At 54.1% G+C, this 54,156-nt stretch overlaps 3 protein-coding genes across 7 annotated transcripts; 1 reads left to right on the plus strand and 2 right to left on the minus strand.

Annotated features, from left to right (window-relative positions):
* The first annotated feature begins 10,745 nt into the window (after window positions 1–10,745).
* Window positions 10,746–36,357, plus strand: FMNL1 (formin like 1). 5 transcript variants are annotated; one of them, XM_082371441.1, is made up of 28 exons: window positions 10,746–11,274; window positions 20,583–20,666; window positions 22,251–22,364; window positions 23,126–23,199; window positions 23,562–23,645; window positions 23,979–24,116; window positions 24,413–24,430; window positions 25,725–25,833; window positions 26,796–26,872; window positions 27,083–27,176; window positions 28,033–28,107; window positions 28,422–28,532; window positions 29,625–29,774; window positions 30,263–30,364; window positions 30,544–30,796; window positions 31,042–31,341; window positions 31,545–31,669; window positions 32,348–32,550; window positions 33,009–33,243; window positions 33,404–33,472; window positions 34,025–34,105; window positions 34,192–34,321; window positions 34,457–34,620; window positions 34,875–34,976; window positions 35,125–35,220; window positions 35,490–35,610; window positions 35,768–35,866; window positions 36,121–36,238. In XM_082371441.1, exons 1-27 carry the CDS (start codon window positions 11,146–11,148, stop codon window positions 35,857–35,859), a joined length of 3,330 nt encoding a protein of 1,109 aa, XP_082227567.1. In that variant the 5' UTR covers window positions 10,746–11,145; the 3' UTR covers window positions 35,860–35,866; window positions 36,121–36,238. The 5 variants fall into 5 exon arrangements, with proteins under 5 accessions (XP_082227567.1, XP_082227569.1, XP_082227566.1 ...); XM_082371443.1 differs by lacking the exon at window positions 24,413–24,430 and having other exon boundaries at window positions 10,747–11,274; XM_082371440.1 differs by lacking the exon at window positions 35,768–35,866 and having other exon boundaries at window positions 10,748–11,274; window positions 36,121–36,357.
* A 226-nt stretch (window positions 36,358–36,583) lies between these two features.
* On the minus strand, window positions 36,584–41,523 carry LOC309619393 (uncharacterized protein; the record flags this gene model as incomplete). The annotated part of the gene is given in 9 exon segments (XM_082374555.1): window positions 36,584–36,795; window positions 37,190–37,772; window positions 37,775–38,151; window positions 38,511–38,591; window positions 38,594–38,653; window positions 40,366–40,512; window positions 40,665–40,752; window positions 40,961–41,012; window positions 41,462–41,523. Coding segments are annotated over 9 exon segments (1,584 nt in total). The 3' UTR covers window positions 36,584–36,661.
* On the minus strand, window positions 40,510–50,602 carry SPATA32 (spermatogenesis associated 32). The gene is made up of 5 exons (XM_082371448.1): window positions 50,582–50,602; window positions 45,477–45,531; window positions 44,599–44,653; window positions 43,286–44,277; window positions 40,510–42,663 (listed from the first exon to the last, which is right to left on the minus strand). Exons 3-5 carry the CDS (start codon window positions 44,602–44,604, stop codon window positions 42,579–42,581), a joined length of 1,083 nt encoding a protein of 360 aa, XP_082227574.1. The 5' UTR covers window positions 44,605–44,653; window positions 45,477–45,531; window positions 50,582–50,602; the 3' UTR covers window positions 40,510–42,578.
* Between the last annotated feature and the right edge of the window lie 3,554 nt (window positions 50,603–54,156).

Raw genomic sequence — 54,156 nt, forward strand, 5'->3', positions numbered from 1 at the left:
GGCTTCCCCTCCGCCCAGGGAGCCCAGCGGGTGAGTCACTCCTGGCTGGATTGGCGACCGAGCGCACCAGCTGTCGGGTCAGAAAATGTCGCGGCCGAGGCGTGTCCCCCAGCGGCGGGCCTCGTCCCTTCGGGTCGCCGTCCCCGGTCCTAATGCTGCCCTGTACACCCAGGACACCGACCGAGGGTCCGCCCTGGGCCAGCCCAAGGCCAGCGTTGGAGCAAAAGAGAGGGATAAAGGGCCCTAACTTCAGGAGGCTCCTGGTTTGGGTAGAGTTTTTTTTGTTTTTTAAAACTTTTTATTTGGAAAAATTTTAAGCTCACAGATGAGCTGCGATACAAAGATCCTTCATATACGCCTTACCCAGATTCACCAGTTGTTAAAATTTTGTCCCAATTGCTCCCTCTCTTATTCTCTGTGAAATATATATTTAATATTTATTTATTTGTTTGTTTATTTATTTATTTATTCCCTGAACCGAGAGTAGTAAGTGGCAACCGTCATGCCCATTTACCTGTACATACTTTAGCGGGTATTTCCTAAAAACAAGGACATTCTCTTGCATAAGCACTCTTTTCAACTTTGGGAAATTTCAAGTTGATACAATAGTTTCATCTAATTTACTGTTCATATTCCAGTTTTACCAGATGATTCAATAGGGTCCTTTAGAGTATTTTTTTCCCTCTAGTGTACGATCCAAACCAGGATTACAGATTGCATACAATTGTCATGTTTCTTAAGCTTCTTTAATCTGGAACAATTCCTTATCTTTTTCATCTTTCGTGACATTTTTTCAGAGTAGACCTCCCTGCCTTTTCTTCTTTTAATTGAGTGTTTCTCATTTGGGGTTTGCCTGCTGTTTCCTTAGGGGTAGATTCAGTCTACACACCCTGGGAGGGAATACTACGTAAGCAATATTTTATGTTCTTGAGGTGGGATTCTCCACCTTAAGGAGTTCATGGAACTCCTGAACCTCTAAGGATTAACCCATGAGTTATCTGTAAAAACTTGAACCAGATTTTCAACACAGGTTAAGAATGACACCATTAATTATGTGTGTGTGTTTTCTGTCTGCTGGTGGCTGGCTTAGATTTTTGACCCTCTCTTCTCCCCTCATCTCCCTCCTGCTGCCAAACTTGCCCTTGAAATTCAGAGCTCCCATAGAAAACATTATTATTATTATTATTTTTTTTTTTTTAGAGGAAGGCTTGCCTTTTTTTTTTTTTTTTTTTAAGTATTTGTTTATTTATTTATTTATGGCTGTGTTGGGTCTTAGTTTCTGTGCGAGGGCTTTCTCTAGTTGCGGCAAGCGGGAGCCACTCTTCATCGCGGTGCGCGGGCCTCTCACTATCGTGGCCTCTCTTGCTGCGGAGCACAGGCTCCAGACGCGCAGGCTCAGTAATTGTGGCTCACGGGCCCAGCTGCTCCGCGGCACGTGGGATCTTCCCAGACCAGGGCTCGAACCCGTGTCCCCTGCATTGGCAGGCAGACTCCCAACCACTGCGCCACCAGGGAAGCCCAACATTATTTTTTTTGAAGGCTACTAGGGACACCCTGATTGCCCAACTCAATCGTCTTCATAGTCCTTACCCTCTTGACCTCCTCCCAGGGCTGGAATCTAACCCTCCTCCCTGAAACCTCCCAGGCCCTGCTTCCCCAGTCTCTGCCCATCCTCCCTCCTCAACAAATGATGGAGTGCTGGCTGGGCCTGCTGGCTTCTCTGGGAGTCAGCCTTGCAAGTGTGGTTTATCCGGGGAAATCTGCAGGTCCTGGTCTTTGTTGTAGCCTCCCCACACCCCAGTGGAGACATCGTCCCAGTTCTTGTCCTCAGATGGGTCTCTGGACTCATTCGCCTCCCTGCAAGAGCTCAGCCTTCTCACGGCGTCTACATCCCCTCTCTTCTTCACTAACATAGGAGGGCAGGACTGGTCCAGTGTCCACCGCCCTGTCTGGACTGGCCCAGTGGATGCCCCTCAGAGTCTAGGAATCCCAAATGGAACTGTTTATTTCTCTCCCAATATGTGACTCCTCCTTCGTCCTTGTCCCTGTTGTGACCCACCATCTCCCCATCACCTCCTCCCCAAACATGAGCTGTTTTTCACCCTTACATCAAAGCCACATCTTCCCTCTGAAAGATCTCTCCCTCCCCACCCCTCTGCTTCTCTCTCCTGGTCTGTTGTTCTGTTTTGTTTTGAAATCCCTAACTGGTCTTCAGTTCTTCCTTCTCTTTCTGATGTGCCCAGCTGGCCATGTCCCTCTTGCCCCTCCTGCCCTCATCAACCACCAGCTCAAGTCTCATATCCTTAGCATGTCCTCCAGGACCTTGAGGATTGGGCCTGTGGATCCTTCCAGACTCCCACCCCCCTCCCCCCTCTAATCCCATGCCCCTCATTCCAGTGGCCACTGGACCTTTGCATATGCACATGCTGTTCTCTCTGTTTGAATGGCCATTCACATTCCTTTTTCCAACCCCTCCCACTAATTTGGTCAAGTGCTCAAATGACACCCTCTTTGTGAAGACTTCCTGACATCCTCAGGCTGTGCAGCCTTTACATCTGGGCAAGATGGGTGCAGCTCTGACCTCTTCCAGGTGAGGAGCTCACTGGGAGGCCTGCCTCACCGTCTAGACCAGTGCTGTTCAGTAGAACTTTCTGCGGTAATAGAAATATTCTCTATCTGTGCTGTCCAGTGTGGTGGCCACCAGCCACATGTGGTTATTGAGCACTTGATATGTGGTTCAGTGGGACTGAGGAATTTTATTTAATTTTAAATAGTTTAAATCAAAATGTAAGTAGCTACATGTGGCTAGTGGCTACCATATTGGATCGCCCAGAGCTAGCACATGCCTTAGGGACTTGTTATCTGTGGTTCCCTGCTCAGAGGGTCCCAAGCCTGCTTCCAGGGTCTACACAGGCCACCCTCCAGGTTTATTCTCCTAAGGGCAGACTGTACAGCTGGTGTGCACAGCTCTAGTTGTACAGGTGGGTCAGGGTGCTTGGAAGGGTGTGGGTGTGGAAGGGGCTTGGCTATGCAGCCTGAGGGGGGTGTGTGTGTGTGTGTGTGTGTATGTGATTGTGGCTCCTCTTAGTGCAGAACAGAGCCGGGGGTGTTCCAGTGCAGAGCTCTAGTTGGAGAATTTATTTTTATAACTGGCTTTCCAGGTCCTCTTGAAGGTATATTTATGAGGGTAAGAGGATAGAATGTACTTATCTGGGTTGGCTTGCTGTATTTATTTATTTGTTTGTTTTTTAATTTAATATTTATTTATTTGGCTGGTTTGGGTCTTAGTTGCGGCATGCAGGATCTTCGTTGCCGTGTGCAGGATCTTTGTTGTGGCATGTGGGATCTTTAGTTGCGGCATGCGGGATCTTTAGTTGCGGCATGTGAACTCTTAGTTGTGGCATGTGGGATCTAGTTCCCTGACCAGGGATTGAACCTGGGCCCCCTGCATTGGGAGCATGGAGTCTTAGCCACTGGACCACCAGGGAAGTCCCTGGGTTGGCTTGCTTTATAACTGTTAAACATTTAGATGAATGGTAAGTGGGCTCCAGTTGACTTCTTGTCCTGAACCCACAAGCGTCAGGAGTGGGGCTGGGGTTAGTTTCCTCTTCTGTGGCCCCTGGGGCACACAGAACCTCCCTCACGCCCCCCACTCTCAGCTGTGAGCTCTTCCAAGTCAGGCCCAGTGTTAATTCTTCTCTCTTCCCCGGTGCCTGGCAGGCTGTGGGCTCACCAGACAGGCTGTTGGCTCACCAGAGATTGTTATCGAGTAAAGCGGTTCAGCTGCTTGCCCAAGGCCTTGCCCTGATCTTGGCTTTCATCACAGTGACCTCTGGGTCGGCAGACTGGCTGAGAGGGAGACCTTTGAAAACCAGCTGTCCCTGGATTGGGAGACATGGTAGGGAAAGCAGGGCCCCCAAACCTGGATTCTTGTCTCTGCTCTGCCACTTTCTTGACCTTGGACAAGTCACATAATCTCTCTGAGCCCTAGTCCCCTCATCTGTAAAAAAATGGGGATAATAACACCAACCTCAGCATGTTACCATGAGAATCAAACTAAACTAAATGAGACCTTTTCACAGACACTGTGCCTGTATGCAGCAGGTCTTCCATAAATGTCCCTCAGTCAGCATTCATTAAACAATTACTGTGTGCCAGGCAAAAGGCTTTGTTCCCCATCATAGGTGAGGTGACCTCTAGCCTGGAGGGTGGGTCTGGGTGCTCCCTGTGGCTCCCTCAGGCCGCCTTCGCCTCTCAGGTCAGCAGCTCTGGGCACCTGTGTGCCCCACTTCATTTGGCCGCTGGTCGAATGGGGCCCCATCTGCCCTAGTTTGTGTGGACTTCAGGGCCCTGCATGAAAGACCACGTTTTTCACTTCTGGCTGGGCTAGCAGAGCTGGTTGAGACAGACCAACCGACAGACAGACCTATGACGGCTGTGGTTTGTGGCCTCTCGGCTCAGCCAGACAGCTTGGAGCTTGAGAGGCGAGCAAATGCCTCCTTGGCAGACTATTTCGAAGATTAAGACAGTTGATCTGAGATTGAGATTTATTGTTAACTGACAAGCCTGTCCCTGCCTCCCTCAGCTGTCCATTCAGGGGCACCATGAAAGTGAGAGAGCCAACCTGGGTCTGCATCCCGGCTGTGCCATTTTCTGACTAGGTGACTTGGGCTCCCTCACCATTAGCAGCCTCAGTGGCCTCATTAGGAAAATGGGACCAGAATAATCCCCAACTCACAGGGTTGTTGTTTGTAACTCATCCTTGGGGTCTTCCCTTCCCAGACTCAGTGGTTACCTTCAAACTCAGCCTTTCACACTTTCTCCTCCTCCTCTGACCTCAAGACTGACTAATGGGGACTTCTCTGGTGGCACAGTGGTTAAGAATCTGCCTGCCAATGCAGGGGACACGGGTTCGAGCCCTCGTCCGGGAAGATCCCACATGCCGCGGAGCAACTAAGCCCGTGCTCCACAACTACTGACCCTGCGCTCTAGAGCCCGCGAGCCACAACTACTGAGCCCGTGTGCCACAACTACTGAAGCCCCTGTGCCCTAGCTCTCATGCTCTGCAACAAAGACAAGCCACCACAATGAGAAGCCCGTGCACTGCAATGAAGAGTAGCCCCCACTCGCGCAGCTAGAGAAAGCTTGTGCGCAGCAACGAAGACCCAACGCAGCCAAAAAAAAAAAAAAAAAGACTGACTACTGCCAAGTTTGTTTTACAGAACCCCCCCCCCCCAATATTCTGGATAATTTCTAATTTCTTTTATGAGTTCTTCAACGCATAAATTATTTAGAAGTGCGTTTTGACATTTTCAAATTCATGGGGTTGCCATTTGATTATTGATTTCCTTTTTTTTGGCCGCTGTGGCTTGTGGAATCTTAGTTCCCCCACCAGGAATTGAACCTGGGCCCCCTGCAGTGGAAGCAGGGAGTCCTAACCACTGGACCACCAGGGAATTCCCAATTGATTTCTAATTTAATTATATTGCTGTCAGATAATGAGGTCTGAATGATTTTTTTGAATTAGTGGAGACTTGCCTTATGATCTGATATGTGGTCATTTTTGTAAATGTGTGACTGAAAGCAACAGTGTGTTCTCCAGTAGTCAACTGGAGTATTCAAAATATTCAATTAGGGACTTCCCTCGCGGCGCAGTGGTTAAGAATCCTCCTGCCAATGCGGGGGACCCGGGTTCGATCCCTGGTCTGGGATGATCCCACATGCTGCGGAGCAACTAAGCCCGTGCGCCACAGCTACTGAGCCTGCGCTCTAGAGCCGGTGAGCCACAACTAATGAAGCCCGCGTGCTACAACTACTGAAGCCTGCACACCTAGAGCCCGTGCTCCGCAACAAGAGAAGCCACCACAATGAGAAGGCCGCGCACTGCAATGAAGAGTAGCCCCTGCTCGCTGCAACTAGAGAAAGCCCGTGCGCAGCAATGAAGACCCAACGCAGCCAAAATAAAGAAAGAAAGAAAAAAAAAAAGAAATGCATTGAGAAGTCTTGCTCCCACCTCTGCCTTGTTCACCCTGTTTCTCCAGAACCTTATAGGTTACCACTTTTATTACCTTCCCTACGTAAATTCAAGCAAATACAAACATTTATTCTTATTTCCACCTCCCTTTCTTATACAAAAGTTAACATACTATATATACTGTTCTGCACCATATTTTTGCTTCAAAATATATCCTGAGGATCTTTCCATGTCAGTCATTCTCTCTTTTTTTTTTTTTTTTACAGCGGCATAGTTTTCCACTAGGGGGATATACCATTTTACCACAGTTTATTAAACCCTTCACCATCCAATATAGTAGCCACATGTGGCTATTTACACTGAAAATTGCAATTAAGTAAAATTTGAAATTCATTTCCTCAGTTGCACTTAGTAGCTACATGTAGCTAGTAGCTACCATATTGGACAGCACAGAGAACATTTCCATCATCACAGAAAGTTCTATTGAGTTGCTGGTTGAACTAATCCCCTATAGCTGAGCATCTGGCTTACTTCCAGTCTTTAAGAGCTGAGGGATGATGAGTCCCATCCCTGGGTTGCAAGAGAGCTAAGTGAGAACTGCCTAGGGAATGCTGGACCTTCAACCTCAGATCTTGAAATCTTGGAGGCTCCTGCAAGAGAAGCACTTTTGTTTGTTTGTTTGTTTTTGGCCGCACAGCGTGGCTTGAGGGATCTTAGTTCCCTGACCAGGGATCGAACCTGTGCCCCCTGCAATGGAAGCACAGAGTCCTAACCACTGGACCGCCAGGGAATTCTCAAGATGAGGGCTTTTGGGTTTGAGGCAGAGGCTTGACCAGGGCCTGGAAACAAGAGTGACCCTTAAGGACAGGCTTCATGCTTAACCCTAACCCTCTACTTCCCTCTCCAGTCCTACCAAAATGCAGTCCTATTTTCTTTCATTTAATATTTAAGTCCTGTGCTGGGGAGACAGGTTCAGAAAAGACACACTCTCTGTCTTGAAGAAAGAGAAAGATCATCACCTGCCTTGTGACAGACTTTCAAGGAGGCCTCATCAAAAACCAAAAGGCCTGAAAATATCCTCTGTTAGTTAGGATGGTTGAAACAGGTGATCTCATCCATTTCTGGAGGTTGCAAATTGGTGCAAACTTTTTGGAAGTCAATTCCAAATCTATCCAAATTCCAGTGAAAATCTATCTGAAATTTAAAAGCACATAACCTTTGACCCAGCAATGTCATATTTATAAACTTGTCTTACAGATACACACATAAGTGCAAAACAATTATATGTACCAAGATATTTCCTGAAGGCACCATTGTTTATAGTAACAAAAGGCTGACACACCCTAAATGTCCACTAGGTAGAGAATAGCAAAATAAATTGGGACACAAGCAACCTAAGTGTCCATCGACAGATGAATGGATAAAGAAGATGTGGCACATATATACAATGGAATATTACTCCGCCATAAAAAGAAACAAAATTGAGTTATTTGTAGTGAGGTGGATGGACCTAGAGTCTGTCGTACGGAGTGAAGTAAGTCAGAAAGAGAAAAACAAATACCGTATGCTAACACATATATATGGAATCTAAAAGAAAAAGGTTCTGATGAACCTAGGGGCAGGACAGGAATAAAGACGGAGATGTAGAGAATGGACTTGAGGACACGGGGAGGGGGAAAGGTAAGCTGGGACGAAGTGAGAGAGTGGTATGGACATATATACCCTACCAAATGTAAAATAGATAGCTAGTGGGAAGCAGCCGCATAACACAGGGAGATCAGCTCGGTGCTTTGTGACCCCCTAGAGGGGTGGGAGGGAGTTGCAAGAGGGAGGAGATATGGGGATGTATGTATATATATAGCTGATTCACTTTGTTATACAGAAAAAGCTAACACAACATTGTAAAGCAACTATACTCCAATAAATATGTTAAAAAAATTATTGAAAAAAATAATAAATTGTGACACATTCCATATGATGGAAGACTATATAGATTTTGTGGAGGCAGATATATTATTAAGTGAAAATAGCAAGGTGTCAAGCAGTGTGGAATGTGTGCTATCATTTGTGTCAAACATACAAACACACACACACAAACATACTGTTTGTATATATCCAAAAATATCTCTGGAAAGATACATTAAAATTGTTTTTCTTTTAAACTGTACACATGTATTACCTTTTAAAAAAAAAATGAGGCACCAACTGAGTAACGGTGAGCAGGGATGGGGAGGGAGGAGATTCCTGGGGAAACCTGCTCAGTCACCTGAGCTCCGAGTGTGCCCAGTGACTGCACAATCATTCCATCGGAGGTGACAAGGCGACAACAATTCAGAAATGTCACCCATGCTGTGACTCCATCTCTATCACCTCTGGAGGCCTCGCCCTGTCTTGGCTGTCATACCGCCTGTGCCCAGCAGGGGGAAGCACAGACCCACCAAAGTATTGGTCCCAAACTTCAAGCATCCCTTCTAGGATTTCCTCCTCTGTGGACCAAGATTGGAAAGACACTTCCTGCCAAGCCAACCAAATCTATTAGGTAATAATTGATTAAAATTCCTCCCCCCCCCACCCTTTTTTTTGTACCTTACAGTTCTGATCAGCATGAGAGAGAGATAATGTAGGCTTGTTGGGCTGATCATTTTCCACACAACAGGTCCTACTTAGCCCAGGCTTATTTCCATCAGGCCTTGGGTGGGCAGTGGTTGGCAATGGCCTGAGCAACCCCAGGGACCGAGGGTGCAGGCTGGCAACTATTAAGTCATTAGAGGCTCCCCACCCCCCTGGGATTTTCAGCTGTGGGGCACAACTCCCACTCTTGTCCTACCCACTCAAAGAAGTAGTTCTGAGCAAGAGTAAGCATGAACACCTGGCACCATAGGCGGACTCTCCCAGTCACTCTCCCAGATGTGTTTAGAGTGTGTCCTTTGCTAGACTGTGAGCAGCCCAAGGACAGAGACTCTTCTCATCTGCCACAGAATCTTCAGGAGTGAGCACAGTCCTGGGCACAGAGCTAGTGCTAAGTAAAGCCTTGTTAAATGGAAAGAGACAGTCATTGAGGAGAACAGGGACTAAATTTTTTAAATAAAAAAGAAAGAAGGAAAGAAAGAAAGGGAGAGAGAGAGAGGTCTTAGCTAATCTCAAGGGCAAGAATCCAAGGGCAAGACTGTGGTCTGCTCTAGGCTGGAGGTGAGGGCAGTGGGCACAGAATGGATCACCTTCTTAGCACACTCAAGGAATATCCTGCTTTGTCTTACTTTGTGGGTCCCTGCCTGGGACATGAAATAAGTGATGACATCTCTCACCCACCAGAGGTGCTGGTGACCTTGGCAGAAGAAAGGCTTAAATCAGGTCAGCCTGGGGGAAAGGACTGGCTCATTCCAGGGCCTTCCTTAAGATTAGATAAATTCCCAGCTCCTGCTTAAACTTCGGTGGTTCTGAATTTGAGAAGGGAGGGCAGAAGGAAGAGGAAGCTATAGTGGAGGGGATATTTATGGCCCCTGCCCGGCCTAGAGAAAATCCAGGGCTCATTAATGGGCCCCCCGTCCTCAATGCCTTGATGGTGCAAGGAAGGACCAACTGGAGATCCCCACAAATTATAATAGATGGGAGTGGGAGGAGCAACTGAAAGAGAAAAGCCTCAAATTCAGGCTGGAGATTGTGCCCAGACCTGGGGTTCTAACTGCCCCCCTCCCCCACCGCAATACTCTCTCATCCTCTGGTCCATCCTGAATGAGAGGGCCAGTGGGAGGAAGGGGCAGCAGCTCCAAGGCATTGTAGATTTTGGAGGTGGACAGAAAGGAGGCCTGTTTCTGCCCTTTATTAGCTGTGTGCCCTTCGGCAAGTCACTTAACCACTCTGAGCCTCAATTTCCCCCTCTAAAATGAGGATATCAATACCTACCTTCCCTGGTCATTGTCAGGATGAATGAAAGAAGACCTCTGGAAGTATTTCTGTAATTGCCAGACATCAGAGATTGTTATTCGTCAAGGCAAGCGAGAAGCCACCGTAGGTCTCTGGAGGTGACAGCATCAAGATTTTTTTCCCCCTCTGCGGTTCCTGCTCCTTTCCCAGCGTGGATGCTGGCTTTAATCTTCCCGTTCCTCAACACCCTCGCTTCTCCTTGAGACCGCCTTGGTGGTCCCCAGATTTTCGCAGCCTGCTTTTTTCCTTGGGCGCCCCCATTCTAAAAGCACTGGGGATGCCGGCACAGGCGCAGAGTTGGTCCAGAGTGGACAGGTCGCGGGGGTCTCCGCTGGCCTGGATCTGCGCCCCCCGCCCTGCTTTGGGATTCTTATTTGCAGATGGTTCCCTCTGGTCTTCAGCTCGGTCCTGGGCTAAAGAGAGGAGGGGAGAAACAAGGGGTGGGGGCCCTGGAAGGGGGTTCCCACCTTCTCCGGCGGGAACCCGAGAGGGGGACGCAGCCCTTGCGCCCCAACGCCGCACCGTCATGGGTCTCCAAGCCGCGCTCGTAAGTGGTGGCAGTCCTCGACTCCGATGATTGCCCCCTCCGTCCCCCAGGCCGTGACCCCCTTCACCCAGACCCCGTCAGTCCCCCGGCTCCGAGCGAGCGGGAGCCTGCGGTTCTAGGACCCCGAGGCGCGGCCGAGCGCGCCGCCGCCTCTGCCTCGCCTCGGTTGCTCCCGCTGCGGCAGGTGAAGCGGCGCCGGCCGCCCCCTCTGCGGCAGGTGAAGCGGGTCAGTAGCCCCCTCTCCGCCACGCCATGGCTGCGGCCGACCCCCGGCCGGCGCCCGGCGCCCTCCCCCTCCCTCCAGCCCGCCCCCCTGGGGCTGGGTGCGTAGCGGCGGCGGAGGCGAAATGCGGTTTGCGCGCACAGGGAGCGACAGCAGAAGTTAGAAGATCGCCGAGGGGGGAGCCCGTGCCGCAGCTTCCTGCCCCCGGCCCAGCCCTCTGGCCCCGGCGGCCTGCAGCCTGACTTCCTCCCCCGACCCCGCAGCTCGCCGCCCGGCTCCTCGGACGGGGCTGCCCCGATGGGACGCCGCGCCCCGGCCCTTGCGCGCCGCTGAGCCGAGCGCCCGCGTCGCCGAGCCCCCGCCGCCGCCGAGAGCCGCTGCCCTCCTCGCCCCCCAGGCCGGGAGCCTCATCCGCCCTCCCCGGGAAAGCTGGATTTCCGAGGCTGGAGGCGCCTGGCCGACTGGGTGGGGACCACCATGGGCAACGCGGCCGGCAGCGCGGAGCAGCCCGCGAGCCCCGCAGCGCTGTCCCCCAAGCATCCCGCGGCGCCCAAGCAGCCGATGCCCGCGGCCGGAGAGCTGGAGGAGAGGTTTAACCGGGTCCTGGTGAGAGTGGCCGGCTGTGCGCGGGGCGCGGGCGGGGGGCGACAGGGGCTCGCCACGCGTCCCCGCCCCCGGGGGCTCAGGTACCGCTTGGAGATCTCCGGCGGCTCGGTGGCGGCCCCTCCAGGGGGTGGGAGTGACAGTGGTTTCTTAAAGAGTGACTTAGCACTCTCCCCCCAAAACTTTCTTCTGCAACCGTCCAGTCTCCCTCCCCAAGATACCCCCTCCCCCAGCGCTTCTGGGTCTAAAGGTCTAAACAAAAACGTCCTGTGAGGAAGTTGGGAGCGCAGAACGCAGTGGGGGGGGGGGGTCCCGGAGCACCCCCTTCCCCACTGCACGAAGGCCCAGCCACAGGGTGCAAGAGCATCTACTTGTGTCTCAGGGTCAAAGACAGAAGGGGTTATATTTTAACCTCCTGGGAGCTGCAAACTGAGTAGAGGTGTTTGGTCCTGATCTGCTGGTGCCTGAGCTGCTGGGAGCTGGGTTGTCAGATCATGCAGTTGGGGGTGTCTGTGTTTCTCCCTCACTGCATGTCCGGGAGAGCTTGTCTGTGGGTCCTTATGTTGTGCATCCCCTCACACCCACTGGAGGGATTAAGGTTAAGGATGGGCGGGGGCAGGATGTGTTGGTCACTCTGGCTTGGGGTGGAACAAAAGTCTGGAAGCCCCTCTCCCTCACTGTCACCTGCTCCAGGGGATTGGGGGGCTTGGGGACTAGGCCGCCGGGGAGGAAGCCATCAACTGAGCCTGGAGGCAGTTGGGATGGATGTGGTGGGTAGGGGCTCCAGAGCAAAGTCAGGGTTCTCTAAGACCTGGTAGAAGAAGGGAAGGGAAATGGCCACTCATTCTCACTTCCCTCTCCCTATCTCAACCCTGTCCCAGGCTCCTTCTGTAACTAATTGCCTGGTGGCCTGTCTGCTGTCAGCTCCCTTGCCAGACCCTGGGTGACAGGCAAGTAAGGCCATGCTTTTCCCCAGAGGCACTTCCAAGTCCAAGCAGGCTAGCACTGCAGGTCTGAGGGTGGGGGCCGGAGGGAGACGCAGGCAGCAGAGCCACGCAGGCTGGTGGCCCTGTTGATTCTTCGTCTCCTCCACCTCCTTGACATCATTTCCCCTCCCCTGGCCTGCCGTGAGGCCCTACTTGCCAGATCCCCTGTGTGGCCCCTCCTCCCAGTTCCTGGAAATCTTGTCTGCTGCCCCCCTCCCAGGAGAAAGACTGGGAGGGATTTGGAGGAGCTGTAGGGTGGGGTGGGGTCTGATCTGTCCATGTGAAGGCACCTTGCTTGATTCGTTGAGAGGGAGGGACGCTGAGGGACACCTCACATCAGGCTAGTCCCCAAATACCCCACCTCTCCACCTGCTTCCCTTTCCCCAAACCCATGGCTTCACAAAGCTGAGTTGAGCGGAGCAGAAGGGGGAGGGGGAAGAATGAGATAGACGGTTTCTGGAGAGCCTGAGTTGGTGGTGGATCCCTGGACCTTGGCCAGCCTGACTGGGAGGACACCAGTCTGTCTTTCCCCTTAAGTGTGTGTCTATGGATGGGGGGAATGGGCTCTCAGGGTGAGGTCCAGGTCCCAGTCTGTTCTCTGTTACACACACCTAATGGGAGGAGCTGGGTGAATAATTCAGACCACTGGAAAATCCAAAAGTCAAGTGGTGAGGTTCTGATGCCTGTGTAGGACTTGACTGCCATGCTTGCGTTTTTTTTGGCCTTAGCTCTGATTGGCTGAGTCTGACACTAAATGCCACTGGGAGTTCCCTGAGAACCAGGGCGTGGAGGGTGAAGGCCCAGAGAGGGGTCCGAAGGTGTCCTGGTGGAGAAAGCGGTGGTGGCTAGGTAGAAATCTAGGGCAGCAGCACCCACTGGGGTTCACCGCCCCCCTCCCCAAGGAACCCCAGTGTGTTCACACTTCCCCCTTCTTCCTGGGGATGGATCAGCCTGTCTCATGTCTTGTATGCACAGAAGGCACCCAACCCAAGGTCACTTGGCTAAGAACCTCGTTCCGCACTCCTCACTGTGCCCTGGGACTATACCCTTGGCCCCTGCCTGAGGCTGGCGGGGTGGGGGGGAGGTGGTGGGGGGATGCAGATTTGGCTAAAACTATAGTCCCAGTGACGGGGATTACAGGGAGTGCCTCCATCTGAGCACTGCCTCCTTGGCCAGAGCTGAGCCCTGTCCTCAGTGAATGTCTAAAGAAGCGGGCTTCCCTGGTGGCACAGTGGTTAATAATCCGCCTGCCAATGCAGGGGACACGGGTTTGAGCCCTGGTCCAGGAAGATCCCACATGCCGTGCAGCTAAGCCCGTTCGCCACAACTACTGAGCCTGCGCTCTAGAGCCCGCAAGCCACAACTACTGAAGCCCGCGCGCCTAGAGCCCATGCTCCGCAGCAAGAGAAGCCACCGCAATGAGAAGCCCGCACACCCCAGTGAAAGGGTAGCCCCCGCTCGCTGCAACTAGAGAAAGCCCATGTGCATCAACGAAGACCCAACACAGCCAAATAAATAAATAAATAAATATAAAATCCTTAAAAAAAAAAATTAATAAAAGGAGAAGAATCTCAGACTGATGAGTGGTGGGCCTCCCACCCCCAGGGGATCCCGCAGTCTGGAAGGGGGAAGCACAGCCCTCCCCTTGGGATCTAGTCACATGGCCCCAGGGAAGCTCTTCCTTTCACTGAAGCTCAGCCCTTTCATCTCTGGTGGGGAGTAGGATCCTGAAATCTAAAACCACTCCTTGGCTTCTGGCTGTGGAACTCCTCTTGTGGATTAAGGGTATCCTGACCGAGGCCCACTGCCAGGCAGGAGATGAGGGTGCTGTTCTCCCTTTCCCCCTGGGCAGCCTTTTTCCCATGCAAGAATGGATGGTGGGAGCTACTTTTCTGAGGAGGCTCTGAGAGAGAGGGGTGCCCTTGCTTAAATGGTGGTGGGGAGGAAGAGCAGGTTGATCCAGGGTTTCCACCTGCTGCCTTAGCAACAGTGGAGGAGTGATGGCTGCCTGCTGCAATGGTGGGAAAACCAGCCCGCCAAGCTCCATGCTCTCGCCTCTCCTACGCCACGCTGAATGCTGGGTGTCTTCCAGCCTCTTCAGGCCTTCCCCTGCAGGGGTCAGAGTTTGGGGTGGCAGGGCACTCTTTCCAGGCCTGCCAGAAGTGCCAGGCTTACGGCCTGGCCTAGGACACCCCTGATGTGTCTGGGCGGGGAGGAGCCTCTAACCTTGGGGCAAAGGGATCAAGGGAAGGCGCTGTGATGTGCTTGAGGCCAAGTGATGCTGCCATTCAAGAGAAGAGGAATTTACCTGATGGGGCCTGGCACCCTGGGGTACCCTTAGCATGTGCCTAGGGTGGTGGGCACTTGTCCAGGCTGTGTGGGGAGGTCAGGGCAGTCCCTGGCAGGGTGTGGATGCTGGGAGTCCTGCTTTTAGCTGGACTCCTTCCCTGCTGGGGCTGGGACTGGGAGTGAAGGGCAGAGGTGGGTGTCTCCATTCTGTAGGCTGTGACCGAGGCACTGCCTCCTCAGCCAGCTCCCTCCTCTGGGGTGGGGCAGAAGAAGTTTGGCGCATGGAGCTGTGGGTCGCTTAGGCCCTGTTCCTCCCATCTCTGGGGTCTCACATGGAGGATCCCAATGGGGTTGTGGCCCCGTGTCAGAGGCTGGGCTGGGCAGAGGCCGTGGGGTGCCATTCCCAGCAGGCAGCGCTGGCACATGCTGCCCCTGGAAACCCAGGGATGCGGTAGGCATGATTCACAGTGACATCTGGGACCAGTTGGCAAAGAGCTGGGGGAGATGGGCAGGAACAGGTGGGGCTGCTCTTGGGGCCACCTCTAAATTTTTCCTGGGAGCATGGAGCCCTGGAAGGTGGCTCAGCCCTCCCTGCCTCTGAGAAAGGCAGGGGTTACTCACAGGGAAGGCTGAGTAGCTTCCCGGGCTTTGGGGTCATGAAGTTTGGGAGTTGAGTTTTGTCTTTGCCACTTACTACCTGTGTGACCTTGAACAAGTTACCCACCTTCTCCGAGCTTCAGTTTTCCTCCCGTGTAAAAAGATAATAAAAATGGTATATGCCAGGGAATTCCCTGGTGGTCCAGTGGTTAGGACTCCTCGCTTCCACTGCAGGGGGCGCGGGTTCCATCCCTGGTTGGGGAACTAAGATCCTGCGTGCGGCGCAGTGCGGCCCCCTCCCCAAAAAAGGGTATATGCCGGCCTGCTAGGGTTGCTGAAGGGATTAAATAGAGTTGAGGGGATTAAATAGAGTGCTTAGCACAATGCCTGACACAGAACAAGTGCTCAGTAAACACTGTCCACTGTGAGGACGGGATGATGTTGAGGCTGACCTGGTCCTCTTCATCTTGGGGCCCTTCGAGGTGAAGGAGCCCAGACCCTGCCTCTTCCCTCCCCCCACCTCCATTTCCAAGACCAACCATGGGTGCCGTCTTTAGTCTTCAGCCATCACAGGCCAGGCTGCCCTCCCTGCCATCACACACGTCAGCCACAGAGGGGCCTAGATGAAAACTGCCTGGTGGCCGGAAACCACGAGAGGGAGGGCCCACCTCTCCTGGAGGGTGGGGCAGCGGTGGCACTAACGGTAGCTGTGTGCACATGGGGAGGGGTGGGGAGGCCTCCACTTCCCTCAGAGAGAGGGTGTGCTGGTGAGGGGGGGTTCCCCAGTGAGTAAGAGCTCAGTGTGGGCAACAACAGGAAACGTAGGGTGCTGGGTGGCAGGAAATGGGGCCGGCTGTTCCTGGTTCCTCAGACAGGCGCAGGGGCCAGGCTGTCTGCAGAAGACCCCTGGGAGGCCAGGACCCATGTTTCTCATTGCTCTGAGCGCTCCTTCTTCCGAGGAAACTGAGTCTTCTTACCAGCTTGCCAGCTAGGTCACCTTGGGCAAGCAGCTTAATGGCTCTGTGCCTCAGTTTACCGTTTGTGAAAAGGGGATTATAATAGTATCTACTTTGTAGGCTTGTTGTTGAGATTTAAATGAGTTAACAGAGGTAAAGCCCTTAGCATGGCACCTAGCGCGGATTGAATGTTTGGGGGAATATTAATTATTGTTGTTGTCGTTATTCTCCTACCAGCCTGGATTATAAGGGCAGTGCCTGCTGCCCTGGCTCCTACCCTGCTTGCCCTTGTTCCTGCCATGGGGACCCTTCAACCCTGATGGGAGAAGCTGTTAGCTTTTTGGGGTTCTTAGCACCCTAGGGCCGGGTTACCCCACACCCTCCTCTAAGCCTGGGATTGCTTATATGAGCCCTAGAAAATCTATATACCAGAATTTTTAAAAGAGGATAACGTTGATTGTTTTTGGAGATGCCCTGAGAGCTCTAAAACCAAGCTTGAGGCCATGTATAGGTGGGCAGGGGAGATGGATGGGGAAGTGGGGCCGGGGGACAGGGCTGGCTTCTGGACCCATCAGGCTGTGGAATGCCTGTGGGGCTGATCTGAGACGGGCTCGTGCCTAAGTTCAAGGGCATCCTGGGGCTTGAAGGGCTGGGCTTCCTAGGGAGACGGTGGGCAGGTGGGTTGGGACATAGTCTCAGCTCAAACTAAAAGTGAAACTGGAGGGTGTGACTGTGTCCACATGTAGCTGGAGCCCCTTCAGTCTCCAGGGACACCTGCCCACATGTCAGTGTTGGGATGGGGGGCGGCCTGCAAGGGACTGGCCTTGGGTGTGCAGGGCTGGAGGTCCCTCTGACACACAGAGAGGGGGCAGGGAAGGAGGGGAATGACCCTCACCCATTCTAATAGGAGGAGCAGGGAAACAGCTCCTTCTCTTGGCCACACCTTGAGAGGTGAAACCTATCTCCCTCTTCGCAAAGTGTGAAGGGCAGCAGCGGGTGGGAGCTGAAGGCTCAGTTCATTTTTGGCCAAGCCTTGGAGACAGGTCTGCTTCTCTGAATGTTTTCACCAACTTCTGTCCGCCACACAGCCCCCACCTTGGGGTCTTCAGTGGACTCCCTTGACCCCCCCAACCTGTGACATGCCTCTTCATAGTGGTATGTCCCTGAAGAGTATTGTTACATCAAAACACAGCTTCTAACCTAGGGACAGGACAGGAATAAAGACGCAGATGTAGAGAATGGACTTGAGGACACGGGGAGGGGGAAGGGGAAGCTGGGATGAAGTGAGAGAGTGGCATGGACATATATACACTACCAAACGTAAAATAGCTAGCTAGTGGGAAGCAGCTGCATAGCACAGGGAGATCAGCTCGGTGCTTTGTGTCCACCTAGAGGCGTGGGATAGGGAGGGTGGGAGGGAGATGCAAGAGGGAGGAGATATGGGGATATATGCATACGTATGGCTGATTCACTTTGTTATATAGCAGAAGCTAACACACCATTGTAAAGCAATTACACTCCAATAAAGATGTTAAAAAAACAAAAACAAACAAACAAAAAAACCCACACAGCTTCTCACTGAAGTGTTCCCAGGAGCCCGGTGAGTCTGAGGCAGGAGGGAAGTGTGCCCATTTTATGGAGGAGGAAGTTGAGGCTCAAGGAGACAAAGAAGCAGTCAGGTTAGGTGGGCCCAGAGCCTGGGTCCCCTGAATCCCGCTCGGGTTCCTCCACATCACAGCCGCCCCCCCTCCACCCCTCACAGGAGGCGGGTGTTCCCCCACCCCCCCGCCACGCACACCTGGACTTCCCGGTCCTTCCCTGTCCCATCTGAGGGCCATCAGCCAACCTTCTGCATGTCTCCCAGTCCCCAGCCCCATGGCGCTCCCTCCTTGCTAAGGGCCCCGAGTCTGGGGGTCTGTCACTGTTTCCAGGATGGCCTCACCCCACTCTGAGTGAGTGGCATTGCTGGTCTCTCTCCTGCTCCCTAGGGTACCCATCTCCTCTGTGGGCACAGCCGAGGAACAGCTGCTAATTAGTGCTCAGCGCTGTCAGAGCTATTTCTGATTTCCGAGCCTAAATTTAGCCCGTCTGGCAGGCTGGCATGGAGGCCCGGGGGCCTGAGGAGGCCCAGGTGGGGAAGGGGCAAAGGGGTGCCCTGCCCTCCACCACTGCTGGGACAGGGGCGCTGGCCCAGCAGAGACCTCCCCCTCCCCAGTAATAACCATGGGCTGAACTGGGGGAGTGGACATGGGCGCTGGTTCTGAGTTGGCTCAGGGCTCAAAGTCAGCCTGGCTCCCCTCTTACTGGGTTCATAACCTTGGGCAGGTGACTAAACTAATCTGTGCTTCACCTGTGGGATGGGACTAATAGCAGTGCCAATAATGGTGGTGAGGGTGGAAGGCTGCCATCTGTGAGCAGGGCTGGTAAGCCTTCGGGCAAAGCTGGCACCACAGTTGTCAGAGTCATTATGATGATTAGTTGCTGTCTCTAGAAGTGCCACTGGGGCCACTCCTGGAGCCAGCAAGTCCCCAGGGTGGGTGAGGGCCCAGATGGACCCATGTCAGGAAGCGGCGATCTCCTCTAAGGCTCAGCTGCTGAGCCATCCCCCTCACTCCTCCGTGCCCTCCTTCCCCCGCCACCACCTCCTCCACCGTGCTGGCCGCTGGTCCAGTTTCCCTGGCATCGCCTGCCTTCTCTCTCTGCTTCCTCCTCCCCCCTCAGCCTTGACCCCCACCCCCACCTCGGCCCTGCCCCACCCTGGGTCTCTGTGAGGTGGGGATGGATCTGGAGGGACCAGGGAGAAAGAGAGAGAGAGACAGAGACAGAGAATGGCCCCAGGGAAGCCTCCCTGGCCAGGTACGTCCTTCTCTGGGCTCCAGGACCCCTTCCTGGGCAGTCCCTCTCATGGGGCAGGAGCTGTCCTGGCTGTTGGCAGGTTGGTGGGGGGCGTGCAGCAGATGAGACCGCAGGCGGTTTCCTCAATCTGGGCTCACTTTCGCAACGGAGGAGAGGAATGACGTATCGCCATGCCCAGCCGGCCCAGGGGAGAGGGCCTGGTGGATGGGCAGTTTCACCTCTCAAGTGGGGCCCCGGCCGGAAAGCTTGGGCAACCGGGGCAGAGGGTACCAAGCTTCCTGTTGTCTGGGACCAACCTAAGGCAGTGATTTTCAGGGTGAGGTCTGGCCAGAGCCCCAGAATTAGGCCTAGCACCCGGGAGAGGAAGCTGGCCGAGAAGCCTTGGGTGGGTGTGGCCCCTTCTCTGCTCCAGCTGTGGCCTCCTCTCAGGGCCGTGTGACTGAGGATGTGTAGTCTGAGCCAGCAGAGCTGGTGACAGGGGCCTCTTCTACCCTGGGCTGGGGCTCCCTGGGGCTCCCACATCCCCAGTACAGACTAAGCTCCTTGAGGGCCAGAACTGTCTTTTGGAGCCTGACATATACTAGACCCTCAATAAACCTGGGGTTTACTGAATCGGGGTGAACTGGCGTCATCTGCTGGTTCTTTTAGGGAGACACGCCAAGTCCTGGGGGTCCAGGGAGCTCCTAGTGCTGGTGGCACCTGGTGATTCCATAGCACCAGGTGGGACACTAAGTCTGTCCTGTGGGGAGAAGTTTGGCAGGCACATTGTACCCTTGTCATCTGTGGCTGGGGGAGGAGGACCCAGGCAGAGCAGTGCTGACCTTTCTTAGCTCTTGAGGGGAGTCCCAGCCTGGGCCACCAGCACCACAGACCCAGCGTGCTGGCTGCTCTCCCTGGTTCCTGTAAGTGGGTGACCTTCCCCTGGAATCCCCCTGGGCCCTGCAGCCACCATGCACCTGCTTGGAAATCCCTGCCCATCTGACCTCATCTCCCTCGGTCTGTCCCGAAGTGACCAAGTGGGAGGGGGCTGGAGAGGGACGGGGGCTGCTGGCTGCTGTCCTTGCAGAGGCTTTGTGGTGTTCGTGAGACACTGGTGCCCTGGGCTGGGACCACATACACGTGTTGTTTGGTGGCATGTGGGAACGGGGCACAGTCCATGCCTGGCCACACTTGGGCCTGGCCAGAGATGGGTCCCTGTTAGCTTCCCATGCAAATGGGAGAAGAGATGATACCCCCTTATCACATGTGGGGACACGAGCCCAGAGGTGCCTGAGGCCCCAGGAAGTTAGGCTGCGAACCCGCGCTCCTGCCTCCGTGCCAGTTGTGCCAGGGGGGCGATTTAGGGGTGATAGAGCCCAGGCCCTGGAGTCAGGCAGACTTGGATTCAAATCCCAGTGTCACTTTCTAGCTGTTGGGCCTTCGGAAAGGTGCTCCATCTCTGGGTCCCGGTGTTCTCGTTGGCTAATGCTACTTATTTCCAGGGGTGAGGTGGTGACGGGACTCATGTGAATGACAGGCCTACTAGGGAGCTGGCCTCTAGTGGGTTCCCTGAAAATGCCCATGCTCCTCTCCCCCTTGTGTTAGGGCCCCAGACTCAGCATCTTTATCTTGTCGTCTTCCTCCCCAGAACTGCATGAACTTGCCCCCGGACAAGGTCCAGCTGCTGAGCCAGTATGACAACGAGAAGAAGTGGGAGCTCATCTGTGACCAGGTGGGCACAGGTCCCTTCCGTCATCAGGGTGCCCTGCCCTGGCCAGGCTGGGGCTGGCAGGAGAGGCGACACTGCCACGCTGCCACAGGGCCAAGACCCTGCCCAGAGGCCAGCGTAGCATCTGGGGAGGGTGCTGAGGACATATGCAGGACTCCGGAATCCCCCTCTCTTGGGCCTGGGCCTCCCCAGGGACCTTATGAGTCACGAGCAGGGCTGGGTCTGCCCTCTGAAGAGCTGGCAGGGGCTGGTCCAGGGTACTGGCCAGTGCAGCTAGGGCCGTGTCCCCATGCTCCTTGCTGAGCTTCCCGGGGAAGCCTCTGTCTACCCTCCAGCTCTGGGCTGGGGAAGAGAAGGGGCAGCCCTAGGGCTGGACATCTTCATTCCACCCCATGGGAGGTGGGGAGGAGGGTCAGGAATTCCTGTCCTCCTTTCACCTTGGATCCAGAGGAGCTGCAGTCAACCAAGCAGTTCCCCAAGTCAGCCAGCTCCCAAGTGGCAGGGCAGGGACTAGAGCCCCCGTCTCCCGGTTCTCAGTGGGGCACGTGGACTTGCCACCTCCGCGGCTCTCTTGGCTGCCCCAGCCCCTTCAGCAGTAGGGCTTCTGTCCGAGGTAGCAGGGAGGACCCCTGCTGTGGCAGGGAGGGTCCTGGCTGCCACAGTGATTCAGAGAGGGAGGGAGGCAGGCCTGTGGCCCTGGAGCCTGGGGGTGGGGAGTTGGGGAGCAGGGAGCCTCTCCTGGGAGCCAGGGCTGGGCCTTCGGCTTCTGCTAATGGACCAGAATGGGATGAGCTGGCAGAGCAGCGGTCTGGGGGTTGAGGGCAGGGCTATGGGGAGAGGGTGGGGAGCTGCCTCCGGAGGCTTTGGGGCTGGGGTAGGGGTCCCTGCCCCTTGGCCTGGCATCTCAGGTTGAGCTCACAGAGGCCTGGGAGAAGTGGGAGGTTGAGGGGGGTGGCTGGGCATATCTGAGGGGTCTGGACTGGGAAGGGTGGGAGCTCCTTTGGGTGGAGGGCCTCTAGTGGGGCCCCTGCCTCTTTTGTGAGTGGCTCCTGGAGCCCTGGATGGGGTGGGGGAGTTAAGGATTGTTTTATTGAGCACAGGTCACGTGCGCGCGCGCACACACACAGGTGAACGAGAGGACTGGGGCGGAGCCCTGCGGGAGGGGCCCCCAGCCTGCTAGGAGCTGGGCGCTTCATAAGGCCCTTCCAGAGTGTTCTTCCTCCTGGTACTCCCACTTCTGGGCTGGGATGTGGCCCAGGGAGGGCACAGGGCTGGGAGAGTGCCACCCACTGGCCTGCCTGAGTCTCCCCCTCCAGGGTGGGGTGTATAGTAGGACTGACCCCTCCACACTCCACCCAGGCTGTTCTAGGCCTGTGGCCATAGACCAAGGGACGGCCTGGCTGGGGACTGGGGTCTTTTCAAGTGGCAGGCGGAATGTTTGGGTTTATGCCTTTGGTATTCAGGGGGGTCTTAAGGCAGCCTGGGACCTTGGGTCAGAGTTGAGAAAGGGACTCTGGGACAAGGGCTGGCCATTTGCCCTGGGGTGGCCCTGGCTGGTCCCTTGTACATCCTACTCCATCTCCGCAGGAGCGGTTTCAAGTCAAGAACCCCCCTGAAGCCTATATCCAGAAGCTGAAGAGCTACCTGGAAATCGGTGGGGTCAGCCGAAAGGTAGCAGCAGATTGGATGTCCAACTTAGGGGTATATGTCTCCCCCTTTTCCTCTGCCCCTTTCCCCCTGCACTTTCCAAGCTCCGGGCAGCTGGAGTAACTGTGTGTATAGACTTTTCCGCAGGCTTGTGTGGGTACATGGACGAGTGTGTGTGGGTATTTACAGGGGACTGAGAGTGCCCTGGACGTGCACTTTCACGGGTTCCTCTGCAGCTCCTATTTGTACTCAGATGTGTACACTTGTGTGTACTTGTGTAGTGTGTGTGCATGTGTGCACACTGTGTGCCCAGGCATGGATGTGCGTGTGTGTATTATGTACGTCCTTCTGTGTCCACATATGGATGTATGTGTATCCTTGAGTCTTTGTATAGGGGTGTGTGTGTGTGTACCCCCTGTGTCTGTGTGTGGATATGTGAGTGTCTTATGTCTGTGTACCCACTGTACTTGAGTATGGATATGCACGTGTGTGTGTACCCAGGGTGTTCATGTTTGAATGTGTGTGTACCCTTTGTCCTCATATATGTGTGTGTGTGTGTGTGTGCGCGCGCGTGTTGTATGTCTGTGTCTAGAGACGTGTGTGCCTCTTTCGTGTCTGTGCATGGCCGTGTGGTGTGCACCCTGTGTGTCTGTATAGGGGGGCGTGTGTGTGGCCTGAGTATGCTTATTCTGCTGGGCAGGTGTGTGGAGGTGGTGGAGACAGCCGAGCATGAAAGGCCAGCTGTCGGGGTGGGCAGGCACTGTGGGCTGAGGCCCGGGCTCCACCCACCAGACTCCCCTCTTCTTGGCTCCCAGTTTAAGAGGAGAGTTCAGGAGTCCACCCAGGTGCTACGGGAGTTGGAGACCTCCCTGAGGACCAACCACATTGGGTGAGCAAGGGCTCAGATTTCCCTGGGGAGGTCGGGGGAGGGGGAGAGCTCTGCCAGCAGGCAGCCCCTGGGGTCCCCTTGGTATCCCCCCATACCCCCACAGGCTATGCCTATGGGGCCCCTCCAGGCTGGGTGTCCTCTCTTGCCCACCCTCTGCCTGCCCCTTGAGGCATGGCTGGGCCATGGGTCCTGCCCGAGGTTTCCACCATCATCCCCTGGCGTCACTGGGTCTTCCGAGGCCAGGGCTGGTGGCTGTCTTCCTGGGAAAGGGCAGCCCAGGGCCCCTTGCTGTGCCCGTTCTGTGCCAACACTGGGCAGGACTTCCTTCCTGGGCGGCACTCAGGGAGCCCTGTGCCCTGCAGGTGGGTGCAGGAGTTCCTCAACGAGGAGAACCGTGGCCTGGATGTGCTGCTCGAGTACCTGGCCTTCGTGCAGTGCTCTGTCACGTAAGCCTGGCCCTGCCCTGGTGCCCCCCCAGAGTCCGTGCCTTCCTGCGCCTCGCCCACTCCTCGGGCCGCTTCCAGGCAACTTAGACTGGGTCCATCCTGGAGCCCTGCAGTTGGCTTGAGCAAGGCCCCTTCCTGATGGCCTGCCTTGGACGGGGAGGGAGGTCGCCTGCGGTGGCCAGCTGGGACCTGCTAGGCCCAGCACAGCGCCAAGAACACAGCCTCCTATCCTGCCCCCAGTCTCTCCTGCAGATCTGTCTCTCCCTGGGTTCCCCCCACCCCCTCTGAAGTGCCCTGCAGTGTTGGCCTCCATCCCCAGTCTAACCCCCACAGGTACTACATGGAGAGCACAGACAACGGGGCCCCGGGCTCCGAGAAGAGCAAGCCGCTGGAGCAGTCGGTGGAAGATCTCAGCAAGGGCCCGCCCTCATCCTTGCTGCCACAGCCCAAGAGCCGCCACCTGACCATCAAGTATGTGGGCCCCCTGGGGGGGTGGCAGGTGGCGGGGTGAATGGAGAATTCACCCCTGGGCGGCTGTACCCAGCCTGCTCCACCAGGGCCCTGGGGGTGGTGGGAGGGGTAGCCTGGCATCGGGGATCAGAGTAAGGGCCTCACCCAGGGCTCGGGAGATTGGTGTGTTAAGAAGCCTCTGGGGTGCACCTAGAGGCTGGAATCTCGGTGGGGTCTGAGATAAGGAGTGGGTTTCGGGGTCGGTGGGACCCCTTTTGTATCATCTAACCCCCTGTTTTCTCCCATGCGGACTCCAGATGCCCCCCTTCTCCCCGGTACGTAGCCGCCTAGGGGCAGGTGCATGCCTGGTCAGCTTCCAGGGTGGTGGTGGGGTTGGGTGAGGTGTTCAACTCAGGTGACACCCCTGGATTCAGCTGCTTCGGATACATCAGCCCACCCTAACTTATGACATCTGCTGGGAGGTGGGGAGAGGGAAGGAGATGGCCCTGGAGCCTCATGTGGACCCCAGGTACCTTCCTTCCCATTCTGGGTCTAAGAAGCCAACTTCATCTTAAGCTCCAAACTCTCACAATATATTTCTTTGTTCATTCATTCATTCATTCATTCCACAAACATTTTTTTAGCATTTACTATGTACCAGGCATGGTGGTAGATTCTCAGGTGACAGATTACCCTGCCCTTGGGAGCCTTCCATCTAGTAGGAGACAAGTGTGTGACAGGTTGTCATGGAAATATGACTGGAAACTCTGAGTAGGGAGGTGGCCACTGCCTGGGGCATCAGGAAGGCTTCCCAGAAGAGATGACACTGGAACTGTGTCTTGCAGATGGATACAGGCTTTAGAAGCAGTGGTGGGAACAGGGAAGGGCATTTCAGGCAGAAGGAACAGCACAAGCAAAGACTCAGAGGCACGTTTGAGCAATGACGGGAAAAGGGAGATGTGGTGGGAAGAACGAGGAGTGGGGCCTTCCAGTATTGATTGGCGGTTCTGGGACAATGGAAAAAATCACGTTTCTTTTAGCAAAGAATCAGCAAAACCATTCATAGAGCACTTACTATGTGCCAGGCACTGTTCTAAGCTCATTTCATAGTCCCAACAACCCTATCAGGAAGGTACTGTTATTACAATTCCTATTTTACAAAAGAGGAAACTGAGGCCCAGGGAGATTAAGTAACATGCATGCCTAGTAATCAGTGAGCTGGGATTTGACCCAGGGCAGCCTGAATTGTCAAGATGCAAGGTAAACTCACGTGGCTGTGAGCGCCACCTTGTGGAGAGCATTTTCATGGCCGTTCACAAGCTTTGGCGGTTTTTTCCCTCTATAAGCTCTCCATCCCCACAATACAGCAACTCTTTTTAATACCAAGTCGCTGTTAGGGGTCTTTGCTTCCCTGACCCCGCCTCTTCACCTCCCCCCGGAAATGCCAGGCCCCAGGCCTAAGAACTGAGGAAGACTTCCGGCCTTCAGCTGGCCTCTTTGGTTGGGTGGACGGGAAGCAGAAGTTTCCAGATGTGCCCCCTCTTACTCCAGTGGCCATCTGAGTGGTGGGGGGAATAGGAAGCTGGGTTTGAGACTCTGACCCCTGCTGCCTCCTCTCCACCTGCCCAGGCTGACCCCGGCCCATAGCAGGAAGGCCCTGAGGAATTCCCGCATCATCAGCCAGAAGGATGACGTCCACGTCTGCATCATGTGTCTGCGTGCCATCATGAACTACCAGGTTGGTCAGTGGGCCCGGGGCATTGGCACTGACTGTCCTCCCTGGGGGCTGCCTAAGCTGCTGAGGTTCTGGGACCAACTGTGCCCCACCCTGTCCCCATTGGAGAACCCTGGGGATCTGGGCTGTTAGTTCAGGGTCTTGAGGCTGATGAGTCTTGAGGGGAAGCCCAGATTTCTGCACCTTCCTGGTTAGGTCCCCTAGAATACCCTGGACATGGCTGGGGGCCTGGATATGCCTCACGTGGGGACTTAGGCACCCCACTAAGAAAGGCCACACACCAGGGAGAACAGCCTCTGGCTTATTTCATCTGGAGGGGTGATTGGTGAAGCCGGTCCTCCCTCACTCAGCTGGCCTTAAAGGACTCACTTTGTCCAAGGTACTGAGTCTTGACACTGGCTTTTGAGCAAAGGTATTTATTTATTATTATTTTTAAATTAATTAATTAATTAATTTTTGGCTGCGTTGGGTCTTTGTTGCTGTGTGCGGGCTTTCTCTAGTTGTGGCGAGCGGGGCTACTCTTCGTTGCAGTGCGTGGGCTTCTCACTGCAGTGGCTTCTCTTGTTGCGGAGCACGGGTTCTAGGTGTGTGGGCTTCAGTAGTTGTGGCTCGTGGGCTCTAGAGCTCAGGCTTAGTAGTTGTGGCGCACCGGCTTAGTTGCTCCGCGGCATGTGGGATCTTCCCGGACCAAGGATCACACCCATGTCCCCTGCATTGGCAGGCGGATTCTTAACCACTGCGCCACCAGGGAAGTCCCAGACAAAGGTATTTAAAAAGAGGGACCAGGCTTTGGCTGCCACCCAAGAGGTCGTGGTTGGATATAAAGAACTTCCTGGGAATTCCCTGGTGGTCCAGTGGTTAGGACTCCACGCTCTCACTGCCGGGGCCCTAGGTTCGCGCAGCCAAAAAAAAAAAAGAACCCTGGGGGGTCTGCCTGGAGGAGCTGACCTCTTCTTTCTCCCCAGTCTGGCTTCAGCCTCGTCATGAACCACCCAGCCTGTGTCAATGAGATTGCTCTGAGCCTCAACAACAAGAACCCTAGGTGAGGTCCAGGCCCTTAAACTTTCTCCATGTCTAGATTCTCCTCCTACTTCACCCCTTGCCTACTCTGTCCCCTCAGTTCTCAGGACCACTGCCCAGGCTCATTCCCACCCCAACAGCTCCCCTGTCCTCCCCCCTAGCCAGGCCCACATCCACCTTTGCTGCGGGGCCTGCCTGTTCGCAAGGGACAGCCTGCCCCTTCTCTCCCCAGAACCAAGGCTCTGGTGCTGGAGCTGCTGGCGGCTGTGTGCCTGGTTCGGGGAGGACACGATATCATCCTCTCCGCCTTTGACAACTTCAAGGAGGTAATGGAGCCCCCACCCAAACATGTACTTGCCCTCTAGTGTTGCTTGGAGCCCTGTTGCTGGCAATTGTGGCTTCTGCTGGGGGGGTATTTGGGGACTTTCCTCATCTGAAGGGAAGGTACAGGGTCACGCAGGGGCACTGCCTGGGGCGACAGGGACAACTATGGGGATCTGCTGAACCTCTGCCTAAACTGGCCTTGATCCATACATCTCGGAGTTGCTGACTCTGTTTAACAGGCTCGCAAGAAGTAACTGCATGAGAATATGATGCATAAGGCAGCATAGGATCAATGCATTCCTTTAATGAATATTTATCAAGGGCCTACTATGTGTCAGGCACAGAGTGGGCACTTGGGATACATTAGTGAACAAAAGAAACAAAGAAGGCAGGGGAAGACAGATAGTCAGCAACATAATAAATAAGCAAATTACATAGTCTATGAAGAAGTCGTAAATGCTTTGGGGAAAAAAGTCAGGGAAGCTGTCAGGGGAGGGGGAACTGGTTGCCGGGTGGTTAGGAAGCCTCATTGAGAAGGTAAGATTTGAGCAAAGTTGTGAGGGAAATGAGGGATTGGTGTGGTGGCTGTCTTGAGTAAGAGCACATCAGGCAGGTGGAACAGCAGGTGCAAAGGCCCTGAGGTAGGAATGTGCCAGGATGCCAGTGTGGCCACAATGGGTCAGTGTTGGGGAGGGCTGTGAGAGATCAAGAGGGAATAGAGGTTTTGAGCAGAAGAGTGATGTGGCCTGACTTAGATTTAACTTGAGAGGCGCTCACAGAGGCATAAAGGGGGCAGCTGGAAGATAGCTGAGGAGGTGTGTCACTGGGACCTCAGTGACAGCCATTCCTCCTACCCAGGTATGTGGGGAGCAGCACCGCTTTGAAAAGCTGATGGAATATTTCCGGAATGAGGACAGCAACATTGACTTCATGGTGAGCTCAGGAGCCCAGCCTGGGCCAGGTCACCCTCGGGTGCCAGGAGCAGTCAGGAGCCTGGGTATCTGGGATCTGGGCTCAGCTCCTGCAGATATGAGGACTGAGTGGTTGGTGAGGGAGGGGCGGATGTCAGTGAAGGGGAGGTTGGGAGGAGGGGACGTGGGAGAAATATGGGTGGGACAAAGCTGGATTAGTGGGGTGAGAAATGTGGCAAGGGTGGGGGACTTGGGGTTAAATGGGGGGGGTGGTGGAAGTCACTGAGAACCCCCCACCAAGAGGATCATAGACCTGCTCACTGCCCCGCCTCCCAGGTGGCCTGCATGCAATTCATCAACATTGTGGTACATTCAGTGGAGAACATGAACTTCCGCGTCTTCCTGCAATATGAGTTCACCCACCTGGGCCTGGACCTGTACTTGGAGGTGAGCCCTGTACTCCCCCCAGACTTAACCACTTGCCTGCTGCAGAGTATGGCTCAGTGGTTAGCACAGGTGCCGGGGTCAGGCAGACCTGGGTTCAAATCCTGACTCTGTCACTTCCTAGCTCATGTGACCTTAGATAGGTCTCGTCTCTCTAAGCCTCACTTTTCCCATCTGTAAGATAGGAGAATCATAGAAATAATAAAGACTGTAAATGTATAGAGTGGTGCCTGCCGCAAAATAGGCACTCAGACCACAGAGCTGTTGTTTCAGGTGCTAGAACAGGCTCTAGGTGGCCCTCGGTCTAGCTCTGGGAGCACCGGACTCAGATAGGCACACAGTGGGGAGCACAGAGATACTGGGCAAAAGCAGGAGCTGGCTCATGCTGTATGGGTCTGGGTCATGGGGGAGTTCCTTGCTCTGGGGAAGATGGGCAGAGGGGCTTGTACTTTGTCGCTCAGCCTGAGCAGAGAAGTTGTAGCTTTCTTCTGATTTCTTTGTGAGGCGTCCCAGAGAAGCAGGGCCTTTGGGATTGGATTTTTGAAAACCAGGATCAACAAAAGGTGAAAAGCAGGCTAGAGTGATATGTCCATTCAATGGAATATTATTCAGCCACGAAAAGGAGCAAAGTAGTGATACATGGTAGAATGTGGATGGGCCTTGAAAACATTATGCTATTATGCTCAGTGAAAGAAGCCAGACACAAAGCCCATATATTGTATGATTCCTTTATACGAAATGTCCGGAATAGGTAAGTCCATAGAGACAGTAAGATTGGTGGTTGCCAGGGGCTGGGAGAGGAGAGGATGGGGAGTGACTGCTAACAGGTACAGGGTTTCTTTTTGGGGTGATGAAAATGTTCTGAAATTAGATAGTGGTGCTGGTTTGCACAACCTTGTGAATATACTAAAAACTACTGAATTGTACGCTTTAAAATAGTGAATTTTATGGTATATGAATTATATCTCAATAAAAAATAAAGAAACAAAAGTGGGCTAGGGCTCAGGCCCCTTTGTCTGGGCTCTGGTGGTAATGGGGGGTACTGGAAAGATCCCTCACACCAGGCCTCAACCTGAACCTTCCATCTGGGGACAGAGGCTTCGGCTCACGGAGAGTGACAAGCTGCAGGTGCAGATTCAGGCCTACTTGGACAATGTTTTTGATGTGGGTGCGCTGCTGGAGGACACTGAGACTAAGAATGCTGTGCTGGAGCACGTGGAGGAGCTGCAGGAGCAGGTGGCCCTGGTGAGAGCTGCTCCTGAACTTGGCCCAGCACAGAGTAGGCCCACAGAGCCCCACACGATATCAGGCACTGGTTCTAGGTGTGAGCTGGGGACCCCTGAGTTTGACCTGAATCCTTTGGGTGCCTTTCTCAATGAATGAATGTTCATTCATTGGAAGGAAGGCAGGTCTCCTCCTCTCGAGGTGCTCGGACCCCAGGCCCTGGTTTGGGTGGAATTGGGTGCCTGGGGCCCCTGCCAGCTCAGTCTCCTCTCCAGCTCCCTCCCTCATCAGTGGTGCCTTGGTTTCCCCTCCTGAGAGCACTTCAGTGCTCTCAGTACCTCACCTACTTGGGTTCAAGTGCCAGGCTTGGCTGACCCGCGGCACCCCAGGGCTAAGCACATCCGGAAGCCTCCCCTAACCCTCCAGGCAGGCATGCCTGGTGCCACCCCCTCGGTGCCCATGCTAATGCCCGGCTGCGGGTGGGAGCTCACCATGTGCTGGTGCCACAGCTGACAGAGCGGCTTCGGGACGCGGAGAACGAATCCATGGCCAAGATCGCAGAACTGGAAAAGCAGCTAAGCCAGGCCCGAAAGGAGTTGGAGACCCTGCGGGTGAGGTTGGGGGGACTTGGGGTTGGGGGGTGGGTGGGCCGGGCCAGGGGCGGAACGGACTCCCAAGAACAGACCATTTGGGGCTTCTAGGCTTGACACCTCCCTCCACCCCGGCAAGAAAATGGGGGCTCTGTGCCAGGCTTGCCGGTGGTTACTAACCCCCCACCGGGGGCTCGCAGGAGCGCTTCAGCGAATCGACCCCCATGGGCACCTCCAGACGTCCCTCTGAGCCTGAGAAAGTGCCTGCCCCTGCCCCGGCGCAGCCCTCAGCGCTAGAGCTGAAAGTGGAGGAGCTGGAGGAGAAGGGGTTGATCCGTATCCTGAGGGGGCCCGGGGATGCCGTCTCCATCGAGATCCTCCCGGTCGCTGTGGCAACTCCGAGCGGCAGTGATGCCCCGACTCCGGGGGTGCCCACCGGCTCCCCCAGCCCAGGTGTGCAGGGTCTTCAAGCCGGGTGGGGTAGGAATGGCGGAACCGGGACCTGCGTGAGGGAGCCTGGGGACATCTCAGGCGGGGAGAGGTAGGTTTGGATTGTGGGCGTGGCTCAGGCAGGTGCGGGTGGGTCGAAACGAGCCCAGTGCGCATGCGTAGGGCGGGGAGGCGGAGACACAACCCCTCAACCTAAGAAGTTGACGCGCCCTTCTCCTCGCCCCCTCCCCGGTTCTCGCTGGGCTCAGAACTCCCACCTGCAGCAGAGCCGGTTCCCGGAGCAGCAGCCCCACCGCCGCCGCTGCCGCCCCCACTACCTGGTCTCCCCTCCCAGCAGGAAGCCACGCCCCTGGCGCCCCCACTGGCCCCGCCCCTCCCAGGCAGTCCGGTGCCCCCGCCCCCGCCGCCGCTGCCGGGAGACCAGCCGCCCCCACCCCCGCCGCCACCGCTGCCTCCCGGCGCTGACGGGCCGGTGCCTCCACCGCCCCCACCGCCTCCGGGAGGTCCCTCTGCTGCTCTTGGAGGGCCTAGCTCAGAGATGGGCCCGGGTGAGTAGACTGCCCAGGGCAGGGGGACGAGGCGGAGGTGCGGTGGGGGGGGTACTCTGGCTTCAGTATCCTCCAGGACCCTCTGTCTGTGGGCCTCCTACTGTCTCCAGTCTGCTCTGTCTGTCCTCACTGGGCCTGGGCCCAGGTTCCTTCCAGCCATGGCACCTACTACTGCCCCAGTGACCACTCCCTCTCTGTCCCAGGAGTGAAGGCCAAGAAACCCATCCAGACCAAGTTCAGAATGCCGCTCTTAAACTGGGTGGCCCTGAAACCCAACCAGATCACAGGCACTGTCTTCACTGAGCTCAATGACGAGAAAGTGCTGCAGGTGAGTGGTCCTGCCTTGCTGCCAGTGTGGGCACCAGAGGAGGGGGGGGACCTGCCTGGATCATGCTGGGCACTGGGGGTGGTCACCTCCTCTACCCCATTTTATGGAGGAGGACACGGAGGCCCAAGAATGGGGGTTAAGCCAAACTGGACTAGTGCATCCCGTAGGCAGTGTGTCCTGACTCCCTTGGAGGCGTTCCCTCCATCCCTGCAGAGGGGCTCATCCCTCCCCTAAGTCTGGCCTCTCTCCTCCTTTCAGGCCCCTCTCCCACCACCTTCCCACAGACAAACAGGGCCTCAGCCCTTCTAATTACATTTTCAGTTTTCCAAAAGGGTTGTGTTCTGTTGCCTCCAGGCCATTGCTCATGCTGTTCCTCTGCCTGGAATGCCCTTCCCTTTCCTCTTTCTAACTCTGGCCAATTTGGCTCTTCCTTCAGCTGAAGCGGCTTGGAGTCTGGGTCCCCTGGATGGGGTGCTGTTCCTGCTCCTCCTTAGTGCTCCATGTGCTTCCCCTGTATCCCCCATCAAGGTGCATGGTCAGGCTGGGTACTGGTTTGTTTCTCTGCTGATGGCCTGGTCAGGGCTGGGTAGGTGGCTCTGGCACCAAGCACAGCGCTCAGCCAGGAACGCACCAGACCCCGGCCCCGCCCAGCCCCGCCTCCTCTCTCTGCACCCTTAGGAGCTGGACATGAGTGACTTTGAGGAGCAGTTCAAGACTAAGTCCCAAGGTCCCAATCTAGACCTTAGTGCTCTCAAGAGTAAGGCAGCCCAGAAGGCCCCCAGCAAAGCCACGCTCATCGAGGCCAACCGGGCCAAGAACCTGGCCATCACCCTGCGCAAGGGCAACCTGGGGGCGGACCGCATCTGCCAGGCCATCGAGACGTGAGTACCTCTGCCCCAGGCTTATAGGCGGCGCAACCCCTCTGCTAGGCCGGGGTTGTTAGGCAGATAGTAAAAGAGCCCCAACTATGGAACGGAGTCCATCAAGTTTCATACCAATGCTGGTCGGAGAGTAGGGCAGGGAACTGTGTTCCCATTTTCAGGTTAAGAAAACTGAGGTCATACTGTGAGTCCATGCCCGGATGGAGATGTTCCTTTTGCCTTCTTGCTTCCTTGCACTCAGGCCCAGGCATTTACAGCTTGGACATCCGCCACTGATGTATGATTGGGACTCCGGGCTTCCTAGCTCCCAGCTTCCCTTGACTGTTATCTCTTATTCCCTGAAGCTGTTGGCAATAGCAAATAGTTAAGTTCATTTATTCAATCAAGTAATGGGGTAGGAGTGGTCCTGCTCTCAAGAACTGGTGAGTGTGGAGTGATACCGGCCCCTCCCTTCACAGGTACGACCTACAGACCCTTGGCCTGGACTTCCTGGAGTTGCTGACCCGCTTCCTGCCCACAGAGTATGAACATAGCCTCATCACCCGTTTCGAGCGGGAGCAGCGACCCATAGAGGAGCTGTCAGAGGAGGACCGTTTCATGCTGCGCTTCAGCCGCATCCCCCGCCTGCCCGAGCGCGTGAACACGCTCACCTTCCTGGGCAACTTCCCAGACACTGTCCAGCTGCTCATGCCGGTGTGCGCGGGCTGGCAGGGCGATGCGGCCTGGGCTGGGATTGGGGAGGAGGCAGCTTGCAGCCTGGTCTCCAAGAGGGCATCTGGGAGTACTTGAGCCTCCTATGGGCTTCCCCCAACTCCCACCCCAACTTACCATGCCTCCCCCATCCCACCCCCAGCAACTGAATGCCATCATTGCAGCCTCAATGTCCATCAAGTCCTCGGACAAACTCCGCCAGATCCTGGAGGTGAGAGCCTAGGGCAAGGGTCTAGGAGGCGGGGCCCACCCATGATGCCTTGCCTGTTCTGGATTGTGTGAGAGGGAGACCCAGGCCCTGCCCTGAGTCCCTGGGATGCAACAACGATAAGGTTCCCACTTCTAACATCCAGGCTCAGGAGGGCAAAGCTAAGGTGGGGTTGGGGGACATGTTACAACAGCGCACCTCACACCCTGCCTGAGGGTTCATTAGCAGAGCATCGTGTTGTCGGGGAACCAATAGACATGGCTGTGAGGGAGACGGTGACCCCACAGCCTTGGAGGAGGTGTTGGCAGCACAGCTTTGGGTAAGGATAGCAGGTGACAAAATTGGGTGTGCCATGGTGTTGGCTGTGCACATGTGTCAGACACGCATGTACATGCGTCATGGACCTGAGGCATCCACGGAGGAGTTCGGTGGGCGCTTAGTGCAGGGCTTGCTCTTTACCACCTTTTCTTCTTGTGCAATTTATACCTTAGGGGGTTTCCTCAGCCCCAACACCTGGCTGAGCTCCCCCCGCCACCCCCGCCCCACCTCTTGCAGATCGTCCTGGCTTTCGGCAACTACATGAACAGCAGCAAGCGTGGAGCAGCCTATGGCTTCCGGCTCCAGAGTCTGGATGCGGTGAGGGGCGGGCAAGGAGAGGTGCCCTGGCCCGGGGGCTGGGGGATGGCTGGTGGCCTGGGGCTTACAGCAGGTCCTCATTGCAGCTGCTGGAGATGAAGTCGACTGACCGCAAGCAGACACTGCTGCACTACCTGGTGAAGGTCATTGCTGAGAAGTACCCACAGCTCACAGGTTTCCACAGCGACCTGCACTTTCTGGACAAGGCAGGCACAGGTATGGGTGGGGGGAGGGGCTCAGCCCTGGGGACGGATACAGGTTGGGAGAAAGCAACAGGACCACAGGAGGTAACTGGACGGGAATGCTGCCTCTCTGATTCCCTGCTTCTCTACTGCCCCACCTCCCACTCAGTGTCCCTGGACAGCGTGCTGGCCGACGTACGCTCCCTGCAGCGAGGCCTGGAGTTGACCCAGCGGGAGTTTGTGCGACAGGATGACTGCGCAGTGCTCAAGGAGTTCCTGAGGGCCAACTCGCCCATCATGGATAAGCTGCTGGCAGACAGCAAGACGGCTCAGGTGGGCTGGGGCTGACCCGGCCCGGGAGGTGGGGAAGCTGGGTTGGGGGGTGAAGGACTACCTAGGTGGGGTCGTGTAGCCAAGGCCTGGAGTGCTGTGACCACAGCAGGGACGCCTTGGGGGGATGGGGCAGGAGGGAGCAGCCATCTGCCTGGAGGAGGAGAGATGAAGTGGCCAGTGTCTTAAGGGGGTACAGAACAGTGGTCAGGCTCTGAGGGGTCTGTGCTGGTGGGGCTGACAGGCTGTGCCCGCAGGAAGCCTACGAGTCTGTGGTGGAGTACTTTGGAGAGAACCCCAAGACCACGTCCCCCTCCATGTTCTTTTCCCTCTTCAGTCGCTTCATCAAAGCCTATAAGGTATGTGTGTTTGGTGGGCAGGCTGGGACCCCTGCAGGGCATTGCAGCCTCTCCACATGGGCAGTGGGAGTGGTAGGGGTTATTTCTGCTGGGGGGTGGAATAGGGAAGGGAGGACTCCCCTTACGCAGACCTGCCTTGGCCCCTCAGAAAGCCGAGCAGGAGGTGGAACAGTGGAAGAAAGCAGCAGCTGCCCAGGAGGCAGGCACCGACACCCCGGGGAAAGGGGAGCCCCCAGCACCCAAGGTAGGCAGCTGCCCCTGAACTTGGAACTAGGATCCAATGATGCTTGGTATCCTCACCCCAAAGATCTGGCCCTCCTGCACACCCTTATTTTTATGGACTGACCCTGCCCAAGGCCAGGATGCTCCAGTAGCCTGGGGTGGAAATGGGTTCCTTTTCCTCAAGCCAGCTCCTCTTACCGTGGGGGACCAGGCAGATGGTCTAGGGTTTAGTGGCACAGGGGGGAAGGGGATCCTGGAGTTGGAGCTATATACCCTCGCCCTCCCCCCCAGTCCCCACCCAAGATCCGGCGGCAACAGATGGACCTCATCTCTGAGCTGAAACGGAAGCAGCAGAAGGAGCCACTCATCTATGAGAGTGACCGTGATGGGGCCATTGAAGATATCATCACAGGTGAGGACTTGGTGGGGCCTGTCCCGTCCTTGGTCTGTCCTATGCTGTCCTCCATCCACCGCCCAACCCTGGGGGTCTGGCTGCCTCACTGCCTCTTTGCTACTTCTGTCTTTTTTTCCTTTTCCCTTTCTCTCCCCTCCTCCCTTCCAACCCTCAGTGCTCAAGACGGTGCCCTTCACTGCTCGCACCGGCAAGAGGACGTCCAGGCTCCTCTGTGAGGCCAGCCTGGGAGAGGAGATCCCCCTCTAGCCCCCAGGTACCCAGCGGCCTGGCCTCTGATCCCAGTGGCTGCCCACAGCCCTGGGGGCCCTTGGGGGGACTGAGTCATGCTGCCCTCCCCTGGACCATGCATGGCTGGGCTGTGTTGGAGGGAGGTCTGATAAACAAACAGGCTCCCACCCACGTGAACACAACCTGTGTCCCTAGAGGGGTGAGACCTGTGCCCTGGAGTGGTGTCCCAACCCTGGGCAGACTCCTGAAAAGGTAAATGTCTCTCCTCTCCGCCTCCAGATCTGCGGAACCAGCCCTACATCCGCGCAGACACAGGCCGTCGCAGCGCTCGTCGGCGCCCCCCCGGACCCCCCCTTCAGCTCACCTCCGACCTCTCTCTGTAGCCACTATTTCTGCAGATGGACTGGGAGGCTGGGAGGGGGGGCAGGGAGGGTGGCAAGCCAGGACTCAAGGAAGGTGGTCCTCAGCTCGGCTGGGCCGGGCAGTCTCCTCCGCCGAGGTCCCCGACCATGCGCCCACCTCAGATAGGTGGGTGCACCCTCATCTGGCCACTGGGGGCAGCATCTCTGGCCCCTCCCCCCAAATGCTGCTTGCAGCACCCCTCTTCCCCCAATAGCCATACTTAGCCTCAGCCGGAGCCTGGCCTGTAACTTATAAAGTGCAACCTCGCGCCCCCTCCACCCCCCACCCCGCCCCAACTCTGGGCACTCCCCGTGGACCTTATTTTTATACAAGATTAATAAAGACGTTTGCAAAAGATCCGCGTCCCGCTCCGTGCCCGCCCCCACCAAGCGCAACCTGTTTTCGCTCAGCAAACGCTTTACTTGTACAAGTTCTTCATAGCAGGTCTCTGCAAACAGGCTGGAAAGGAGAAGGGCTGCTTCTGCACTAGAGTTGGTGGGGAGGGAGCCAGCTTCGAAGGGCGCGTATACCCTAGCGTCTGGCCCACGAACCCTGCGGAAGCGCGGAGGGGGCGTGCAGACGATCAAGCCTGCTGCTCGGATTAGAGACGCAGGGTTAGCTCCACCTCAGTCCACCTTTCTGCCGGCCCCGCCCCATTTCCGTCAGTCCCCCCTCCTACCTGGGTCCCCGGCCTCGTTTTCTTACGCCCCGCCGTATCCTTAGTCGCGCCCTTGAGTGATTTATTGCATCTCCGCCAGTCAGGTCCCAATTTCTTGGAGTTCTTCTTCCACTCTTCGCCTGCCCCTCCCCTCCCCGTCTGTATGCCCCGCCCCCGGTCCGTCTGCCCCGCCCCTATGCTCTCGGTCCCGCCCCACCCCTCACATGGCCCGCCCCTTATCTGCATGACCCGGCCCCACCCGCTGGCCCTGCCTCTTTAGACTTTCACCTTGGCTGAGCCGCCCACGGTTGGGCCGGCGCTTGGGTTGGCTGGGCTGGTAGGACTTGGGAAGTCGGACGTCTGGGCGCGGGGTTCGGTTCCGCGTGTGGAATTCGGACTGCGTCCGCCCGTTCAGGTTAGGTATCTGGGAGTAGGCGCTGCGCGCACCTGGAGCGAGGAAGCCGGTAGGAGGAAAAGGAACGGCCAGTTCTGAGAGCGGGTCCTGAGAGAGAGTCCCCAGTCCCGCAGGTCCCCGCCCAGCCCGGGGCGCACCCGCTTTGTGCAGTCCGTGCAGCGAGCACGCCAACTCGGCACTGGAAAGGCCGCTAAGGTGCGCGGCCTGGCAGAAGATCGCGAGGCCCGCCTGAGAGCGCGAGGTGCGGCCGTGGCCGCCGGACCCGCCCTTCCAGTTCGAGTTCGGCCGCAGAGACCGCTGCTTCTTGTAGTAGTAGCTTGAAGGAGGAAAGTGGGTAGCCGCCTCAGACACCGCCTCCCCCAGTCCTCTCCATCTCACCGGTGGGGAAACCAAAGCAGGACAGAAAGCCACTTTGGTCTGGGGGGCAAGTTGGGGCCCAGGAAACTGACCCAGAATTCAGGGCTCCCGTCTCTGGGGCAGGGACATCTGGGGACTCCTGCAGGGGCAGAGTCTGCTCCCCCCATCTTGGGCCCTGAAGCTGGGTCCAGCTGTGCCCACCTCATCACCTCCTGTACCGACTTGAAGGGCACAAAGCCCAGACTCATCAACTTGAACAGCATCTCTAAGAACAGGGTTTGCAAGCCCTGGGGACCACAGACCCGGCTGTTCCTCACCTTGCCTAGGGGCAGAAAACATGGGGGCAGGTAAGGAAGAGCCTCCCCCTGGCGAGATCCACTCCTGCCCCACCAGCCTTGCCCCTCACCCAAGCACTGAGCGAGTCGGTGGCTGTCAGTGAGGACACCCAGGAAGTCTTTGAAGCTTACGGTTCCATCACCTGGGAAGAGAGAAAGGAGTGGGGACTGTAGGTGCCTACCCCCTGCCAAAGCCCTACTCTGCATATGCGTTAGGGGCTTGCCAGCAGTTCGAGGCATAGAGCATCCAGTCCTGCCTCTGGCCAAGCGTTGTCCCAGGTTGAGTGGGGGAGAAATAGCCCTTGCCCTTGGGAGCCCCAAGTCAGGATGATTATCACAGCAGGAATGTTTAGGGGCTCCGGGATAGGTGTGTTGTTCAGGGCAGGCTTCCTGGAAGAGGGGACTTTAGAATAGGACCAGGCCCAGGATTTTGTGGGCAAGGGAGGCGTTCTTCAGGGCTAGAGGTGGGAGAGGAGAGGCGGGCAGGGACAGGGTCACCCACCATCCAAGTCTGCCTGCCGCAGAACCTCACACATCTCCTGCGGGCTCAGCTGGACACCCACATGGCACTGGGCAGCTTTCTGCTGCGCATGTCCATGGTGCCTGTCGGGCTGGAGCTGAACAGTTTGAAGACATCCTGGAACGCTGAGGGTGGGGAGGGGAGCAGGTGTGCAAGGTGAACCACAGGCACAGGAACCCTGAGATTCACCCACTCTAGCTCAGATGGGACTGAGGACTTGGGTTCACCAACCCCCCGTGCATTATAACTTAATGGAGAACAGTGGCTGCTGTGTTTTGGCACTTGTTAAGTGTCCGTTCAATTCTCATGTCCAAAAACTGAACTCAGGGCCCAGGTTCGATCCCTGGTCAGGGAACTAGATCCTGCGTGCAGCAACTAAAGATCCCGCATGCTGCAGTGAAGATTCCCGCACGTGGCAACGAAGATCCCGCGTGCCGCGACTAAGACCCGGTGCAGCCAAATAAATAAATAAATATTTTAAAAACGACAACATGCTTGCTTCGGCAGCACATACACTAAAATTGGAATGATACAGAGAAGATTAGCATGGCCCCTGTGCAAGGATGACACGCAAATTCATGAAGCGTTCCATATATATTTTTTTAAATTTTATTCATTTATTTATTTATGGCTGTGTTGGATCTTCGTTTCTGTGCGAGGGCTTTCTCTAGTTGCGGCAAGCGGGGGCCACTCTTCATCGCGGTGCGCGGGCCTCTCACCGTCGCGGCCTCACTTGTTGTGGAGCACAGGCTCCAGACGCGCAGGCTCAGCAACTGCGGCTCACGGGCCTAGTCGCTCCGCGGCATGTGGGATCTTCCCAGACCAGGGCACGAACCCGTGTCCCCTGCATTGGCAGGCAGATTCCCAACCACTGCGCCACCAGGGAAGCCCCGTTCCATATTTTTTATGTGTACATATAGCTGATTAACTTTGTTGTACAGCAGAAACGAACACAACATTGTAAAGCAATTATACTCCAATAAAGATGTTAAAAAAATAGATAAAATATATGTAACATAAAAAAAATGTAATGACCATTCTCAGTTCACAGGCAGTACAAAAAGAGGCCAAATGCTGGACCTGGTCCAAGACTTGTAGCTTGCTAACCCCTATGTTACTGTATATCTGTTGCAATTCTAAGGATCTATAAATATTAAATCATTCTAGCGATCCTATGAAAAAAAACCCCAAACAACAACAAAAACAAACAACAAAATAACTCATGTCCAAGGCCACACCACCAGTAGGGGCAATGCTGGGCTTTGGACTCGGGCAGTCTGGCTCTGGAGCTACGATGCCCAGAGGCTCCAGGAGCCCTGCTGGCACCTGGCTTGTAGTAGGCACTGAAAATTATTGATGATGAATAGAATGATTCTGCTTCGAGGGGCCCCTACCAGTATCAGGGCATGATCTTTGCAGGGACATTGGGGCCCCCAAATGTGGAAATGATTCCTTCCATCCCTACTCCCACAGCTCCAAACCCCAGCGGGGCAGGGACCTCAGATTCTTTTTTTCCATCCTTTCTCCCAGTTTCCCTTCTTCCTTTCATCCTGTTCATCCATCCACCATCCGTCCATCCACCATCCAAATACCTTGCTATCCACCAATCCCATCCCTCCTTCCCCTTCACTCACACACACACACACACACACACACACACACACACAGCAACAAGCCCTGGGATTGCAGAGATGAGCAAATTAGGCTGGCATGGAGAGGTTACAACACAATCACTGGCTTCTCACTGTGTCCCCAGCCTCTGGGCAGGCAACTCCATTGTATTCTGCTCAGAGCACCTCCTAGTTTTCCTCCCTGCTCCCAGCCCTGAGGCCCTCACCTGCCAGTTGCCCGGGTGTCAGGGGTAGCAGGTTCTTGTCTGCAAAGCCGCCTCGCGGGAAGGAAGCTGGAAAGGCTTTTGTACCTGCTGCAGAGAGATGCCAGGGCCAGGCAGGCCTTTCCCCAAACCCAGCACCCGAGGCCTGGCCTCAGTCCCTGCCCTCACTTCTCAGACCCAGCGCTTGGGCCTGTCTGTACTATACGGGTGGCTGCAAGGCCCTTGAACTCCCTCGCGCCCTGGGAGGGCTGCTCAGCCCGTGGCTGTGGCCGCTGCTGCTTCTGTCTGGGTCAGCAGGGTACGCGCTGCTGCGGCCTCCTCCCCTGCGTCCTCCCGGCCTGCTCCTCTCCTGGGTCTCGTGCGAGCAGTCTTTGAGGCTTCTGTGGAGGCCTTGGAGGCGGGAAGAAGACAGGACCGAGGGGCCCAGCCCACTTGAGTGCTCAGACTCCAGGGGACCTGAGACCAGACCTGTGGGTGCACAGCTTCCCCTCCCAGGACCTGCCCCGCCCCCGCCAGCCTGCACCCAAAGTCCTCTCCCTGGGGGATTCCTGGGGCAGTAGTTTGGAGGAGTGGCGGACCTTCCCCCTGCCCTCGTCACCTGGACGTTCTCTTTGCCGATGGTGATATCTTGGTCTTCCATCCTCTGCTGCCTGAAAGGCAGTCACAGGCTCGGAGGCTGGTCCAATGTCCCAGGTCCGCAGTCCCCAGGCTGGCTTTGGGGTGGACCCTAACAACTTTTGGCAGGGGTGCCCTTCTCCCTCACCACTGGCCTGCTCCTCTCTGCTGGGGAACCTGCAGTTTTCGTCTTTTGCATTTCTGCCTCCCTTAAGGCATGTACATTTGTGACTCCACTTGGAAGCTAACAGGATGGCTGAGACCCAGGGGAGAAGCAGGCCCCAGAGGCCCCAAGTCAAGGCGTGGGAGGGTGGGATCTAGCCAAGTTGGGGCTGTGGCCCACCTTACCCCAGGACCCCCGGGAGGGAAGAAGCCCTTCCTCCAAATGATGCAAACCTACAAACCACATTAACAAAATACTCTGGGAAGAGGCATCCCAACAGCCAGATGACCGTTCTGGCCCAGCTCCTCCCCAGACACTCACCTCTGGGTCTCTTCTTCATCCTTCTTTCCAGCCTCCTGCCCCCTTCTCTGGCCCTGGCCCATTCTTAACTGCTCACCCCTTCCTAATCCCATTCTCCCAGGCCCTGGGCACCTGCCTCCTCAGCCCCGTCTCAAGGCAGGGCAGGATTCTGAGGATCTGCAAGGTGGAGCTTTCACTGCACGGGGAGCCTTGGCCCAGAGTAGGTCTCAAGGCTCACCAGGTCCCAAGCCTCGGTGCTGCCTCCCCTTCTCTTCCTCCCCAACTTCCCTCTTCCTGCCCATGTCCATCCCCGCACTCCAAGTTCTCTTCCCTCCTTTGCTGCCATCTCCTTTTCCAGAAGCTTCTCCACATTGCCTGTCCTCCCCCGCCGTGGGGAGGCTTGTGCGTTTGTGTGCATGTGTCTGGGTCACAGGTACTGTGTTTGTGTGTGCCTGTGTGCACGGCATGTGTGGAACATACATCCTCGGTCTGCATGTGGTTATGTCATGTGACTATCTGTATGTGTAACATGCTGGTCAGCTGCTGGGGTGTGTGTGTGTGTGTGTGTGTGTGTGTGTGTGTGTCTGGGTTGCATGCAGAAGTGCATCATTACACATGGGCTCTCCCCTATGCTGGAGGTACCTCGGACTCAAGGCGGTGGCCCCTGGAGGACCAGTCCTTTAGCTTCATTCTTGCCCTCCTTCAAGCCCTGGACACCACCCCTTTCCCATGCCAGGCCTTCCCCATGGAGAGAAGCAGGAAGAACTCCTTCCAGAAGACTTCTCACCTGCCCAGCCCCACCCCCAGCAGGCTCTCGCCTCAGGCGATCCCAACATGCCCCCTTTTACATCTAAGAAACAGAAGCCCCAGAAAGGGCACCACTGAGGCCTGCCCTAGTCATGAGTCTGCTGCTGGCTGGGAGGTCCGGCTAGGTGCAGGGTAAGTGGGACCAGCCATGGGGAGTGAGCAGGCACAAAACAGGGCTGGCAGAGCCCTCAGGGGGCAGGGGCTGCTGTGGTAGCTACAGTGGGGGTGGCATCCCTAAAAAAATCGAGACCAGGATGCCGCAGCCAGAGGAGTTCACTGGTCCAGGAGCATTTGCACAAAAAGTCTGAGCCGGGGGCCAGCAATGGAGGCTTTACTGGTGTTGTCTAGTCTTCTCTGGGGAAGTGGGGGACGACAGCTTAAAATGGATTTTCAGCAATAATGGACTCCCTCCCGAACTGCAATGCAAAAGAGAGAGTGTCACTTGGGCTTTGGTGGGAAGGTCAAAAGAGAGGGGTGAGCCCAGAGGCCTCTCCGAGGAAGGCCCTGGGGCTAAGAGGGCCTCTTCCTGCCATGCTGATGGGCGGCTGGTGTTCTGTTGTGTTCATTCAACACCAGGAAGCACGGGGTGCTGGGAAGCCCCGTTTCCTCATTCCTGGCTTGATGGAGGTGTCCTGGGCCCAGGGCTGGGGCCATCGGGTTCTCAGTAGGGAAGACACTAGCCTGAGCATTTCCAGTGAGGGTGAGGCTGTCTATACTCTGGGTGAGAAGCCTCCTGACGCTAGGACAACATTCTAGTTCCCGCTTTGAACCCAGGTCCTTGCCCCTGCCCTGGAGCTCTTACCCTCCATGGTTCCCAGGCCTCCAGCCCTGGCCTTGGCACTGTGCCTCAGCCCACCGTAACCTTGTTTCCAGCAGCCTTTATGAGGTCACTGAGGTTGAGACATCACAGCCCACCCATCCCCCAGCCAGTCCCTCATTCCACTGTCCCCACCCCCACCTGGCTGTGTGAGGAATGGGGCCACCTGCACATCATAACACAGCCCCCTCCTGGGGGAGCTTTGGGCCAGCCTCACTTACTCTTTCCCAGCTCCTTGCGGCTGAGGGGACATGTCTGGGGGCTGGAGAAACTTCACTTCCCCTTCAATGGTGGCCCTCTTGAACCCTGGCTTGCTGAAGTCAAGGTAAGGGTGAGGGAAGTGCTTGTCTTCCTGCTTTGAAGCATCCTGCGGCTCCCTGGCTTCTAGTGGTTCCTCTGGTGGCTTCTCTAGCACATCCTTAGTGAGGTTTTCCTGCTCTGGCTCTTCCACGGTGGGCTGGGCAGTGTGATCCACAGTGGGCTCTGTGGAAGGCGTCATGGCCATCTGGAGTGGGGCTTTGATCACATGCCCCAAATTGGGCAAGTCCATCCTGCTGGAGGAGGCCATGGCCAGGGAAGATGTGACGTTGATCAGCTCTGCCAGGCTGATGGTTTGTGGGGAGGGGGACGGCTGGGGGCTTGGAGGCTGCTGGGAGACTTTGTCTGAAAGAGCTGGCTGGGCACTGGGGGCCTGGCTCTGCTTCTTGGAGCACACAGTGTCCTTGGGGGCTGACGGCTGGTCTGGGTGGCAGGCGGTCTCTTTTGTGCTCTCCTTGATGGGCTGCATGCTGATAGCCTGTTGCAGGCTGTGTTCTGAGGCCTGGACGAACTTGTCTGCCCAGAAGAGGTGTTTGGAGGTCTGCACACAGAGGGAGCGGTGGTCGGTGGACACCGGGTCCTCCTCTGTGGTACTCAGGTAGCTGGAGTTTGACCTCATACTCCATCGGCTGATGTCCTGCTGCGTTAGCCCTTCCATGTAGGGGTGGAGTGACTCTGTCTTATGCCCCTGTGGCTCAGGGTCTTCACTGAAGGGTTCCAAGTTAACCACCTTCAGCTTGGGCTCTGTGTCCAGCTTGGCCTCGGGCTTGAGCATGAGAAGCGGGCGCATCTCTGGCTGCGGGAAAGGCTTGGGCTTCCGTTCCGGCTCCAGTTCTGGGTCTAGGCGCAGGACTTCTTTGTCTGGGGGCTCCAGCTCTAGCAATTCTTTCTCCAGCTGAAAGGTTTCAACAGAAAGCTGAGGAGGCGCCTGCCCCCCAAAGTCCTCCCCGTCACCCATTCCCTGCCCTGCCCCCCTCGTGCTTCTTCTCACTTCCTTTCCCACACTTGCCTCTTCCAAGTGACCTGCCTAGGGCAGGGAGGCGGTGTGGGCAGCTGGTGAGGGCGGGTGTGCACGCTCGTGCCGACACTGGCCTGGTGCTAGGGTCCCAGAATTGCCCAGGGTAGGGGCTGGTCGGGCTTTAGAGAAGACGGGCCCCAAAGAGCCCTGCCCCTGGACTCCCACCTCCCCATAAGATGTGATGCTGCCCATTATTACCTCCATGTCATCTTCCTCTTGTATTGGTTGGAACTGGTTTTGGTTTATGCCACCCCTAAGACAGAAGGAGACAGAGTGGGTGACAGGGCTCCACGGGGTGGCTTCAGGGGACGGTGTCTGGAGCCCTTAAGGCCCCCTGCCTTGTACATGAGCTGGCAAGATGCCCTCAGCTCACTCCCCTGTCTGTGCCCACTCCCACCAAGAATTCCAGACTCATTCTCAAACTTCAGTGAGTTCAGGAAGCGCCTAGAGAGCTGGCCAAGTTGCCCCCCGCCACCCGCAAAGAGGGATACAGTTGGTTGGAGGTGAGGCCCAGGAATCTTCATTTTAATCCAGCATTCCAGTGAGCCAGCGCCCTTGAAAGCGGCTCCCCACAGAGGGAAAAGCCCAGAGCAACGCCCTCTCCGGGACCTGCCCGCTCTCAGCTTGGCAGATCTGAAATGCAGGGTGTATATGGAGGGTGCCCTTGGTTCTTGTTGGTATTTTGCTGTCATCTTGGCCGTTGCCCTCAGCGCTCAGCCACTGTGACCCCTCTCCGTCTTTAGGCAACTGCCCACCCTTCCCTTGGACAGCTCTGTCCTCAGAGAAATGCAGCTCTAAGGGGTCAGGTCCCATCCATGTCTTGGGTGTGCCCCACCACCCCTCAGTCCTCCTCCAACGTCAGGGGCTGGGGGCAGAAGCAGAGGAGGATAGTACGCCCAGCCCCTGCTGCCTTTTGGCCTGGATACTGCCCTTGGGGAGATTTTGGAAACGGGCAAGATAGAGGGAGATCCTGGGTGAGTACACATGAAAACTTCACAGCCATGGCAGCCAGTGAGGGTTGGTGATCTTGGAGGGTTGGGGAGAGGTCCTACGATGATGGGGGGACTAGTTCTCACTGTGTATCGACAATGTCCACCGACTCCTTGTCACAGCAGGGAAATCCATTGGCACCTGGCAGGGAGAAGGAGGTGAGGGCGGGGACAGTCCCTGAGGGGTTCTGGAGCCCGGGCTGGTGGCTCTGCTCCAGCCACCCCCTCCCTCCCTGTCCCTCACCTAAGCCCATGTGCCATCCCCTCGCCCATCCTGCCCCTCGTCTCCTCCCCCTCCCTTGCCAGGGTCACCAGCCCTATCCTCCACGTCTGCTCCCTCCACCTTCCGTGATCCATCACTGTCCTCCATTAGGGTGAATACTAACAGTGGTCACTTCCGTTCATTGAGGGCTTCTAGCCCAGGTATTGTGTGGCGTACTTTATATGCTTTAGCTCATTGATTCAACACAAAAAATGAGAAGACGTTCATTTGCCCAAAGTCCCTCAGCTGATCATTCAGGAAGTCAGGACCTGAATGCAGATTTCACTCAAGAAACTCTTTACTCCCCTGTCCCACATGCCGTCCTACCCTGGAGCCTACAACTGTGTGGGGTTCCCCATCACACCCCAGATGAACTTCACCTTTCTCCATTCCTGCCCCCTCTGCCCCCTTTCTCCACTCTCTCTGGCCAGGCTTCAGATTTGCCACTCACTCTAACCTTGGCCTCTCCTGCCCTGAAATCTGTCCTCTCTTCCCCTGGCTTCTCACACCATCACACCCTTGGGTCATTTATCTCCAACTCTGGGCCAGAGTTCTCACCCCAGGTGCTTGGTTTGAGGTGATGCTGACACCCATCTGGTTATTTATGAGCTCCAATCATCCTCTGCAGGAGAGACTGACTCCCTTGGGGAGGGAGCCCCAGTCCCCTTCCTGGAAGCTTGTATCTTTTATTGCAGAAGCTTCTTTTTCATCTTTTGGGGATAGGGGCCACCAGGCTGTCCTGTTCTCTGCTCCCCAGCGTACTGGATAGAAGTTGATGGTGGGGTCATCATGGCAATGGGCAAGCTGGGTCCCTACGAGCCTGGAGTGTGGCAGGAAGTGACAGCCTTGGCTCTGGCTGAGAAGAATTGCTCCCAGGGTTAGACCAGAAGGATTAGAGTGTGCTGGAGAGTGTCCTTGCATGGCTGGTGCTGTTCCTGGGATTTGGCTTCCTCCATGTTCAGCCTGGGCCTGGGATCCAGAGTGCTGGGCTAAGAGTACACCAGGGACAGGCTCACAGTGGTGGGCTCAGTGGTCTCTTCAGAACCCATCACCTCCTTGGCCACCATGCTTCCTTTGACCATCCCTTGGCTTTCTCCCCACGTCTCTCTTCCTCTGCAATTCTACCTGCCCCAAGTGCTGCTATTCCTCAGGCTTCTGACCTCAGAGCCTTCTTTTGCTTGCTTTACAAAGTTTCCCTGGGAAATTTAATCAACACTTGCAGCCTTAACCCTTCCATAAACAGCAACTGAATATGGATAGAAGGGGAGAAATTATTATGGTGTAAACCTCATTGCAGCACTGGGGGATGGAAGCAAAAGTCTGAGGTTGATTCAACTTGGGGCCTCTGTACCCAACTTGGGGCCTCTGTACCCAACTTGGGGATGTTCTATTAGGGATTCAAGTGACATTCTGTAGTGCATGAAATCATTTCAATTTCCAATTGTGGGTTGCTATTATATAGAAATGTATTGATCTTGTATCCTGTAACCATCCTAAAATCTTATTAGTTCTAGTAACTTTTTTTAGATTCCATAGGGTTTTCTTTTTTTTTTTTTAATTTTTATTTATTTTATTTATTTATTTTTGGCTGTGTTGTGTCCTCGTTGCTGCGCCTGGCATTTCTCTAGTTGTGGTGAGCGGGGGCTACTCTTCATTGCGGTGTGCGGGCTTCTCTTGTTGCGGAGCATGGGCTCTAGGCGTGGGGCTTCAGTAGTTGTGACATGCGGGCTCAGTAGCTGTGGCTCGTGGGCTCTAGAGCACAGGCTCAGTAGTTGTGGCGCACGGGCTTAGTTGCTCTGTGGCATGTGGGATCTTCCTGGACCAGGGCTCAAACCCGTGTCCCCTGCATTGGCGGGCGGATTCTTAACCACTGTACCACCAGGGAAGCCCTCCATAGGGTTTTCTATGTAAACAATAATGTTTGTGACTCAACACAGTCTTACTTCTTCGTTCCCACCTTGGATGTCTCTAATTTTCTTTTCTTGCCTTATTGCACTGAGAATAATCTCCAGTAAAATGTTGAAGAGAATTGAGAGTGGACATCCTTGCTTTGCTCCTGAGCTTAGGGGGAAAACATTCAGTATTTCACCATGAGGTATAATGTTATAATTTTTCTCATAGATGCCCTTTGTCAGGTTGAGGAAGTTCCCTTCTATTCCTAGTTTACTTAATTTTTAAATAGGAAGGGATGTTGGATTTTATCTGATGCTTTTTCTGAATTTATTGAGATTATCATATGGTTTTTCTTTTATATTCTGTTAATATATTATGTAAGTTATATATAGCATATATTATGTTAACATATGTTACATATTATTCTGTTAATAATTCTTTTATAATTTGTTTATGGTGAAATAAATTGATTTTTTAAAAAAATTTATTTTTTTATTTATTTATGGCTGCGTTGGGTCTTCATTGCTGCACGCGGGCTTTCTCTAGTTGTGGTGAGTGGGGGCTACTCTTCGTTGTGGTGCGTGGGCTTCTCATTGCAGTGGCTTCTCTTGTTGCGGAGCACAGGCTCTAGGCTTGTGGGCTTCAGTAGTTGTGGCACATGGGCTCAGTAGTTGTGGCGCATGGGCTTAGTTGTTCCGTGGCATGTGGGGTCTTCCCGGACCAGGGCTTGAACCCATGTCCCCTGCATTGGCAGGCGGATTCTTAACCACTGCACCACCAGGGAAGCCCTAAATTGATTTTTTTAGATGTTAACTCAATCTTGCATTCCTGGGATAAATCTCATTTGATCATGATGTACTATCTTTTTATACATCGTTGAATTTGATTTGCTAACTTTCAAAAAGGATTTTCACATACATGTTCACGAGGTATATTGGTGTGTAATTTTCTTTTCTTATTATGTCTTTGTTAGGTTTTGATATGCTGGCCTCATAGAATGAGTTGAGAAGTAACCCCTCTTCAATTTTCTGAAACAGTTTGTGTAAAATTGATATTATTTCTTCTTATGTTTGGTAGAAATCACAAATGAAGCTTGTGGACCTGGGCCTGGACTTTCCTTGTGTGAAGATTTTTAATTACAAATTCAACTTTCAAAAATAGATACAGGGCTATTTAGCCTATCTATTTCTTCTTTTTTACTGTGGTAAAATATATATAACATAAATTGCCCTTTTAAAACTATTTTTAAGTATACAGTTCAGTGGCATTAAGTACATTCACATTGTTGTGCAACCAACACTATCCATCCCCAGAATATCTATTTTTCTTGAGTCAGCTTTTGGAGTGTGTAATTTTTTTTAAAGGAATTTATCCATTTCACCTAAGTTGTCAAATTTATTGGCACAATTTGTTCCTAATATTCCCTTGTTATCTTTTTCATATCTACAGAATCTGTAGTGATGTCACCTCTTTCATTCCTCATGCTAGTAATTTTTGTCTTTCTTTTTTTCTTGTTCATTTTGGCTGGAGATTTATCAATTTTGTTGGTCTTCTTGAACCAGCCAGAGATATGTCTGATTCCTGTCTGGTCACCCTAAAGTGACATCTGCCAGGCAATACGCTCCTGAAGTCATAGGTTCCCAAACAGCTTTTTATGATTTCACTATTACACATGAACAACCAAGCATCACCAGGCATTTGAGAAAACTGCTAACATAGGAGTGACAGACCAAGAGAAAAAAGCACTCCAGAGTACCAGAGGTAATTTGAGAAACTTGAGGAAACTTAAAAACTCTAATCATCTTCAGAGATTCAGAAATGAAGATATTCAACAATATATTGCATCCAGAAAACAAGAACAGGATACTATTTTAAAAGAATTAAGAAAAGAAAGAGCTTTTTGGCAAATAGAATTGGAAAATAAAATACAGAGAATATTTCTAGAAAGTAGAACCAAAATATCAAGACAATGTGAGAGAAAAGGATCAAAAGGAAATCTAGGGCTTCCCTGGTGGCACAGTGGTTAGGAATCTGCCTGCCAATGCAGGGGACATGGGCTTGAGCCCTGGTCCGGGAAGATCGCACATGCCGCAGAGCAACTAAGCCTGTGTGCCACAACTACTGAGCCTGCGCTCTAGAGCCCGCGAGCCACAACTACTGAAGCCCACGTGCCTAGAGCCTGTTCTCCACAACAAGAGAAGCCACTGCAATGAGAAGCCCGCACACCGCAACGAAGAGCAGCCCCCCACTCATCACACCTAGAGAAAGCCCACGCGCAGCAATGAAGACCCAATGCAGCCAAAAATAAATAAATAAAATAAAGTTAAAAGGAAATCTAATTCTGGGTTATAGAAAGGGGATTCAGAAAGAATGGAGAACATGGAGAAGAAAAGAGAAATCAATATTTCCCTGAGCTGAAGGATGTCATTGGCTTAAAAGGGTTCACTGAATGCCCAGCACTACAGATGTCAAAAGATCTTTGCTGTAAAAGTTCATTGCACCAAGAACAAAGGATTCCTAATTGTTTCTAAGTGGAAAAACAAGTCACCTACAAGGGGAGGAGAATCATATTGGCAGCAGAGTTAGCAACAAAGGTTGTCTTTAAAATTTCTGAGGAAAATGGTTTTTAACCTAGAATTTTATATCCAGCCCAACTATCATTTCAGTCATGGAAAACTCAGAAAATTTACCTCCTCTTTTTTTTTTTTTTGGGAAGTTATTTGAGGCTGTGCTAAAGCAAAATAAAGGTGTAAAACAAGAGAGTCAGAAATGAAATAGTGTGTCCATCCCCGGAAAGAAGCTAAGTCCCAGATGTTAACTGTATAGAGGCCTACAACCAGTACACATTGGTGCAGGAGAATAGAGGATCCTGGGCAGTAGGTCTCTGAAATAAAGAAGACCTGACAAGGTAGTTGGCTAGATGTAGAGGTTGAAGAAAACAAAGACTATAATAAAAGCAAAGAGTACAAGGAAAAGGCCACTAAAAACTCCAGGAAAAACAAAAAGCTTCATGAGAAAGAAAAGGTAGTTGTGTTACCTTTTCTGGTCCTGCAGTGAACAGTTGTTATGTAGTCACAATAAGGTAAATCCTGTTTATTAACTTTCAACTTTTAGAATCAATATATAAACAAAATCTGGAAAACATAATTATGGTTATGGGACAATATGAATGTTACCAACCTTGATATTAAAAAAAAAATACAGGTTAGAGGCTTTGGGAGGTGTAAGGCAGGGAGGAAAGCTGAAGGGAAAGGTAGGGTCACTAAAAACTTCATCTTACTATGTGTGGTGTCAAAAGATATTCTCTAAAGTTGATAAAAAAAAATAAAGATATAAGTATATTAAATTTACAAAGGTTATCAGCATATCTAAAAACAATTGAAGTTGGGAGGATGGGGGAGGGTGGTGCCATTAGAGCAAGAAAGTGGTAATGTCTAGAGCTGATAAACCAAGAAAAAGCCTGTGAGCTTGTAGAGAGATAAGAAGGGAACTAGGCAGAAAAACTGTTCACATGAAACAAGAGTGGTTGCTCTGAGGAGTGAGGCTGGGGGTGTGTGGTATAGGGGATTCTTGTTTCTCATCACTGAATAAGCTCTTCAGTACTATTTAACCACATGCATATATTTCTCTGATAAAGTTAAAAGAAAATGTTGAGCCCCAGCTACTGGCCAGGCACTGTGCTAGGGGAGGAGGAGATAGTGATGAACATACACAGTCTCTGCCCCCTTGGAGCTTTCAAGCCTGTGGCTGTGACCGCAGGAGACCCTCCAATCTCTATTTCTTACTCTCACTTCTCCTGAGTTCTAGACTCAAACTGCAATCACTGATTACACATTTCTCCCTCAGGGGGCCTCAACTTCACCTTGTCCAAAACACTACGGATTCCTTGTCAAAGCCTGGAATTCCCCTGTTTCCTATTGTGACGTTGCTCAGGATTCACCTCTTCCTGAAGACCTTCCAGACTCTACCTCTAGGTGCTGAGCTAGGGACTCCTCGTCCAATTGCCCCCACCCCACCCCTGTGGACTTCTATCTAAGCACACAGCTTCTTGCTGACCCTCAATTAGAGGTGGGTCGGGTGCGTGGGTTGCTCACTTTGAATCTCTGATCCTCCACACAGAGAGTCAGACATAACGTGGATGCTCAACAAAAGTCTGTGCAAAAAAATGGTTTCCTTATCCCTCTCACCCTGCCAAACCCTGTGGTTTATCCCCCATTTCTGACCTCAACCTCACACCCTGGTGTCCAGACTCTAGCCTGGCCAACACGGTTCTGCATGTCTGACCTGTCTTCCTTTCCAATCTCTCATCTCTCGATAACCTTCTCTGCCTGATTCATCCTTCATCCTATCACCCCAATTAGAGACCTGGGTCATTTGTGACCTTCTCACTTCCCCAGCTTCTGACCTTCCCACCACTGCTGTTGCTGACCTTCTCTTCCGACACCAAAGTCAACACAAACCCAGGACTCACTACCCCTCAAAACTCAGTTCTGAGTGCTTTGCACACATTTAATCCTCAGAGCCACTCTATGCACAGGTGGCCACGACTCTCCTCTTACAGATGAGGAAGCTTGCACAAGTCACACAGCTCTTAAGAGCAGTACCATGACCTGAACACAAATCGAACTGGCTCCAAACCCTGTGGTGCTAACCATTGTGCTGTCTGAAATTTCTTTAGGCCTCTAGATGGACCACTGAACCATGTCCCCCCACCCCCATCCCCACTCCAACCTGGGCATCTCAATGACTGCAGAGTGAGCCTGCTGCATCACCCCTGCCTCTGCTCATGTCCAGACTCTAGGGTGGCCTCAAAGATCCTGCATGGTCTGACCTCTGCCTTCTTTTTTCATCTCCTGGTATCCAGTTCCTTGCCTTGCCCCAAGCCCAAGACACCCTGGAGCATGGCAGGGTCTTTTGTGCCCCAGTGCCTTTGCACATGCTATTTCTGATATGCAGAAAGTCTCTCTCCTGACAAAATCCTACTCATGCCTGACAGCTCAAATCTCCATTGTCGTCATCTCAGTGATAAACCTAGCTGTCCAACCTACATTTTAATTTTTAGTTAACTCATCAGACTCGGCCTAGCACAAGACTAAGCCCTTACAAATAATAAATGCTAGCGAGGGTGTGGAGAAAAAGAAACCCTCCTATACTGTTGGTGGGAATGTAAATTGGTACAACCACTATGGAGAACAGTATGGAGGTTCCTTAAAAAACTAAAAATAGAGTTACCATATGATCCTGCAATCCCACTCCTGGGCATATATCTGGAGAAAACTCTAATTCAAAAAGATACATGCACCCCAATGTTCATTGCAGCACTATTTACAATAGCCAAGGCATTGAAGCAACCTAAATATCCATGGACAGATGAATGGATAAAGAAGAAGTGGTATATATATACATAATGGAATATTACTCAGCCATTAAAAAGGCTGAAATAATGCCATTTGCAGCAACATGGATGGACCTAGAGATTATCATACTAAGTGAAGTGAGAGAGACAAAGAAAGACAAATATTATATGATATCACTTATATGTAGAATCTAAAAAAAAGAAAAGATACAAACGAACTTATTTACAAAATAGAAAGAGACTCACAGGCACGGAAAACAAACTTATGGTTACCAAAGGGAAAGCGGGGGCAGGGGGGTAGGGATAACATATACACACTACTATATATTAAAATAGATAACCAACAAGGACTCACTGTATAGCACAGGGAAGTATACTCAACATTTTGTAATAGCCTATAAGGGAAAAGGATCTGAAATATATATATATATAACAACTACTGTGCTGTACACCTGAAACTAATATGACATTGTAAATCAACTATACAATTAAAAAATAAAATAGGACTTCCCTGGTGGTGCAGTGGTTGAGAATCTGCCTGCCAGTGCAGGGGACACGGGTTTGAGCCCTGGTCTGGGAAGATACCACATGCCGTGGAGCAACTGAGCCCGGGAGCCACAACTACTGAGCATGCGTGTCACAACTACTGAAGCCCATGCATCTAGAGCCCACGCTCCAGAACAAAGAGAAGCCACTGCAATGAGAAGCCCGCGCGCCCCAAAGAAGAGTAGCTCCTGCTCACTGAAAGCCCACGCACAGCAATGAAGATCCAACGTAGCCATAAATAAATAAATAAATAAATGTATAAGTAAATTTATAAAATAAAATACTGTTCTCTGCTGAGAGAAAAAAAAAAAGAAAAAAGAAAAAGAAAAAAAAGAGTAAGTCCTGAAGGGGGTGCAATAAATGTTGCAGGAGTGATTTAAGTTGTCTGCATCAATTTGTTTGCCTTAGGCATTTGGGACGGGGTGGGGGCGGGGGGGGGAAGCTGCTCTCTGGTAGTTGGTTCTTGGCACGTTTTGAAGGCTGGCCCATGTCCTCCTGGGAGACAAGGTCCTGAGAAGAAAGCCTCCATTTCGGGGGTGGGAGGGATCTGAGCCCCCATTATTAGAAACCTGGGAGATCCAGGGCCCTGAGGGGCAAACATCTTTGCTCGTTGGTACACAGAAGAGTGCAAAGCACAACGGATGCGCTCAGTAAACATCTGTTGAAGCAGATTGCTTTTCCCTGCAAAAGCTCCAAGCATCAACCAGGAA

The sequence above is a fragment of the Balaenoptera borealis genome (genome assembly GCF_965194805.1).
Source record: "Balaenoptera borealis genome assembly, chromosome: 20".
Classification (NCBI taxonomy): Eukaryota; Metazoa; Chordata; class Mammalia; order Artiodactyla; family Balaenopteridae; genus Balaenoptera; species Balaenoptera borealis.

What these genes read in the sequence shown, in the direction of transcription:
- FMNL1 (XM_082371440.1), top strand. Translation starts at nt 11,146, where the DNA reads ATGGGCAACGCGGCCGGCAGCGCGGAGCAGCCCGCGAGCCCCGCAGCG. An exon ending in GGGAGCTCATCTGTGACCAG is followed by an intron (nt 20,667 to 22,250) that starts GTGGGCACAGGT and finishes CCATCTCCGCAG; the next exon opens with GAGCGGTTTCAAGTCAAGAA. An exon ending in TGCAGGAGCAGGTGGCCCTG is followed by an intron (nt 29,775 to 30,262) that starts GTGAGAGCTGCT and finishes CTGGTGCCACAG; the next exon opens with CTGACAGAGCGGCTTCGGGA.
- SPATA32 (XM_082371448.1), bottom strand. An exon ending in CCGCAAGGAGCTGGGAAAGA is followed by an intron (nt 42,664 to 43,285) that starts GTAAGTGAGGCT and finishes TTTGCATTGCAG; the next exon opens with TTCGGGAGGGAGTCCATTAT.